At 39.5% G+C, this 72,089-nt stretch overlaps 5 long non-coding RNA genes across 6 annotated transcripts in view; 3 read left to right on the forward strand and 2 right to left on the reverse strand.

The window, feature by feature from the left end:
* Positions 1 to 262: 262 nt before the first annotated feature.
* LOC121068287 lies at positions 263 to 9,902 on the forward strand. Its single transcript, XR_005818779.1, has 4 exons — positions 263 to 388; positions 4,460 to 4,462; positions 6,099 to 6,306; positions 9,788 to 9,902. It is a non-coding gene; the product is annotated as an uncharacterized LOC121068287 (long non-coding RNA).
* On the reverse strand, positions 5,923 to 28,849 carry LOC121068289. The gene is made up of 3 exons (XR_005818780.1): positions 28,755 to 28,849; positions 7,596 to 7,633; positions 5,923 to 6,154 (listed from the first exon to the last, which is right to left on the reverse strand). It is a non-coding gene; the product is annotated as an uncharacterized LOC121068289 (long non-coding RNA).
* On the forward strand, positions 22,064 to 27,412 carry LOC121068286. Of its 2 annotated transcripts, none has more exons than XR_005818777.1 (3): positions 22,064 to 23,139; positions 23,402 to 23,544; positions 27,140 to 27,412. It is a non-coding gene; the product is annotated as an uncharacterized LOC121068286 (long non-coding RNA). The 2 variants fall into 2 exon arrangements; XR_005818778.1 differs by lacking the exon at positions 27,140 to 27,412 and adding an exon at positions 26,506 to 26,589.
* Positions 28,850 to 36,293: 7,444 nt separating the features above from the next.
* Positions 36,294 to 37,303, reverse strand: LOC121066989. The gene is made up of 2 exons (XR_005818056.1): positions 37,150 to 37,303; positions 36,294 to 36,681 (listed from the first exon to the last, which is right to left on the reverse strand). It is a non-coding gene; the product is annotated as an uncharacterized LOC121066989 (long non-coding RNA).
* Positions 37,304 to 66,412: 29,109 nt separating this feature from the next.
* The window catches only part of LOC121068580, a 6,444-nt gene continuing 767 nt past the window's right edge, over positions 66,413 to 72,089 (forward strand). Inside the window, exons 1-2 of the long non-coding RNA XR_005818968.1 lie at positions 66,413 to 66,565; positions 70,270 to 70,474. This is a non-coding gene — a long non-coding RNA (uncharacterized LOC121068580). The remainder of the gene's footprint in view (positions 66,566 to 70,269; positions 70,475 to 72,089) is intronic.

Below are 72,089 nucleotides of genomic sequence, written 5' to 3' on the forward strand. Positions count from 1 at the left end.
ACTCCCCTCCTGTTTTATTCTTGCATTTCTGACTGCAGGTTTTATTTTCTCTCCCTCACTAGCTCTGGTCTAGAAAGCATGAAGCTTGTAATCACATCTTTGTTAACCATTCAGTGAAAATAATCAAATTGTCAATATTATTCTGCATTTGCTTTCTCATGCTGGCATGTCCTAAATGAAGATGAAATGAATAAGACACTGGACGTTAAGTGCTGGACACTCATGACAACTTGTCAGATGTGGTCTCATTTGCCTACCTGATTTCCTACAGCAGTTACTCCCAGAAAGACAATAAGGCTGCTACCAGTGCAAGTGTGTTCATGGTCTGTAGGAATTTGGCTAGATGCACCAGTAATCTTGGAGAGCTCCATTCAGCTCATCACTGACCGTTGAGGAGTGGAGAAGAAGGTAGTTTTAGAAGTCAGTAATTGCTTTTCTCCTCTCTCTTCCCCTTCCCCTGGAGTTATTTATAATAACTAGCAAATAAAATTACTGTAAGCCAAAGGCTCTCTGTGCATTGTTTGATCTGCAGAAGGATATGCAGTCTGGCTGCTACAGAGAGAGAGAAACACTCATACATAGATTTTTGTTTGTGTTGACAGAGTTGATGTCGTTAGAGACACACTCAAATTATGAAAGGGGCTAAGGGGTACAACATTTGTAATGAGTTCTTCCAACAGAGAGGAGGCCAGAGTAGCCTCAATAAGGTTCTGAGTTACTCAGTGCTGATCGTGAGCTCAAGGAGCAAGCTTTTTCTTACCATCCCTTCTCTAAATTAGATATATTTACTGAAGCCAAATATATTGCCTCAAGTTCATATCAATGGAAATAAAATTTTAATATGGTTCATGGTACAGAGTCTTTCTCATCACATTATGTGTGTATGTAATAGAATAAATCAATCTGGGGGGAGTTGAATTATTTTACTGAGCCATGCATGTACATGGTCCAGCCAGGCTTGTTGTGGGGATGAATGCGCTGTCTTAAATGCAGCTACATCAGCCAGTGCAGAGGTGGCACCTCCTGCCTCTGAGTGAGGTGAGGTAGCAGCACCTATGAAATGTTACACTAGCTCAGGTGAGGAGCTTGCTCCTGTTAAGTTTCCAAAACTTGTCACTCAGTTTTGTTCCCTCACCAGGAAAAGAGTAATGAAGCAAGATTCAGGCATTTGGTCTTGGCTTTGTTAAGTGGAAATTCTTTGATAATAATCTGTTTCTTGAGAAACTTTCAGCAGAGAAACTACAGCAGACATGAGTGAAAGGCTACAAGTTGGGATATATATTTCTAATTGTTACAGATGAAGTTTAAAGTGTTGTCAGGGAGAATGAAACTTGCTTCCAACAGCAGGCTTACAGGTCATTTAAAATATTTCATAGTTATTTTAGGCCTCAACAACAAAGATATATATATATTTTTTTTAGAAGGTGAATTTAGTATATCATTTTTGCAGTAAAATTTGCTCTCTCAAGAATGTTAGGGAAATGCCTGCCATTAGTCATCAGATGAAAGGTGTGGAAGCTGCTTATCCAAGGAGATAAAACTCTCTCACACAGGACAGAGGGAGATCTGGAAAATCATAACAGAGTGACTGTGAAGGAGCTCAAATCTGTTTCCATCTAGCTAAAAAAGATTTCATCTCCTTATCCATTTATAGATTTGCCTGAGCTTTTCATAATGAATCTCCCAATGGATTCCTTGTTTATGTATCCTTAGTTTAAGAAGCCTGAATTCATGGAGAACCTGTTTCTTAAAAAACTATACTTTAACACTGTTTCCATCTTCTTGGAATGTGTCCAGATGTAGAATAAATACTTTGGAAAAGTTGTTAACTACAGCCATTAGAAAGGTCTTCCTGATCCAGGGACTGCTAATGTGCCTTACTGATGCTGCCAATCAGTATCAGGAGCTTTAGAGAGAGATGCAGAAAACACCATGTTTAGCAGGGTTAAGTAGTGAAGATAAGGTATTTTTTACAAGGAACAGTTTCTTAATCTAAAATAGGTGTAGATTAAACCCATACAGATAAAGTTATAGCATTTTAGAAGTGTGTTGTTTAACTTTAGAGGTTACAACTCTGTTTATTTTTGTTAACCTTCTAAGCAGCCAAACAATCTTTCCTGCCTGGTCCAGGCTTGCTACATCTTTCTTGTTTGTGATATTGGATGACATCAGTAAAATGTCTTGCAATATAACTCATTGCCTTCTTTTCAGTGTTGAGCTGGTCATTTTCCCCATTCTTCTTTTGCTGTGAGCACCAGGAAGCAAAAGCTTGCTCTTGTGGTTTGTCTACACTGTAGTGGAACTCTTCTCCTTTAATTCCTGGTAGGATAAAACTTTCTGTGTTGGGGCACTGTAGGTTTCCAACATATATTCTACCATCACTACTCAGATCAACAGACAGAGCTAGCCTGGAGCTCCATTCTGGAAAGAAGACTTTTCTTTCCTTTCATGAGGAACAAATTTCTGCTCTTCTGCCTGTTTTTCTTTAACACACTTATAGCTGTTAAATAATGATGTATTAATACAGTGCTTTGGATTTTACAAGCAAAATTAGCATTAGTCATATTTTCTTCCTCAAACAGTCAGGGGTACAAAGAAGAAATGTGTTTAGTTCCAGATCACTGCACAAGTCATTAGCAAAGCTAATGAAGATGGCAAGAAACCTGTACCAGTTTATACCAGATGGAGTGATTTAGTACATGCTTTTTATATTTATTATTATTATTATTATTATTATTATTATTATTATTGACTACTTGCTGGACCATAGTTCAATGAAAATGGAATGAAGTGGTGAATGCTTTACTAAAATAAGATATTCACTCTATTTTTAGGTAATAAAAAACATGTATTTTGAGCATTGATTTAATACGTTCTATCTCTCATCTTTCACATGCAGTAGGAGCATGATGTTTTTTTGATGGAAAGGCAATGTTGACCACAGTCTGTATTTGTATCATGTCACCTAGGAGGTGTAATTGTGGATTGGCAGCACAGTGTACTGGATGCAGTCGAAATATGGCAGTAGACGTGCTCCATGTCTCAAAGAGTTTACAGTCTAGGTGTTGCACAAGAGATGGTAAATGGCTATAAACAGAATGGTGTGAGTTTGTGGAAAGACAAGACAATATTGTGAAGCAAGATGGGCAGTTTGGCACTGTGCTGTCATCTACCAAGGTCAGTCAGGAACTTTGCTGGTGCTGTAGTAACTAATGGAAATGTGGGATTGGAAGGTTTTGTGAATAAGGAGTCTTGGAAACTGTTTCTGATGGGTACTTTAAAAAGCTCATACCCCCATAGTGTGTTATTTGAGCTTGCTGTAAGGACTGTAGGTTAACAAGGTCTATAGGTATGACATTATCATTTTCCAAGTTTTGCTCCTTTCTAAAACCTATGAAATTTGCAGAGGCTGTGCTGAGCCATGTCGGTCTCCAAGGAGCTGGAGTTCCTTCCAAGGAGGATACTTACTTTTGGTGTTCTCTCAAGATCCTTTACTATTGCTACTTTCACAGAAAATAAATCACTAAGAAGCTGCTACATTTTTCCTTTTGTTAAAGAATCTAACAAAACACATTAATCGTATCCCATCACACTATTTAATCTGTGATTTAAATGATATACTTTGTTTGCAGGTGATTCTGCATTAAAAGCTTAATCATTTTACACATTGTTGATCGAAACCATACTTTGTATGAGAAATGTATTTGTATTTTTAAACCCAATTTTGAATTCTGATACTTGCATACCAAAAGAACAGTGTTGAAACTAGAAATGAAACGAAATGTTTGACAGTCTTCACAAAAGCTTAGTTTATCCATTAAAATCTGAAACTGTAATAAAACTTAAATTAAAAAAAAAAATCACTATTTCTGTTTTTTTTTTTTTTTTTGTATTTTTATTTCTATTGTTCTGCTACTGAAAATTGGCAGTAGTACTTCACTTCTGTCATTTCTCAGTTTTTAACCTCTTGGGCCTTGTTAATGGATTTTGGTCTAAGCAAAAGAAATCAAAGCAGATGTACATGAAGTTACAACAGGCACTTCAGCTCAGTGATCATACGTCAGTTTTCTGTTGAAAGTGTAAATCATATTTGTTCTCGTTTCCTTTGCTCCTTCTTTTGGCCTGGGTTATTCACAATCTGAGTAACTTGCATTTGTTTTCAGTGCTACTGTTTTGTACAGGATTGCTGATTTTCACCTTGTATCCCCGAGTTAGACTGTTGCCCTGTCTGATAATATATAGGAAAAAAATACCACCAAAAGGCCAGTGAATAAAGTTTTCAAGGGCACAGCAGTGCTCCAAGACTGTAAGTCCCATTTTTGGAAGCATCTCTGGCTCTTTGGAGTTCATTTTGGAGTTGTGACTGCAGTGTAGGTAGTCATGCCTGCCCTCTCTACAGCTAAAGTCAGGCAGAGGCAGCGAGGGTACCAGCAGGGCACACAGAACAAAGCCCTGGCAGGCAGTAGGGGGTTTACACCCATGTGGAGGCTGGGATACCAGGGATCCTGGGCCACTGACATCCTCCTTCCTCACACGCAAACTGCTCCAGAGGTGTATGGTGGTCAGCAGTCACTGCTCTCCAAGTGCAAAACATTTGCACATTGGTGCCTGCATTGCTACTGAGAACATCCCTTGAAGAAATGTGCGAGCTGGTATTCTAGATTGCAGTAAAAAGTAAAATCAAACACACTCCTCAGTTTTAAACATATTCCACAAACTTGCTCCAACCCCTCCTGTTTGACCCTCTGTGCTCAATTTCCTTGAGTGGTACCACTCTTTTGGTCCTGTCATAATATCTGCATGGTGTTTTTCTTTCTCTCTTTTTTTTTTTTTTTTCTCTGTAGTTTCTGCTCACGGGACTCATTATTTCACTGACAAGCCATTTCCTCTTAAAAATGTAAGTGAAGCTTCTCCATTTCTTGTGAGCGGCATATGGATGCCAGGTCCTGGGGTCAGTGCTGCACAGGTATTGCCTGGCAGGATGGCCCCATGCTGGTCGCTGTGCAGTAGTTGTAGTTCCACCATAAAACCAACTTCAGGCTCAGAGGTGATTAAGAAACGAGAAGGCTTGTTTCTAGATCAGAGCGCCAAATGCTGCTAATGTAAAATGAAAGTAGAAGTGAAAAGAAACAAGCCATGTAAGTATGGGAATATAGTTAATTTATTATGGCAGGTCTATAGCTTGGCTCTAATCCCTCGTTTGGAAATCAAAACCAGACTGCTGGAACCCACCTGCCAGACTCAATCTGTTTCATAATTACCTGTGGGTTTCTATTTTTGTTTACCTTAATAGCACGGTAAATACTGCTTCTGCCTTTGTTTATGACCCATTTAAGTGATGCAAATGTCTTGAAGAAACTCTGTTTTTAATAGCGCTCTAGTGACTACCTTCTTTCACCTCCCAAAATAGAAGCCAATGGATCAGCCCTCCAGCATCAGCTATATTAGAAGGGGAAAGAGTTTTTAGTATGCTGCCAAGCCTGATGTTTATAATGATCTTCAAGTTTTAGTTGCTGCAAATGATTAGAAAACATGGGAGATTTTCTTTTATTTTCATTTCTCTTTTAAGTACAGAACCCATTTCTGTAGGGAAAGGTCCAACAGTCAGATGAGTTACTGGTAAAACTTGAAATCTAATTATCATTACCTGTTTCTTGATAAGGGTGTAAGAAGGGACAAAATGCTCTTTCTCATTCCTGGCAGTCCTACACACAGGAGGTGTGTGAGGTAGGATCAAACTCATATATAAAGGAGAAATGCCTTGGTTGGGCCCCCTGTATGTCTGTGCTCAAAAGTTGAAATTACCTCTGTCTCCTCCCATTATTTACTGTGAATTGCAGGCTGATTTTACCACATGTTGGAGAGAGAAATTCATTCCTCTCCTGGGCTCCATCGTGTCTCACTGAACTTAAATGTGGAAGTAGTAACACAGTGGAGATAAACAGAGTGCTTTGCTCAGCAAACATTTGCAGGTGATGCTCATGTCCTCCTGTTCTTTTTTTTAACTTAGGTATCTTTCAGAGTCAACGTGACTTTCAGCATTAGAGAGGATTCCTCTATTGAATCGTTAACTCAGCAGTGACCAAGGGGACTTACAGTGTCACACAATTGTCCAAAACAGATGCGTTGTGTCAAACTGGTGAAATGAACCCATCTGTAAGAGAGGAAAGGGGACTTCAGAGAAGTTTGGGCTACAGGTGACTTAAGAAAAATCCAGGTTGCAAGAGCTAAAAAAAGAAGCATTTTTGTGCAAGGAACATTGTGAAACTTCTCATCATAGCTGCTTTTGTATCTGTGCTGGATGAGGTAATTATGAGCCTAGCCCAAAACACTTTGCATGCTAAAATAGCTCTTTTCCCTTTGGAAAATCTTACTGAAATGCTACCATCTGTAAACAAAGTAAAATAACCCAAATTGCAGCTCTGAGAGACTATTATCTTGGGATTTGGTCACTTCAGGTCACACAAAGATCTGCATTACGTCTTGTTTAAGGTGATGTAACCATCACTATAGTATCCTAGTGCCTTCCAAGTAAAGTAATACTAATAAGCTAATAATAAGGTTTTATAGAGTCTCTACCACTTCTCTCTTCTGGGTGGTGGTGGCATCAAAACAGACATTTTCATGAGAGAATCAGAAACCTGGAATGATTTCTTTTGTCTTATTTAATGGTTATATTTTCTGAAGGTGGTCTTGTCATGAGTTTTACTCAGCAAAAAACTTAGCAGTTGCCGTTTATGAAACAAGAGGGAGCAGAAGAACTCTTCAAGTTTTATAACAGCTGGATGCTTTGCTGAGCGGCCAAATTAGGGCTGGGTTTCAGAGTTTGATTTGGAATACATTACCTTTACAATTTTATATACTTTTGAAGGAGAAACCTGAAAAGGAGTTTGATAATATTTGTACTTTGATAATATACAAAAAGCACTTTGATAATATACAAAAAACAAACAAACAAAAAAAAACAAAGCACAACCCCACTAGTTTCAGTTCAGTGCCTTACTGATGTATTTTTCTCACAAAGAATCAAAATCACTCTTGGAAACTACACTGTCTATCTCTACACAGAAAAAATAATGGGAATTTCCACCAGTTTTAACTGGAATAAAGGATACTTTAAAGTCAAAGGGAAATTTTTACAGCCTAATATTTTAATGGGTTGTACCAATTCACATTTTATAAAATCTGTTCACCTAGCTCTATGCTTTTAACTTTATAGCTACAGTTCTTTAATTTGAACTTAGAAATCAGAAAGGATATAATCAATTTTATTAGTCTTTCAATATTAAAAGGCTTGTAAAGATTATATTTGAAACTGCAATTGTAAATGATCATTGACTTTTTTCCTTCCATCTAAAACAAATTTTAAAATGCCATCACTAACATTTGAAATTTTACAGAGGAAGGATAGTTGAAAACATATGAAACGTAGCAGTTGTAGACAACTGGTATTCTTTCTTGAAGTCTTATCTGGCAAGCTATCAAAACTGAATGTTATAAAATCATATTGTATTTATGAATCAGTTATGAATTGTGACCTGTATAACTGGTCTAGTAAGAAAAAAGAACAATTAACATACAAGATTGTTACTTACTGCTGGTGGAAATATTGATGTCAATAAAACAGGAAGACCTACAGGGAAATAAACATATATATATATATACATAATCAAAATTCATAGAAAATGAAATCAAATTCCTTCAGTCCTAATTATCTTCACTATGTCTCTTACCTCTGGCAGATTTTGTTAGTGTTGGAAGCTGTAACGATAAAGATTTTCACTTCTTAAGAGGAGTGATAAATCTGAAATCAACAACTGTTAGCATGATTGGTAGGTTGCTGGAAGAAAATGCTTTTTGTGCAGCATTTTGTCCAAGATTCAATCAGGCTTCAAACCAAAGCATTCCAGTCAGACAGTTCTCATGGATTTTCAGTAATGAGCAAGATGGGGTGGGTGGGGAAATATTTACCAGTGTCTCTAAGGCTCTTGAACTTTATGTTCCTTTGTATAGTTGATTTACTAATCTTAATTATTACGGTTAGGATTTTTGTTATATGGCTTCTTTGTCCTTATATAGTCCATGCAATGTGTGGAAGGGCACAGCCTGTGCCAGCAAGCTCTGCTCTTCCTACATGTTTACATGTGTCAAGTTACAGATCGATGAAAGATGAACTAACTCACTCTGGGCCAGGCTCTGAAAAGGTTTAATCATTCTAACTCCAATGCCGTCAGGCCTTAGGAAGTACAGATGCATACAGATACACAAGCTAGAGAACCAAGATGCTTCAGCCTCCATGGTGTGAAAATTAACTTTGGGTGCGTTTCTGGAAGATACAGCTTGAGTTCACAACAACAAAGAAAGAGTAAAGAAAATCCATGAATCTTCCTATAAATAACTGTGAATTTATGGCCATTTTCCAGGACTTGATATTGAAATAAACATAATGAAAGAACATTTTAGTAGTTAGCCTTCATTTGAACATGCCCATTTTGACACTTGATTTTAGGCTGATATTCTATATGAGAAAACAACAACAACCAAGCAAGAAAACCAACTGAGATTAGACAGTGTGGTTAATTTCAAGATGTCTTTTTGTCAGTGTGGTACTGATTATTCAGTCTATCCTAGACCCTTCACTCATTTTCTGGCCAGGTAATGTATGATTACATACCCTAAAGTTGCATGGGTCATAGTTTTCTAAAGTGATGGTTGCATGTTTCTGTGATGAAACAGCATAATTTACACAGAAATGTGCAAAACAACTGCAGCTCCTACATTCCAGGAAGAAAAGGCAGCTTGCTAGAAAACAGCATGGAAAAGAACGAAACCTGTCAGCCTTTGCATTTATTATCCTTATTCACAGATCTGCAGCCACAAATTCTACCTCAGTTATTTTCTTGCCATCTAGTTCCTCTACTCACATGTTAGGAAATGTGTTGCTACTGAGAACTCTGCAAAAATCATTGCTATTAACCATTAGTTAAAAAAAAAAATCTGTTCAAAAATTTTCCCATAGACTGAAAATATATGTTGTACAGGTCTGTGGCAATAGAAAGTGTATATTAACTATTTTTTTCTTTTCTTTTCTTTGGCAAGTACTGGATGTTCTGTTTAAGTGCCTGAAGTGTCTACAGCTCAGCATTAGAAGAACAGCTGTTTTATAAAGAATTTAACTCATGTTCTTGCATCTTTGACAAGTATTACATTTAAATTATTTGTTTGTAAAAGCCTGTAACAATATGAATATGCAAATATATAACAGCTTACCTCCTAGGAGAAAGGTCAGCCCAACAGAAAAGGCTCCAGGGGAGAGCCACTGATGTATGGGAAACCGATTTACATCAACTAAGAGGTTGTTAACTTTGCATATTGATTGTATTAAAGTAATGAACCATGGTGTAAAATGAGAGTAATTCAGTTTAAGATGGGAAAGCTGTTTTAGATTTACACGAGGATTAAACTCCAGTATGCATCTAGCAATCTATGAACACACTGTCATTGCAACAGTCTCCTACTAATTCTCTGTTAAAAGTCTGTGTTTCATGTGCATGAATTTATATTTTAAAATATAAAATATGCAGTAAATTCATGCATTTTAACTCTGGCATGTGACTGAATGCCTTGGTGAATAAGAACTTAATTACTTTATCTTCTTTATATGTATTCTAGCTGATTATGCTTGGATCTTGGAGAAATGTTCAACTAACAGGATTTTAGGAAAAATGCATGGACATTTTTGTGAGGACAGCTGACGACGATGATGATTTTTATAATTATTTAACAGGAAAAAAAACACAACAACAACTGTATATTTTGAAGACTCGTGCCTTGAGATACAACTCAAAAGCTTATCTGAAAGACAAAGCACCCCTTATGCCTGGGAGAACGGAGAGGGAGGGAGAAGCCAGGACTCCCAAAATTCTGCAGCCTCCCACTGCTCCCATGAAGCAGAAGATGTGGTAGAACCTGCTGTAAAAACACATAAGGAGAGCTCCATCACCCTTCACCCAGGAAGCAAGATTAGCCCCACAGTGCCTTCCTCCATTGTGAGATAAGTTTTGCTGAGAAAAAGGGGAGCTAAAGGTCGTAGCATGCCTTGCCTCTAGTTTTACATCATATACAAACATTTCATTTAGCCTGCATTTTGGCTGTATAAAATAAACAAATGTGGACTGCAAAAATGTCAGTTAAATAACTTTTAGTGCTTTTAGTGGGCTTCATAGAGAGAAGGACTGGATTTGCATTGATTTACACCAGTTGATGAGCTGGCACAGTGTGTATTCTCTGCAGCTTTTATGAGATAATTAATGAATAATTCGAAATTGCATTGCTTTGTATGCCGGTTGTGTCTCGCAGAGGGAATGGCTGCCATCACTATGTTAAGAGAGATATTTCACAGTCTCTTTACTTTGATTGCAAAATTCTGAAATGCTTCTTGGAAGAAATCCAAACAAACCCGAAACACGGCAACTTCTGGTCAGATTCCCACCCAATTCCAGCATTTCAGATCTGAGCATTTTTATGTGTCAAAGCAATTAATCCTCCCTCACCAGCTCTTCAAGATGACATATGTAATGTCATCAACATCAGGCATCCTCCTCCTCCCAGTTACTGCTTTTCTCTTTAACTTTTCCAATGCAGGCAATAGTCCACTTGCTGAACTCTATTTGGGATAGTAAAAGCCTTACCTTGTTTAGATGGCTTGTTCCCCTCTTTTTCCTAGCAGGATGAATGGATAATTTTGGACAAAGCATATCCCTGGCCTTAGACTGACCCCACCAAGGGACCAGCTGTAAGACACTCCACTATTGCCGGGAGCAGATTTTGACACATTGCTGAGGATCCTCGGACTTCTGTCTTCACCCACAGAATTCACGCTCTGGCATAAATAATTTCTAATAGCAATTGTAAAGCAAGTGTAATGATGGCGAGATATGCCAGTCTGACAGATCTGGAAAGCTGCAGCCTGCAAGCTCTGTTCTTCTGTTTCATGAGGACACAAAGCAAGAATTTGATCCCAACCCTATCTGCAACATCTGCATGCACAGATTTCTCCCTGAGCTGGAGAGATCAGCTCTGGAGTTAGCCAGATAGTTTTCAAGCAGGGTAAATATAGCCTTTGGAGGAAGTTTTCCTGTGTAGGGAAGCCAAGGTTGCCTCTTTACAACTGGTTTCCACGGTTCAAACACCAGTTTTCTCTGTTACATAAATTATTTTACTAGAACACTTTATTATTCAGTAATATTTTATTAAACAAATCATGCAGCTGACAGAAGGTTTTGTGCTAAAGAGGTATACAGCTGTAAGGTTGAAGGGACTATCAACGGGTGGTGTTTTCTGAAACTCTCCCTTCTGGATTCTTTGCTCTCTCTGCAAAACTGGGCAGGGATTTAAGATGTGGCCTTGTCAGTTCTGAGAAGGGGGTGAATAAATACTCCCATTTCTTTTATGGAACAATCCTCTTAGTATAGCCTAGAGTAAGAATTGTTTCTTCTGCAAAACACCATGTTTGTCTCATCATGAATTTGTGATCCACAGTAATTCTGAGATCTTTCTTGCTGAACTGTTGCCCAGCCACAAATATTTTCCACTTCATATCTGTGCATTTCAATTCTTCTGAGCTGGAATTTATCTCACCTAACAAAAACCACTCAAAAGCTAATCATTTTTTCTATACAGTTCCCTGCGCTTCATCTATTTGCAATGCAGAGACACAGGCATCCCTAGAGAGCAATTCACCCTGGCTGTCCGAGCTGCCTGGATTCCACATGAACTATTGCAACTTGTCTTTGAAGAATTTTGTCTTGTTGATTTTGGAGTATTTCTTCACTCTCCCAAGATCACATTGAATTCTGAGCTTGTAGCCCAAGCACTTGTCAACCTTTTCACCTTGGTGTCATTCATGTATGATATAGTGTTTATAGTACCCGTCTTTAAGTAGTTCGCTACAAGTTATTGATAAGTTTGCTTAGTATAGGGTTTCCAAGTAGATGTATAAGACCTTATGGGTGTTTTACCTACACTCTACTTCCCTAGTTTGTTTATAAGAAGTAGTGTCTGTATCAGGTCATCTCGCAGGGACTATTTCTACAATCCCCTATATACAGGAGGTTGGCAATCATGTCAGAAGAGGAAATTTGGTGAGCTTATTATGATTTCTTTTTCAAACACCTACAGAATTATCTTTTTAATATCCCAATTGCTTTCTCTATGCATTATTTTTATTTTTTTTGGGGGGGGAGGGGTGGAATGAAAACTCTGCTCCCTGGTCCTGTAACTCTGACTTTTAAACTATGGAAGGACTGACTTTTCTGAGATTCATGCAGCCATCTATGAATCCTAAAACATAATCACCACTGTTTCTTAGGTTGCTTTATCTAAGTTCTTAGGAAAGAACTCGATAACTTGATAGTATGCAACTTACTTCTTTTTTTTAAAAAAAAAAAAACACACAATTTTTCCTTTCTAACCTCTCACTTTTTTCTGTGTTAGTTAAGATCTGATTAATTATGTGATTAATGTTGAAATAATTAAAAGTTCTTGCAAACAGTATAACAACTAACACTTAGACTTCCTCAGTGGGGTTTTCTTCCTGGTAAGGAGTGGATCTGTGGATCTCTGCCTTCTTCTGATTTCTAACATGTAGCTAGCTTTTGTTCATTTCCTGTATATTCATACCACAGCTTTCTGATTTTATCTGTGTGCTTTTTGTTCCCATCCTTACTTTCTTGCTCTGGATCTCAGCTTTAACATGATTTCTTTTTGACTTTTGGGTCTTTTAGGAGTTCCTGATGGAGCCATATCAACCTTTTAGTGTGCTTCTGAACTCTCCACCCTCATTCAAGAATACTCAATGTCTTTTCTTTGCTTTCCGGTTCCTTTTTCCCCAGAGATCTCCCAGTTCCTTGAGATTTGTATAACCCCACTGGGTTGTTTAAAGAAAACTTGATGATTCCTGATCTGATCTTTCTCAGTCATAACCTAAAATAACCTCTCATTATCTATCACATTTTGCTTTCTGAAGTAGTCAATTGTTCTCCAAATATGGTGCAAATCTATCAAATTATCCCCATCCCAGCTGATAGTTAGTCAGATTACTCATCTCCAGAAGATCCTGCTCTTTGGGTTCTTCAGATGTTTGCCATCAGAAATTATCATTTACTACTTCCTTCTTACTAGACATTTTATAGCATGTTGCAGTGTTGACAGTCCCCTTTTCTGTTCTTCATTTCACCAAACATAGGAGACATTCAGATCTGTTTCTTGCCTTCTTGTGATTTTCAGAGCAAATATATCTTTGTTCTTTGTGTACAAAGGATTTTCCTCCATCCTCCCCGTTCTCTTTTTTTCCCCAAAGTTTCTGCACCAGTATTCAAATCTTGCAGTTAGCATACTCTTTCTTGTGATGCAACTTTGCAATAACATTTTCCATCAGAAAGCCTCAAGGTGTCACTTTCAATTCTATTCTTCTCAAAGAACATCTTGCAAACACAAAACACTTCTAGGACCAACCTTTAATTTCTTTGGGAGCTACTCTGTTCACTCTATTTGAAACACGGAGATGCCATTTTACCCAGATGGAAAACAATGTATGACTCTCTTTTTATGAAGCATAATGTTTGTCACCTACATTTTGCTTTTTCTTCATTTTTTCCCTCCTCTGTCCCACTACATATAATGTGTACTCGCTGCTAGTAGGTTTTTTACATTACTTTAGAGCTGGCTGCTTGGTGCCTACAACACAAATTGGGATACTATACCAAGTTTAGAATTTAATGTAGAATTTTGTAAACAGTACAGAAACTCAAGGCTATTTCATTATCATAGAATCACAGAATCATAGAATGGCTCAGGTTGGAAGGGACCTTAAAGATCATCTAAATCCATCTCCTCCCCTCCCCCCCCCCCATCATAGACAGGGATGCCACCCACTAGATCAGGTTGGCCAAGGCCCCATCTAGCCTGGCCTGGAACACCTCCAGGGGTGGGGCATCCACAGCTTCTCTGGGCAACCTGTGCCAGTGCCTCACCATCCTTACAGTGAAGAATTTCCTCCTAACACCTAATCTCCCCTCTTTTAGTTTAAGGCAATTCCCCCTTGTCCTACCATTATCTACCTGAGTAAAGAGTCCTTCTCCATCTTTTTTTAGAAGACTCTATTAAGTATTGAAAGGTTGCAATGATGTCTATCCAGATCCTTCTCTTCTCCAGGCTGAACAGCCCCAGCTCTCTCAGCCTTTCTTTGCAGGAGAGGTGCTCCAGCCCTCTGATCATCTTCGTGGCCCTCCTCTGGACTCATTTTAACAGATTCACATTCTTCTTGTGCTGGGGGCCCCAGACCTGGACACAGTGCTCCAAGTGGGGACTCACAGGGGCAGAGCAGAGGGGGACAGTCACCTCCCTCCACCTGCTGGGCACTCCTCTTTTGATGCAGCCCAGGATGCAGTTGGCCTTCTGGGCTGCAAGCACGCACTGCTGGCTCCTGTTGAGACTTTTGTCCACCATTATAAAACTTGCTTTTCTGTTTTCATTTCAGTGACATTAGGGGATGTCCCACTGCTAATTTTTCTTCCATAATTTTTATTCTGGATTGTATCCTCATGTCCACTGAAGTATTATTACATAATATAAACTCTTCACATGATACACAATATATATATATATATGTATATTAAAACAAACAAAAAAATGAAACAAGCCTTACAATGGAATACTGTATCCTCTGTAAAGCCTTTTTCTCCTGTTGCTAGGGGTAGAGGATGCGCAATGCAGAACAGTTGTAAAATAAGTTAGTTTCACATACGCATTTCTGCAGAAATAAATCAGTCACTAGAGAATCATTCTCTTGGAAACCAAACAGTGCGGGTGAGTAAAGAGTTTTGGGAGTAGGGATAATCAGCCATGGCTACATCTGCACAGCAAGGACCAACAATAGACTATCCCAGAGCATTGCATAATACAACAAAAGCCTCCCCCTTAACCTTGAATCTGTCTTTGTTTGAGTGAAGTCCATATTTAGTTCATTGTTCCCAAACACACAAGTGTTAGTTTATGAAAAAAAAAGGTCAAACTGAGTCCAGCTGACCCTTTCTTGTTTTTCCTCGCACTCAACTCACTCAATTTTTATTTATTTTTTTAATTCAGCACTGTTACAAACAACTCATATGTGAGAGAGATCTGGACATAAGCAGATAAAGGATGCAGCATGATCTTTGCTGCCATTTAATCTTCCATTGTGCTTCCCAAGAGACCAGACTCCAGCTACAATGCCATAGTTAGATAAAAAATTATGAAATCCCCCCTGCCTCTGCTGGAATACTCCCTGTCTCCTCTAGGCTACTCCTGTGAATATTGGTCAGACAGCACTGAATATCCACAAGAAGGTTTCCCAGCATTTCTGACATTGGAACTGAGATTTTATTTTCTGCTGCGTTAAACACTTTGTTCACAGGTCATTTATGACTCTCTTGTCCTACTCTTTTCTCTGTCTTTGTGCCTTTTTCCAGAGATGCAAAGGGTATAGAGGGTGGGAGCTTCTTGAAGTAGTGCACCTCTCTGCCAGCTGTTGTGGTTGATGTTGCTCATTCCTGGCTCTCCTGTGTTGACAGAATGTTTCCACAGGGCTGAAGGAGGCCCATGTTGTCCTGTGCTCTGGTCATGTCAAGTTAGGTAGACCATTAAATAGTCCACTGTTCCTCCTGATGCAAAGCAGATGTTGGGGCTGCTTTATTTCTTGCCTGATTAGACTATTTTTTTGGAGGACCAGAGGTGTAGCCTTAAGTTATATCCTCGTCTCACATTTTGTGCTGGACCCAGAGATCTTGTCCTACCTCTCAAAAGGTATTTCTCTTTTTCTGCCATAAGGCAGCAACATTGTGGCATACTGAGCATCTTTGACCTCTGCTAAAACCAACTGAGGCCAGTCTGTTAGTGAGAAATATCATGGAAGAAAATGAAAGCTTGTTTTTTTCATGTAATAATTTATTATGGCTATGGACACCACGGTAAAAGAGAAGACAACATCCATTGGGATTTTCTTTGTAAATAAAGTGAATTAACAAGAAGCACATTTATGGACCAGTAGTGAATACAGTGATGAAATAGAAGGGAAAAGTATCAAGCTCTGGAGGTTCAGTTTGTATCAGTTCTTAGCACCAAGGATGGCTTTGAGCTCCAATGGATGCCATATCCCATATGTGCGTATCAAGCAGTATATATGGATGCAGGGTATTTGTTCATATATAGGATATGGCATCCATTGGATGGATCACACATTTGTGCCTTCATATTTAAATACTCTTTCCTGATTTAAGAAGAATGCTTTGTCTGTGGTACCACAATGGAGCACTCTGGGGCATTAAAACACAAAGAACAAAGAAGATCTCTGAAAACCATGATTCCTTGGATGTTTTTGCCATGCCTTGTAAAGAAAGTAACACTTGCTTAATTTTCCTTCTAGAAAAAAATATAAATCTTCTTTCAAATAATTCAAAGAGCCACAAAAGTGTTGAAATTGAGGCTGCTTCATTCGGTACTCTTTTTATTTTAACTAGAAACTTTGCTTTTCTAAAAATAAATAAGGGGACCTAGAAGTTTTTTTTCTTTTTTTTTTTCTTTTCTTTTTCTTTTTTTTTTTTTTTGAACGTACTCTCTCCTTTCTTTGCCAGATCACATAGAGCAGCTGCAGAGTTTATAACATTACATAAATGTTCAGACCGGCTATAAAAGATTAAATATATAATTCCAGTGTGTAGAACAACTGGTAAAGAACAGCAAAATTGAACTGAATGAAGGTCATTCATTTAATCTACCTTTGTTAATTGGAAACTTTATCAGGGAACAGAAAGAATCTGTTTTCCATGCAAGGTGCTGTGGTGGTGGTAGTAGTTCTGGAGAAAAAGTACAATGCGAGCAGAATTCCCTTTGGAGATATCTGGCTTGAGAAGAAGACAAAACTATAATTTTACTTTAGCTCATGGCTCCCCCTTAAGTAGGTTGGGAGTTGGGGAATTCTGTAAGAAAAGAAAACCTGGAGAACATTCACTGTTCTGTTCCAGCTCTGCTGTCCCACCGGACTCAGCTCTGTGCCAACATCATAACAGATAAGACAGTGGAAAGAGAGAGCCAAGAGTGAATAAGCTGATAGCTTGGGGATACTGCACTAAAGAAGATATGTCTTGCAACACACACTGTTCTGTCCTTTTTGCACCTATGCTATGTTTAACAGCACATGATCTGTTTTCAAGATAGTTTCCTTCTGGAAGTTTTTCTTGTGGCTAGGTCCTGGAAGGTGTTAAGTACCTTGAACTTCCACTGACGGCACGAGCTGGGCATGTGGCACTGGGTATGGGGCCTGCTGCCCTCTCCAGTCCCTGTCCCAGCAGCTCCAATGACAACTAGAAGGTTGCAGGAGCCAGCCTGTACCTTACACCCAGTGTACCTGCCGCTCCTCTAAAGGCTGGTGCTCTCTGCTTACGGTTGCAAACCATTCTGTGTCACAACTGCTGAGTCCCGAGTCCAGTTATTTATCTGTGGCTCCCATTAAAATCCAGACAGTCTGCTACCCACAGCCTTTAAATGCAGTCCCTGGGCTTACTGGAGTCTCCCATGGGCAAACCATTGCATGTGCATCTGGTAGAGCAGGGGAATGACAAGGGCTTTTCATGCTGCCTGCACCAGTTGCTGAAGTAACTGAAGGACGACACTCATTTCAGATGCTTCCTTCATGCATCCCTGAATGCCCTCCCTTCACCACCGCAATTATCCTTGTCTGTCTTCCATTCCTAAGCCCTGCTTGAAAACATGAAGGGGCTGGCACTGTTACCACCTGTTGGGAAGGTAAAAAGCAGTTCCTCCGTGAGTAGGTCCAAAGAAGAACAGATGCCCCAAAGGAGAGGAACAGATTGCCAGCATCTTCTGGAAAAGTGAGAAGGTGGCTGGATAGCCAAAGGCCTTATTCACATTTCTTTTACATTACTCTGGAACTTTTTTTCTGTTCCAGTGTGATTTTATTGTTAGAGCACCTGAATGTGTTTCAAAATGCCTGGGCAAGAGACTGCAGCAGGGTGAGAGGCTCTGAGAAAGACCACAGAGCAGAAGGAGGAGGTGTGGGAATAAGGCTCTTAGAGGCTCTGTGCTCCATTTGGCGAAGAGCAGCGAGTGTGTCACTGTCCCACAGCTTCCACAGCATTGCCCAAGTGCTGCTGAAGCATCAGAGAGAAATCGTGACATGAGGCTGAGCCCAGAGGAGTCCTGTTCAGGAGCTGAAGCACAACCCTCTCCATACAATCTGTACAGGGAGACTTTTACCTCCTGGAGAAACTATTGCCATCTGTTCTTATTTCCGACTAGTTGCGCTGAGCTGCACCCCTGTCTGAAAAGCTGTTAAACCCTCAGCAGCCCTCTGATGGCAGGAAATGGAGCTGTTCTGTTTTCTTGGTCCTTGCTTGTGTCTCCTGGCTGGTGATTTCATCTAAGCTCAGTAGTAAAGTCATGGAAATTGCATGTATGCCTCCAAGCTTGGTCACAGGGCTGGAAGTGGTATAACAAGGAAGGTATGATCACAACTTCCTCAGTAGCCAGTCTTCGCTTTAGGAGAAAGAAAGGCTCCGTGCCATTACTGGAGCATCTTGAAAGACAAGATTTTTTTTCAGCTGTTAATTATTCAGCTTTTCCTATCTAGTGTTATGCTTCTCTTCTGTGGCCTGTTTTTCCCCTCCCTCCCCCCCTCCCCAAAGTTCTGTTTGTCTAAAATTATTGCTTATGAGTGGAGAAGCATTGCTCTTTCTCATGTATCCAGATGGTGCAATTTAGGTCATGTTGACCAGATGCAGAGATTCCAGGACTAGCAAAGACCTGAGCAGTGAATCCACATGTTCCAGCCCATCAGCTGAATAAAAAGTTTGAGTCTGGAAGTAGTTTAATCGTGTTCACTTGGGGCTGCATTTGAGCTATTTAATCTGTCTGCTAGACTTGCATTGCTTGGGCACAATACTGCACAAGTGGGAGCACACTGCACCTGGAGCAAAAATAATTTATGTCCGGTCAGGTTGCATCTCTCTTCACCACCCACCTGCCCACTCATGATTCTGGCATTAACAGAACAAGCTGGGTCTACCTACTTGTGCTACTGCTCTTCATTTCCTGTTTTCTGGGGGAGACAGCTGGATCTGTAGATATTAAAGACTTCATTAGCAGAGACCCTGTGACGTTATTTTTGTCTGGCAGCAGTCTTACAGAAGTCCTAAAAACTTTTCTGCATCCTGCTTCTCACCTTTCTTTTCTACTCAATGTTCAGCACCTTCCTTCATCTCATGTTCTGCTCTTTCCACCTTTCCCTCCAAATACTCTTTTTTTCTTTCTTTCTTCCTAAATGTATAAGTTTAGATACTGACAATGTGAGTGCTTACATATGGACTTCTTTTATAGTTAATGAAAGGAAACTAGCACTTTCAATGTGCAATTCATCATACGTACCTTTAACTGTTTGCATTACGGATGAGATTAGTGCCCTAGAGGTATGTACGTTTGCTCTGATGAATCCTATCCCTATTGCCTAATTCTTTTGCCTTCAAATGGGACTTTGCATTTCTGGGTACTCATTTCTCCTCTCGTGTTTATACTGAATGAGTCACTGAAAAAGTTCTGGAATTTCAAATAGAGTTTGGAAGTTCGTTGTTCTTCAAGAATTTGTCACATAAACTTGCTGACAACTTCACGTTATTCTTCTTCAGCATCCCTCAGTAAAACCCAAATGGAATTTCCTGGGGTGATAAGCATCACCCTCCTCTTCAGTGCAATACACTCACCTCTGCTTAAAGTTAAAGTTTGTGGTAGGCAATACAGATGTCAGTTTCTGAAACTAAAGGCAAAAGAATCCGTATACAATTCACAGTCTGAAGCTGAGAAGCATATAGGTTTAAACCAGTGGTTTTTTTTTTTTTTTTTTTTTTTTTTTTGGAAGAAGCAACACAGTTTATGTTGCTAAATTGCTCCAATCCTGGACAAAAGAAAATGTTTCTTTTCCAGTCATCTCACCTGTCCCTTTATTTATTTATTTTCCTTCCTGTGTCACTGCCTCTCTCCAGAACTAAGCTGAACTTTTCTTTTCATTTTAAGAAAGCAAACAACCTCTTTTGCTGGCTTGCGATGACCAAGTGGGCAGATTTCACAAGAACTCAGGTCTCAGTTCAGTTTTGAATGTAACACATTCGGATTATTATTAACAGCACCATCAGGTTCTCCAACATGTGAGAGGGAGAAGGAAAAGGGTCTCATGACCTTCTAATACATCCCAGCATATCCATACTCCAACACTCTCTGTGGCCCCAATTGCACAATAACATGCCCTGCAGCAGCATCAGGTGGAAAATTAAATTTCCAAACTTCTCAGAACATCAAAGAAATTTATGTTCACATTCCCGATCTGAACAAAGATTCAAGGAACTCTTATTTTATCTGAACTTTTTTCACCTGGCCTTGAAATAACACTGTTGTTTTTATTTTTTTGCTTGAGAAGGAAAAAATTCTTAGCATGCATGTGACTCAGAAGAAAACTTGTTTGTTTTCTGCAATAAGTAAATGATGAATCATTGGTGGCTTACCACATTTATTTCACTGCACCTGAGATGTGTTGTGCAGTTAAATTTGGTAACTCTTACTTACTACCTCAAGGCCTGATTCTGCAGCCCTGGCTTGTACTGGCGCCTGCAGAGTAGCCATCTGTAGAGAAGCCTGTCTGAGGTGCTAAGGAGCCAAAGCCAGTGTGTTCATTCCTATGCCATAGGGCAGGGTTGCTGAATTTGTCCCTCCAGGAAGAACAACTTGCAATTAACAACACAACCTGACAGCTTCAAGAAAGGCCTGACTGGAAATAAGAGTATATTTCAGAAACTGGAATAAGCTAACATCCCGGTGCTCCTCCCAAAGGGAGAGGAGATTGAGAATGAATAGACTGAGAAAGCCTATACATTTCAGGACGCAGAAACCCAGCTGTAATTAGCTGGTCTCAGCAAGGCTCTCTGGCCATTCTTCAGGAGGGCTGCTGCACAGGACTACCCTGGATCACCATAAGCCACCTATTCCTCCTGCTGGGGTCACACCTGTGCTGTTAACTTTAGATGCTTTCTCTTCATTTTAGGAAAGATTGTTTAAAGTGCTCGTACTTTGATATACTGTGGGGAACAGGACTATATTGGCAAAAGATGGACTGGATGACTTCATAGTCTCTATCACGCATTTTTGCAATTTCTTCTCTGTATTTTCCTGTTAACCCTCCCAGTACGCAATTGCATGCTGCAAGTAGCAGCTCAAAAAGCAGTGACTAATACAGGGTTAACAGCTGTATGGCATATATCAGAAAAAACATGGAACATTTTCATTCCTAACTAATGAAAAATAAAATAAAAGAGTAATCTACTTGGGAAAAAATCATTTGTTTTTTGATAAAGTGGCAGATATTAAAACCTTCCAGTAGGCAGGAATCCTGGCATGCAAATTTGGTGAATGATTCATATTATACTCAGGAAATGGTCAAATGAATTTGGATGAGCAAATAATTAAACTATTCTTTGATACAACCCTTCAACTGAAACTTAGAAGATTCAGGAAAATGCAATCTAGAGAAAAGCCTTAACAATTTTCTTACACTTTGTAATTTTTTGGTGACTAATAAGGCCTGAAACATCAAAAGAACATCTTTGGTAATTCTGATTCTCTATTTACATTGTAAGTTCTTACAGACAAGCCAGGGTCAGAATCCATGTTGCATGCTTTTTAATCTAACAAAATTAATGACTTTTGAATTCAGCGATTACTTCAGTAATGAGAATGATGAAGCTTGACGAAGGGATGAAGGATAAACTCAATAAAGCTTTTTTTTTTTTTTTTTTTTTTAAGCAAGCTGATAAATGGAAAAGATATTTTATACTGTAAATAATAATAATAAAGAGGATGAAAATCGTTGGTATCTGTTTGCTTAATCATTATGCCATATGCTAGCAAACCTTCAGAGTTTATATATTTGCTTCAAAATGTTTTACCTGGATAAATGTATTTAAAGGTTTAATGTATAAGATTTAGTGCCCTACAAATCTTCACAGCAGCTGACAGCTTCCTTGCTGTTCGAAGAGATGAGCGTGGAAGATGGAAAATAAAGGTCTCCCTAGGGAGAGCAGATGGGGTGAGAATGATGAGGGAAAGGGATTTATCATGAGATGATTTGAGCTGAGATTTAGAGTGAAAATTACCAAACAAGATAGGGACTTACAGATGTCACTTCTACAAACCAAGACAATCAATAAGGACTTAAACACCAGATTCCAGCAAAGAAGGAAAACTGATTTCTTGGCTATAGAAAACTACTCTGGAGTTTAACTTGCTTTACCATACACACAAATGTAGTTTGGGAAGTGTGAGGGACTGGATGGGAGGAGGTAAAAGGAACTGCAATGCTCTGAGAAACCTGAAAAAGTACAAGCGCAAACTCTGTGTCTTTCAGAAAAAAAAGTCATCCAAAGAGGAGCTGAAACACAAAACACTCCTCAGACTACTTTCTGATCTTTCCTTACTTTCTGATCTTTCCTTAGGTTCAGAGAATATCTTCATATATGCTAGCAATCAGTTAGTCACAGCCACAGTGCTGGTTTCTCTCATGGTTAATCTCTGCCTTACCTCCAGCTCTAGCCTTACAGTGAAGTCATGTTAAATCTCTGACATCGCAATAACTTCCATAGCAACAGAGCACAGTGTCCTAAACACAGGATTAGGTGCTCAGGCAGAGCTGCATAAAGGAGGAAATCAAGTTGTGAGGGCAAGGGCTGTCAGCTGGATGCACACAAGACACCTGCCTGTCCTGCTTGACTGAAGGAAGAGCAAAGCAGTGGTGGTAAAAGCTGGAGAACTGAGAGCCAAGTTGGTGATTCACTTTGTGGCACTCCAGGGAGGGGTTGCTGGAGTCCTGCTATCCTTCACCACTAAAGGCAATTTTGGTCTGGCTTCCTTCTGCCGAAGTGCTACATACTTGAGCTGTCTGTGCTATCCCCCGGTAGGCTAGGCTTGAGCACTGACAGAAACAGCACCATAGCTAAGCAAGGCTATAACGCTTCCTGTACTCGATGCACTTCAGCCAAATTCAGGGTTAGTTGTAATTTAAGATGGTCATACAGTAATTTAGACCCCCTTGAACTCACATTCCCTTATACAGTTAGATTTCCTGAAGATAAAGCCCTGTTGACACGGGAAAGTTCTGCTGGTTAAATAGACAAAGTTAAGCTGATGTAACTACACCCCAAATATCTTTGAGTGTGTGGAGACTTCTCCAGGTGCAGAAGTAACTTTTTCAGCTTAGCCTATGTCGTTTGTATTAAACCAGAATATTCACACTGATACTGCATTAAAGGGAGATTCATGGTACCTGGACACAGTCACCTTAACTGAGCTGATAAAATTAGGAGCCCAGATGCCCTGGAGAGTCTCTAGGGAGAGGTGGGTGCATCCAGAAGATGACTGAGACTTTCATGAACCTGTGCTATTGCCAAAATGGTATGCTCTGAATAGTTTACCTACTGATTGTCTTTTTCCACCAACCATGTAACTAGTTACTATAAGCTAACTTGAACTGAAAATAGGTGGCGGATCAAATAGTACAACTTGTCTGACCCGAACTAGCTAAACATTGATATCAACATAGTCTAAGCTGGCTGAGGACACTTTTTGTAGTCACTAAGGGAGACCACCATCCCCAGAGGACAGTCAGAGCTGTTGGGAGGAGGCATTTTCTTAGGGGGAGCTGAAAGTGTATTTGTGATACAAACAGTATCTGTCCTTTGTCCTTGTGTCTTTTCACAAGGAGGAAGGTGAGAGTTCAGCTACTGAAAGAAGAAAATCAGCCTTTTTTTTTCTTAATGTGGACAAAAATATCTATTTTATTTTGGCTGAACTCTTGGAAATCCTTGATGTCTTTTGGCTAAGAAGTTTCCAGTGGTTTTCCAGTGGCTAAAGTTTAGTAATGTTCTGGGCCACTGAAAACACTTTTATGATGGGGAAACGTTGGACAAACTTAATTACAGTTGATACTATGGATGGTTTATAAAGTGAGTTCTCATAGTTGCGTAGAGGTTATTTTCTTGGTTTGTAGATGTAGATATTCTTATTATGCAGTTACAGCTCTGATCCTCCTGGAATCTCTGAGTTTCTGGCATCTCTCATACCTTGTGATAGTCTTGGTAAATAGACCTCTGATTAGTGGTATTTTTGTTGGACCTTGATGTCATGTATTATTTTCTTTTTCATGTACTAAGCAGGCAGCTCAGTGGGAGTCTGTAGCTAAATTAGTTTCCTTATCTTGATCAGAAATCCATGTTATACCCAGTTAGCCTTAGACATCTAACTTGTATTTATATTTTACGAACCCAATGAAGAAGCCCTCCAAAAGTAACTGTGCCACTGGCTGTTGTATTCAACAGAAGAGGACAGGTGACTTTGAAGGTTTCCAGAGTAGAGTCTGTCTAAATGAACAGACCCCTTCCCTCTGCAGCCCTTCAAAGACACCTGCGTTTCTCCTTCTGACTGTAAAGGGAATTTAAGCACTTAATTCAGTGACGCTAGCTACCTAAAATTTAGGTGCCAAATGAATGTTTGAACTAAGCTGCTACAATTCTCTTTGAGATTTATGGAGTCTAACACTGTATGAATGTACACATGTGTATATATATGTGTATATGCCTTTATCCAATAGGCATGCTTCTATTAAGATTTTTTTTTTATATAAATTTCAAAAGTTAATTGGTTTTATATTTCCGATTTCCATTTTGACACAGTTCACAGATTCCATGTCTCCCAGAAGCACTAGCCCTCTTACCTCTCATTAAGTTCACAGATCTGGCCTTGCTGTGTCTGGTTTACATTCTTTTTTAGTCATCAGAAATTCACTGCCAAAAAGCAGCACATTTCAAACTACACAAGTTACAGAAGCAACAGTAGATGATTCACTGGTTGAGCTTTAACTTGAGAACTCAACAGGAAAATACCATGCATGGATCTTTGTGGTGAAAGGGCTACAGATGCAATGTTTTCCTTTTGTGCATAACTACTATTGTAAATTGTAAATTGGAGCTTTCAAGTCTTGATTGAGCTGTAAAGAGGTGTATCTCCACCATTGTCCATGTAGAGTAAAGATGTATGGTAAAATCCAAGCTTTATATTTAAACCACCTCTTCTGCTTGCCAGTGAACAGAAGCCAAGTAAAATAGTTGTTCATATTTCATAAGGACAAACGTTTTGTGTGCAACTTTTTCTGAAATTAAACTGCTACCTAAACTGGGTAGCAAATATTAGTTCTAGCCAACTATGGAAGAAAAACTAACTTGATTTCATCTTTTAAGCCCACCACAACACTTTAAATGGTTCCTTCTGTCATTTGGAATCAAAAATAATGTTTTAAGCTAGAGTATATTTATTCCGAATGACTAAAAAAATCAAAAGTTACGAAAAAATAAAGAGAAGCTGTTCACAAAATGTAAACATGCAGTATATATTTCACATGTTTTTCTGTCGAGACCCAAAACCTGAATCCCTCTAGCTAATTTTGGTAATTAAATATCCCATGACATTCTTCATCTGATAGTGTCAGACTTGTGTATTCTGGCAGAAACCTAAATGGTGAACTCTTCCTAGTGTAAGAAGACACATCTAAAACTTCATTTTGGTTCCCAGTTTATCCAAGCACTAGTTATGTGTTTGGATTTAAAGCATATAAATGGACCATTGAAACTGATGTGCCGTGAGAGCTACGTACTAGTGAAATGACCAGATCTGACTTTGATTGTGGCTGTGCAATTTGACAGCAGTTAATGGTACTGCCGAAATATAACTGAGGGCAGAATTTGGCCCTGGTCCCGTGCTTGTCATAACTTACCGTAGTAAGCTGAATGTTAAAGGTTTTGTACAAGGAACTCCATGCAGAGCTCCAATGATTAATGGGATCTGGATGCAGAAAATCCTGTGGGCTACAACTCAAAATTCATGCCTCTATTTTGATGGCTGTTCATTTTAATAAAGGACTTTGATACCACATTGTGCCGACAACTGTGGAATAGTCTGGCTACTTATATTTATCACTTTGAACTTCTGGAGGCTTGTGAAACCATTATGGAGCTATGGAGGCATTGTGTGCTGTGCACACTTCCAAAGTACCCAGAAGCTTAAAGATGTTGTTTACCCCTTCCACTTTGAATTTTGACAAGTCCTGAGAGACATTGTTTAAGCTTCTGTATAGAGCATTAGTAAATTTGAAAGGAAGGTAACAAATGATAATTCTGTTCATGTGTGTACCTGCACACCAGTGGCAGACAATTAATATTCTTTTTGGTAGCTTACACAAAACCAGAACTGTGAGCCGTGATATTGGTAAAGGTAAAACCCAGATAGTTCTGTTTCTCGTCTGGGACATTTAGCTAAAAAAAGCGTGGCACTATCCCAATGGGACATTTGAATCCATTCCAGACATTATGAGCTGCTAATTTGCTGTAAGAACAACCCCAACATCTTTTCTTCAGAGTAGGCTGGCAACAAGAGTGCGAGCTGAAAATCTTGATGAGTTGAGAGCCATTTTTAATTATTTTTTTTTCCATTTGTTACCTGAGAATCTTTTATTTTAAAATTTTGAGGTGAACTACCCTGAATTTGTCCCTGTCCACATGCTACTGGCCTGTATATTTCTCCAATGCAGAACACTTGCTTGGTGTAAAGACCTGAGTATTGCTTAGCCTCTCTGCAGAGTGGGACACCTAGAGCTGTCTGAGTGATGATATGAAGGAATTGTCATAGACTCTCAGAATCATTTAGGTTGGAAAAAACCCTTCAGATCATTAAGTCCAATTGTCAACCTGACTTACCATGTCCTGTCACTAAACCAAGTCCTTTAGTGCCATAAGGGTCCTTGACCCACGAAACCTGTGGTTACACTTATACTCCCCACAGTGACCCAGCCATGCATGGACCACTACATGAGTGAGGGGAAGGGAAGGACAGCAACAACTGCTTGCATCTATTTATATCCATGGAGCAGCAACAAAGTGCTGCAGAGTGCTTTTTTCTTGTGACCTCCACTTTTATTTTTTTTTTCAACTAGAGATAGGATGGAAGAAGAAGACACTTTCAGATACAAGTCTCATCTAGATGCCTGGTGCAATGTCCAGGAGTGGACACATTGAACAAAAGCAAACCCTAATGTACTGATGCAGGCAATAAAGCCATGTACAGATGCAGCTTAGCAGCAGGAAGCTGCTCAGGTGCATTTTTCAAGTTACTGAACTTTTTTGTCTATCTGCACTGAGTCTTCACCAACACAGATACTGAGCACTGAACTCTCAGGTATGGACCTTTCGAATCTTCTGTGCAGAGGCACTTCTTGAATGCAGGGGTAAGTGGAAGTGAATGTGGGTGCAATGACAAAGCCCTCCTCTTCCCATAAATTTTAGAGCTTGTCAATACCAGAAAAGAAGCAAAGTTGCAAAACATGTTGGCAGGAGTGCAACCCAAGTGAAAAAGCGGGACAGGACTGCCAACAGAATTGCACTCTTTAGCTTTATGAGCCAGTTTCTGTTCTCATAGGGTGCAAATCTGGACCAGCTCTCCTGACTCCAGTGAAGTATTTAAGGATTTATATCTTTTGAGTGGAGCTGAATTTGGCCCTCTTTTGTGCAAACTGGAGCTATACTGTCACTCCATGAACTCCAGTATTTTTAGCAACAGTTGTCACATCTAATCAAACACAAAATTTAGCAGGATGAAGTGAGAAAAGTGCATGGTTCAGGAGATTTAAAAGCCAAAATTCCAAACATTTTATCCAATCTCCATACTGACAGCTAAGTAAGGAAATTTGTATATATGTATATACATTTAAGAGTTATTTACTGGTACTTTTATGCTGTTACCAGCATTCCATTTCTGAAGTCTCTAGCAGACACCTATTATATTGAGACTAGTTTTTAAACACACACACACAAAACCCCTCAACATTATATCTTATCTTTAAAGTGAAACATTTACAATGTTAATTCAAAGACTAACCACATTCATTTAGCACGAGAGCAAAGACAATATTATGTAATCCATTTTCCAGTGCAAATTCCAAGTCATGAATGCTTACAATGGTTTAAAAGGAATCTATGGCCCAAGAGCTGAGCATATACATTAAGAGATAAGAGTTAGAAAAAGAGATAACAATAGTAATTCATAAGCAGAACCATGTGTATGCATAAGGAAACAAATTTGATTCAGTAGGCTATTCCATATTGTTTATTCATTACTGATTATTCACTCATCTTTATCTCTTAATTCCCTATATCAAATTGTTTCAATTCATCATCTACTATGGAGATTGGCTGACATATGTTTGCCTAGTCCAATCTGGCATGAGACACTATCTTAGCTGGAGATATTTCATGGAAAGAATGACCTATCCGGAGTGCATTGTCAGTTATTCAAATTATATAAAGTCAGTAATCTTGAAGAGCTGTTTTTGAGGTGTTGGTGTGTTCTTTTTCCATGTTTTTGAGGAAAAGACTTGGAATAAAGCAGGAGGTATCAAAGAGGTGAATTAGCTGAGAAGCCTGAATTCTCAGTGAGCATCTTGAAAACAGCAATAAGCACAGCCTACTGTACTCACTGATTTACTGCAAGACTATTTGGAAATTTATGTTTAGAATCTGCTTACAGTTGTGAGACTGATTTGTCAAGTGAAATTTTACCTCTGTGTTGCAAGGAGCAGTGCGAGAATGCCAAGTGAGCCTGTAATCTCGTCATCCTGGTGTTCTTTGAGAAAAATCTCCCATTTTGCAGGTCCTAAAGAAAAGAGGCAAATATATGTGAGAAGAAGCTGATACTGGCATGAGGCTTCAAATGAATAATTAATTAAGAACAAGCTATAGCTGGAGACACGCAAGAAGGCAAACTTCGGAGCTGTGGACATTTTTTTCCTGTGGTATTTCAAAAGTCTCAGTGTTTCCAGATACTTCATATGTATCTGTTCAAAATGGCCGTGTATGTGCAGTTACAGCTTTTCTGTGCATACCACCCCCACCCTTGCATAGTCCCGCTGGTATTTCTAACTGAGGTTGTGCAGACTGACTCACTCCACACATGTTAAAAGGAGTCATGCAGCTGATTTCAATGGCTTTTCAAGTAGCCTTGAAGAACCAAACACATCCTGTCTTTTCTCCATTTAATTTCGTACTGGTGCTTGAATGGCAGAAATGTAGAACAAGATAGTCCATTTGGCTGTGCATTTGCTGAGTTTAAATGAGGTGCCTGAACATGCTTTAGCATGTCTTTGGATAACAACAACTTGTGAACAGCCAATCTCTGTAGGAAAAAACTCATAGCAAAAGGAAAAGCATTTGCTGTAAAATTTTACCTGATAGTTTTTTGTTTGTTTGTTTTTGTTTTTGTCCTTTAAATGTCATGTAAAGAACAGAAATTTGCTGGTAGGGTTGGGGTGAGAGATTTTCACAACAGTACTTTGTTCCCACTGTAAATCTAATAAGACAGAAAAAAGTGTGGAGGAGAGTGGGTGAAACATGGCAGCCATATTATTAGGGAAATGTGGGACCTGAGAAAAATAACGTCCAAGAGGATTTATTTGTCTGTGTGTCAGGCTGGTGAGTATTTGTTCGCTTGAAGCAAGCCAGATCGCTGTGGGAAGAGAGGGGCTGATGGTCCCCGTGACGAATTGCTTGGTGATGGCAGAAAGAGCTTTTCAGTCCCTTTTTCATACCAAGCAACAAGCCACCAGCCTCCAGGGGAGCCTTGGGCCCTCTCAGGCTGAATTAATTGATTCAGAAATCCCCCTCTACTCTGCTCTTGTGAGACTCCACATGGAGTACAGTGTTCAGCTCTGGGGCCCCCAACATAAGAAGGATAAGGACCTGTTGGAGAGAATCCACAGGAAGGTCATGAGGTTGATCAAAGGGCTGGAGCATCTCTCGTACGAAGGCAGGCTGAGAGAGTGAGGGTTGTTCAGCCTGGAGAAGAGAAGGCTTTGGGAAGACCTTACAGCAGCCTTCCAGTACTTAAAGGTGGACTACAGGAAAGCTGGGGTGGGACTCTTTGTCAAGGGATGTAGTGATAGGTCAATGGCTAGTGGCTTTAAACTAAAAGAGGGTATGTTTAGATTAGATAAAACGATGACGTTATTTACTATAAGAGTGGTGAGGCACTGGAACAGGCTGCCCAGAGAAGCTGTGAATGCCCCATCCCTGGAGGTGTTCAAAGCCAGGTTGGATGGGGCTTTGAGCAACCTGGTCTAATGGGAGGTGTCCCTGCTCATGACAGGGGACTTCGAATTAGGTAGTCTGATTCTATGATTCAGATCATTCAGAAAATTTAGGCTGTGCTTTCCCCTTCCTGCCCTCTGTAACAGTCTGTGTTTCTGCTATAAAAGTAGGCAGATGTATATATGAAGCCATTCTGTGTGTACAGCCTTCCCCTGTATCTCACACCTCCTTTCCCCCGGCACATGTTCTGTCTTCCACCTGAAAAATAGCCCAAGTCCTCTTATAGAGTCATAGGATCATGAAGGTTGGAAAAGACCTCCAAGATCATCCGGTCCAACCATCCCCTTACCACCAATATCACCCGCTAAACCATGTCCTGAAGTACCACGTCCAACCTTTCCTTGAACACCCCCAGGGACAGTGACTCCACCACCTCCCTGGGCAACCCATTCCAATGCCTGACTACTCTTTCTGAGAAGAAATTTCTCTTAACATAAACCTCCCCTGGTGCAACGTGAGGCCATTCCCTCTAGTCCTATCACTAGTTACCTGTGAAAAGAGGCTGACCCCTAGCTCCCCACACCTTCCTTTCAGGTAGCTGTAGAGAGCAATAAGGTCGCCCCTGAGCCTTCTCTTCTCCAGACTAAACAGCCCCAGTTCCCTCAGCCTCTCCTCACAGGACTTGTGCTCCAGGCCCTTCACCAGCTTCATAGACCTTCTCCGGACATATTCCAGGGCCTCAATGTCCTTCTTGTACTGAGGGTCCCAAAACCAAACACAGCACTGGAGGAGCGGCCTCACCAGAGCTGAGAACAGGGTTTCTTATCACCTCCCTGGCCCTGCTGGCTACACTATCACTGGTACAAGCCAGGATGCGGTTGGCCTTCTTGTCCACCTGGGCACAGTGCCAGCTCCTGTTCAGGCGAGCATCAACCAACACCCCCAGATCTTTTTCCTCTCTCACCTGAAGCTCCTGTTTCCCATCACAGCACTGGTGCATGGTTCCTGGCCTGCCTGTTTCTCTACTCTGACACACAGAAGTACCAGTTTTGGCCTACTCCAGGTACCAGTTTCCTGGGGGTGGCTTCTCCCTCTGCCCTCTCGCTTATTTCTGCTGCTTTCCCAGAACACACTCCGGTGGTTGCTCTGGCTGTCACATATTGTCCTAGAGCTGCTGGCAACAGTGAATGGCCCAGGCGCCATTTTTCTAAGAAACTTACATAGCTGTAAGGATACCTCTGTGCACATATATCTATCCTGCTTGGTACTCCTGGAGCAGTAGCACCTCTAGCCCCTGCTTTCCAGGAGTTGCCTTTCGAGTCCCACCTCACTGGGACCTCCTGGAGAACCTGCTCTTTTTCTGGCCCATCTTCTTCCAGCATTTCCAACAAGATCATTGCTAATATATTGGGTAATTTATTTTCCTTCTGTATTTCAAGTTGTCTTCCCCCCATATATCATTCATAGACAAGTCTGTCAGATCTTTTTGGATGTCCTGTTATCTGAGATCAGTGTTGTGCAGTGTGGCCTGTAATGCATGAAATTGGAGCAAGCTGTACGCTTGTGCCGTGCAGCATGGCTAATCATTCTCAAATGCTATCATCAGTTATCTTGGAGGAGTTAAAAAAGAAAAAAAAAGAAAGACCCAAGCAGCCTGTGGCTGATTTAATCTTTAAAATCAGGAGAGACTTTGCAGTGATTAAAGAGCCATTTCCTGACTACATATTGATATGAGTTGCCTCCAAGTCAAATATGAGAGAGACTCACAGGCATTTGGTCTTGCGCTGATTGGCAGGTCCCAGCCCCATGAACAGTAATCTCTTTCCTGCTCTTGTGTAAAGGCATTCTGGGGTGGTCTGCATTTAACACATAGCCAACTCAAGTAAAGGCCCTGGTGTTTTCTATTGTAATTGACAAAATTGCATACTTTATTTTTCAGCATCCATAAGGACAGGTGGAAAGTTTTATTCAGAAACTAAAGCCTTCGTGTTGTTTTCCAATAGCTTCCAGAAGCCAGTTACTTTGGGAGCAATTCTGTGTTCTGAGAAATGCCAGAAAAAAATGTGTGCTGAAGAATTTCTCCAGTATTACCACAGAGCGTTGAGTCCTTTTCAACATAAATCAGTAAGGCAAAACATTGCAAACATGAACAATAGTGTTGTGGGACACTGATCTTTGAAATCTGGAAAGCACCTTTAGAAACCCCTGATCATCCCAGGGGCTAAAGCATGGGTGGATGCTTGGGAAAAGCAGGCTTGATCCAAACGTTTCTACTGTGCTATCGGATGGCCATGGCTTCATCATTTCACCCCTCTAAGTATCAGGTTTCTCCATCTGTGAAATGGAGACTGTGACAGTAACCTCCTTCATAAAGGATTTTGGGATCTTCTTCAAGTTTATGAAAGATATCTTGCAATATGGTGCCCAAAGTAACAGGAAGCAAGACAGTGATTCAGAGCTCTCTTCCAGCTCTACATTCCTGAGGATGTAGAAAGGTCTGCGTGAACTCAATGTTTTTATTAAGGATGGCCTGGATTATGAGTTTACAATAGATAATCATGTACAAATGGTCTTCCATTTTTAGATTCCCCTCCCTTCAGAGGCTGCCTCACTGCAGTAACATATTTTTCCTCATAGCTGTAGGCAGACAGAATACTTGCAGCTCTGGGAGACTTAGTGCTGAAACCTGTTTGGTTGTAATTGTTCATGTAGTCCTGTGCTTTTCTGAGCAAACAAGTCACTCCTACTCCTGTTCTGTAACCCATATCTTTTCCCTTCAGAGATCCCAAGTCTATCCTAACAAATCACTAAATTTACAAATATATCCTGCATACTCCGGCAAAGCTGCTTTAGAGATTTAGTCTTTATTTTTATTTTTATTTTTATTTTTATTTTTATTTTTATTTTTATTTTTATTTTTATTTATTTTTATTTTTATTTTTATCTTTATCTTTATCTTTATTTTTATTTTATTTTTATTTTTATTTTTATTTTTATTTTTATTTTTATTTTTATTTTTATTTTTTTATTTTTATTTTTATTTTTATCTTTATCTTTATTTTTATTTTATTTTTATTTTTATTTTTATTTTTATTTTTATTTTTATTTTTATTTTTATTTTTATTTTTATTTTTATTTTTATTTTTATTTTTATTTTTTTCTCTCTCCTGCTTCATCCAGATCTGATACCAGGGGCAAATAGGAATGTTGCTGTCCAGATCATCTTCTTTCAGTTATTTAGATTTAGTTTTATTGCAAACAGCTAATCAAGTCAAATAAAAACAAATACTTCTCCAACCTCAAATGCAAATGGTTTTTGTGTGTTTTTTTTCTTTTTCATCTGAAAGATAACTGGTAATTAGTTATAATCCCAGACAAACAAAACTCTGTTGCAAAAAACTAAAAATGTACAAAGACACGAAAGAGAAAAAAGATGATGCATTTACAAAAAAAAATGGCTTCAGGGAGTCATTTTACTATTTGCAAAGCAAAATTGCCGTTTCTGTAAACGATTATTTAATTGTTGATATGAATTTAGCTTGGTGATAAAATTTTTTCCTGGCTCTGACAGACATTCTCTAGTGGAAAGAAATAAATCTGGTGAGTTTGAATTATGCGCAATTGGATCACTGATGTACTCCAACATCAGTTGGATGTCATTGTATTTTCATATATACGTCTATATATGAAAAAGCAGCTTGAAAAGGATTAAAACTGATTAAATGTGACATCCTTCAACATAACGCTAACATAAAAGGCAATTCCAAATTGTGGGACACGCCTCTTGAGTGCCCTGCTATTCTCACAGATGCTGGAAAAGGTACTTATGTCTCAGAAATGGTCTTTGGCCTCCTACAAGTAATGAAAGTGTGTCACAAACTGCAATTTGTTTGAGTGTAGCATAGTCTGGTCAGCAGATGAATGTAATAGTTATCATCCAGGAAGAAGTTAGTAATGAGCCCTTTTACATGTTTGTGGAAATATTGAATTCTAAAATTATTAACAGGCCAACTGCAGAAGTCCAACCTTTGGTTGAGGACTATGGGTGTGTGAACCACCACATCTGTATATTTAGGAAGCACCAGAGAGGTGTTGAGTGCCTCTGAACTGCAGTATGCCAGCTGGAATCAAAGTGGCTAAATCTTTTATTAGAAGATTAAAGTATTTAAATAGGAAGTATTGTTCACATTCGGCTGGAAGAAATGGAACCACAGAGGTGTTAGTCTGCCCAGCTCAGAGCTGTGCCGAACATGAGCACAGAGGTAGAGTGTGCATTACCAGCTTGCCTGGAGATCAAGGCAGAAATCCCTGTGGTGTCAGTGGGATCAAGGTGAAGGCCCTGACCTTCCTTTATTTTCCTCTTTTCCATCCTAAACATCAAGATTTTCTTCCTCGTTTGGTTCAGCAGATGTTGCCTGCCTTATGCAAGAAGATGTCTTAAAAAATTTCAGAGGAAAGTTCAGCCTGTGGCTTGTTACTGCCATTATTTATTTTGAACAAGATCCAAGATTATAAGGCACATGGACAATCAGGCTATGGATAAAATGATTAGGGTAGGGCTGACTCAGACCTGTTAGTCTGGCAAGGACTCAGCAGTGTATATTCCAGAAAGTGAACTCCCTAGGATTAATTTGCCTTATCAGAAGCTTTTATAATTCTGTATGAGACGATAGTGGATGGAAATAATGCTGCTTGAAACTAGGGTGTAATTATTATTATTATTATTATTATTATCATTTACATTTTTATATCTCCAGAGGTGAGAACTGTAGTCACATCTACCATAATGCTTTTATTTCTATCTTATCTTATATTTACTCCTTCTATTACTTAAGCTGAAACAACTATTCACATTTCTCTCTGTGAGCCTAGGAAAAAATCTGTCACTGCTGTTCTGAGATCCTCCACATGACAATGTGTGAAAACATGTAACATTCTGACTCTCTCAGCTAGTTGCTTTTAAATTCTTTTTAGTCCTTGTCCCTATGACTTTCAGTTCAGGACAGGAGGTGATATGAAGCAAAGTTTTGTTAGAGCAAACTGAATTCACCTGCATGACCTAAGCACATAATATATGCAAAAGTATTAGCCTGATAAAGAACAGCTCCTTTTTTTTTTTTAGGATTCATTTCAACATGTTAATGGAAGTTGGAGACAGAGTGTAAAACAAAACAAAACAAAGCAAAACAGAACCCAATGTGTACTAAAACAATTTACTTAATTTGTGTTTATGCTGTTAAGTATTTTCTTTCAGTGTTGAAAAGGAATTTCGAAGTTATGAAAAACAGAAAAGGAAACAAACAAAAAATTAAGGCTGAATAGGGCTGCTTTATTATCTACATCCACCTTCTCTGGGCTGCATCAAGGAATTCAAATTTTTTTTTTTTTTTTAAAGGCATTTCCCCACCATGCTATATCACAGTAAAAGAAAAACTGTCATGCTTTGTCTCCAGAAGGATTTAGCACTGAGATAACTATCATGAAAGGAAAACAATAATAAAGCATTATGCTTATTTAATTAACTGGTACATTCAGTTTTGCCTTGAGTTACTCATAAAAAATGTGTGCATGAGTGTTTTGCCTAAAAAACAACTTTTAAAGAGAAAAGTTAAAAAAATCAGTGTGATGAAAATAATATGTGTGTTAGTACAGTGATGAGGACATTTTACCACATTTTTAACAGGCATTTTTTCTGAAGCTGTTCTGAAACAATTATCTAGTTTTTTATTCTGAGAATAAAAATCTCTTCAAACCTACAAAGTCATTTTAAAGATTGCAGAATATTAAACAGTCTCTCTATTAAATGTCAGGTAGTTTTATTAGGTAAATTAAAAATGTTCAATATTTAGAAAAAGAATTTAGAAAAACATTCCTAAATCTGCATGGAAAAATAAGCTTATACTTAACTTCCGAAATAACACAGACATAAAGTGTAAGTTTTTAATGAAATCACTGTCTTATTTACAAGTATCTGTAATATTATTTGTTTAAAGAAGAAAATTAACTTCAACAGTAGAAAAAAAATCTTTATTGATTATTTAATGTACACTGAATGGATAAAGCAGAAAGAAGTATGTGGCTCCTATGTTAACGGGAAATTCATATATCCTTATCAGAATACTGTGGTTAAATAAGTAGAGCCATAGTCTCTCTTTCTTTGCCCCGAGGACTCTTCTAGTCAAAACCAGATGGACATTAGAACAAAGCACTTGCGCAAAAAGGATATATGAGTTTCAAGGAGTGCTCTGCAAGAGGAAAGGTCTGATCACAGGGGGAAACAATCTGCCTCTGTGTCCAGAGCAGAAAAGCTGCTGGATGGTGGGTTCTACGTCTGTGGGCATCCCTCGGCATGTCCATCTGAGCACCATTCTCTGAGCCAGCAGCTTGGCACCCACTGCACTATCTGCAATTTCACAGAAAAGCAAAGCAACAAATTTTCTGTTATGACAGAACTCTAGCATGAAAAAAAGAGAACAGTTTCAGCAAGTACGAAGTTGAAGGCAGAGGAGTTGAAAGCATTTTGGGGCTCTTTCCAGTTTTATTGTTTGAAATAATATGGAAATTTTAATGTACTCAAGAATTCATATTGCTGCACAAAGGGCTCAAGTCTTACAGTAAACAGCTCAATTCTGAACATGTGCTTAAACATGAAATAAATACAATTAACAGGGAGAGGCTAAGAGAGCTGGGACTGTTCAGTCTGGAGAAAAGAAGGCTCTGGGGGATCTTATCAATCTGTATAAATGCCTGACTAGGGTGGGAAATAAAGATAAGGAAGCACTTCTCAGAGATGCCCAGTGAGAGGATGAGAGCCAATGAGCACAAAATAAAATACATGAACCTGCCTTAACAGAAGAAAACACTTTCTCACCCTGAGGATGGTCAAATTCTGGGACAGGTTGCCCAGCAAGGCTTAGAGATACTCAAAAGCCATCTAGACATGGTCCTGGGCAGCTGGCTCTAGTGACCCTGCTTCGTGCAGTGGGGTTGAACCAGAAGATCTCCACAGAGTCCCTTCAAACCTCGACCATTCTATGAGTCTGTGAAACAATGGAGGTCTGTGTTTCAGTGGAAATTTTTCCGCAGCTTCCAGTCAGAAAAAAAACACACGCAGAGGTACCCTGAGAAGTAAACTTCCTCACCTTCGCAATTGTTCCTCAGACCACCCATCTAGGTGAGCCTATGCTCATGCCCAGTTCCGTAAGTCAGTCATTACCAACTTTTGCTTTTCCAAGAATCAGTCTGTGAGTAAGTTTTGCCACGATCACTTTTCTTGCTCTTTTTGCCCCTTCACAGTCTGATTGTCAATGCTTTACTTGGCAGCCAACAGTCTTTGGCAAACACTGTCATATCTGCCCACAGACTATTAGTTTTGCACAGATGTGAAATACATCTTTAAATCAGCCAGGGTAACCAAATGAACCAGGGACCTGCAGTGAGCATTTCACTAGGGGTCTTCACACCTGTTTATCCCCTTACTAAACTTAAGCCCTTCTATTTGCCTGCAGGGTTGAAAGCCCCAGTGCAGCTCCTGCTCCTTCCCTCCTTTCCAATTCTTAACTCACCGAAAACTGCTTATAAGGTCAGAATAAAAGCAGAAGTTCAGAGGCTTTTCACGTTGTTGAAGGGAGCTACCACTTAGCTCAAGTGATCTGCAATTTTTCTTCCAGTGTGACAGTGACAAATAGCATTTAAAATATTAAAAGTGCTGTGTAGTAGGTTATTCAGAATGCAAGTTCAGTGCTGATTGACTTGATTTTCCTTGGGTCACATTGTACTTACAGTAAGAGCACTTCAGGAACACATTTCTCACTTTACTGCCACGTAGGAGCAGTCAATTTAAATAAGCCTGTGAACACAGATTGATCCTGAGAATCAGGATCTTTTGCAATGTCAGTTTATCTGTGAGAATACCAAGAAGACTCTCAATAAAAATGAAAGAGAAAATTACCTTTGCTCAGTTTCTTAACAAATATTTAATATACTATTACTTGCATTCTTTAGGTTTTCCTTTTCTTGTGCTAGTCAGGTTTCTCTCAGGTAGGTACCTCAACTCTTCCTCTTCTTTTCTCCACTGCCTCCACACAGGAAGCTTGAAGGGAAAAGATTGTTTTTACCTAGTTTCACTGCTCTGTTAGCAATCTGCAAGAAGTATGCAATCATATGTAGTGCTGCTAAAAAATACTCAGAGCTCTTCAAGGTGAAGTCATCTAATTACCCATGTACCTACTGCAGGACTCTGCCCCATTCTGATTTATCCATGGGTCTCAAATCTGTGCTGGAAAGACCACCTCTGAGGGGGGAAATAGAGGTTCAGCCTTTCTGACTGTTCCTACTTAGCCCCACAGCCAGGACAGCTAATGAATGCCAAATGTGGTGTTGTGGAATTAGTCCACCAGGATCTAGCTGAAGACTGCCAATTTGTCTCACATAGGCCAGCAAGTAGCCAGATAACAATCTTAGGTAGTAACTTTGGGGTAAAATACTGGATACTTCAAAGGCGGTAAGATTTGTGGCCATTGACACTGAGACTGTGATTTCTCCCCTGGTTGCAGATGACTAGTTCAGATCTTAGCCTCCTGTTGATAGATTTAAACTATCTCCTGAGTCACCTAGACTTTGCCTCTCCTTGAATTCACTCCCCTCATCTCACTCCTGTAGTTTGTCTTCAGCTTTGGTCACCAACCACAAGGTTTATATGTTAAAAAAAAAAAAAAACTAATCTCTTTCCTATCTCTCCTGTTCTCAGTGAAAGCTGTTTTTACTCAAGCTGTTGTTGGTGCTTTGGATGACATTGTGCAGCACACAGGGAGAGCTGGTGGGGGGAGTGCAGCAGGGAGGCCAGGCTGTTGCAGAGGTTAAGAAAACAGCTTCCACACAGCACCCAGCCTCCACCTTTCCTTCATCTTCTGTGTCATTCTGTGTGCATGTATGGGTGGAATCATGCGTGCATTTGTAGAACAGCATTTTTTCCCTGACTTTCCTAGTAAGTCTTTTACATATGCCCTCAGGTAGATGTGTTACAGCACTGTGAAGTTTTTTTTTCTTTCTTTCTTTTTTTTTTCTTTAATGTAAATTCCACGTTTGCAGGTTCCTTCAGACATAAATTAACACTATCTGAATTAGGAGGCTCTATGAAGTTTAAATTATTCTATCACTCATGAGCAATTGTGCCGTTAGTGTTACTGTTCTCCATTTCATTTAAAAAGTGAGGAAAACACAATTCAAATGTCTGCAGACTCAGCCTAATAAAAATGATAGATTGGATGTCAAACTGCTCCGCTCCCACCCAGCCCCTCCTTTCTCTGATCTCTCCTGTTGCTCAGAAAGAAGTCATGCAATTGCTTCCTTGCTGCTGTTGGCTTTTGGAAATAGCCAGCTGATTCTGGTAGCTGAGGGATTAGTCTAGTTTGCTTGCACACAGTGGGTGATGCTGTGTAAAAACCTTCCCTGCCTTAATAATTTAGCTCTTTATGCTTCACTGGAGTTTACCACCTTGGCTGTGGATCAGATTTGATTTTAACCTCTGTGTCCTACGAACCATCCAAAGAGCAGAAGAGTTTGCAAACTGAGCACTCGCAGGATGATTCTGCAGTTGCATGAAGATGGTTTTGCAGAACGAGCTGATAAAAGGAATCCAAGATGGAGACATAGCAGCCTGGGGTTTTGCAGTAAATATCAGATTAAACCCAAGTTGAAAACTGCCGGTATTTTACAGAGACACTCAGAATATAGAAATAATTGAAAATGTTATAAAAGGAAATGATCTGAACACTTGAAAGAAATATCAGTGGAGTTAATGATTCTAATTGCACTGCATATTAAAATTAATAGGTCAAGTGCCTACCTTGAGAATTTCTCAGAACTAGTAGATAGTGCTGAGGAACTTTTCCATCCACTGGGACCGGATTTTCTGTTTGTTCCAAGTGTCAGAAAGGACCCTGGCATGGCTTGGGCTTGGGTGAGACAGCAGCCAGCACCCAGCTCACAGTTCCTGGGAGCAGTTTGGGAGCTCACACGAGCCCTTCCCTACAAACACGTTGAATATGACCACCCTATTTAAGAGAGTGAAGGAATATTATAGATGCAGACTGTTCCCTGCCAGCTGGCTATGGGACCAGAGGAGGGTACTGGGCACATTTAATTTATTAGTATTGACACAGCCAAAGAGGCCCAGAGGAATTTTGCCATGAGCTTGAAAGGAACTAGCATTTGGCTGGTGTTCTGCAAGCATCACTTCCAATCTGTAGCTCTCAAAGCACTTTACTAAAGGGACTGAGAGCTAGTCTCAGTTTACACAGGGGGAGAGTTAGATTTGGAGAGGTCGACTGGCTTGGATAGATCACAGATTTCATCTGTGGCAAAGAAAGGAAGAGATTTCTGTATCAACTTAACTGCGGGTCTTATTATCAGACTCACTCCAAGCTTTCACCTTGATGTGAAACCTTCAGTTTTGTGGCTGAGCTTCAGTACGTCCACATCAATCGGTCTGTTCTTCCTCATTTCTGTGCCTATGACTCTGCCTGTTTACTGTCTCATCTTTTTAAGCTTATTTTTTTTCTGAATTTAAATGTGGGAGAACCACATTTATTCATAACCATGTTATACCATCTGTTTGTATTTTCTTTATGTGTGAACCTGCTGTAAAAATTATCTTAGTGAAATTTTGAAGAACCTACTACACTTGTTATTTCATAAGCCAAAGAAATAAGAGAGACGTATCATTACAATTGAAGTTGTCACCCCTGTAGTTTATCAGACTGCAAGCCTTTTTTCTTTTTTCTTTTTTCTTTTTTCATCTTTTCTTTCCTCTCCTTTCCTTTCCTCTCCTTTCCTTTCCTTTCTGCTCCTTTCCTTTCCTTTCCTTTCCTTTCCTTTCCTTTCCTTTCCTTTCCTCCTTTCTTTTCCTTTCCTTTCCTTTCCTTTCCTTTCCTTTCCTTTCCTTTCCTTTCCTTTCCTTCCTTTCCTTTCCTTTCCTTTCCTTTCCTTCCTTTCCTTCTGTCCTTTCCTTTCCATTACCTTCCTTTCCTTTCTTCCCTTTCCTTCCTTTCCTTTTCCTTTCCTTCCTTTTTCCTCTCCTTTTCCTCTCCTTTCCTCTCCTTTCCTTCCTTTCCTCTCCTTCCTTTCCTTTCCTTCTTTCTTTCTTTCCTTCCTTTCCTTTCCTTCCTTTTCCTTTCCTTTCCTTTCCTTTCCTTTCCTTTCCTTCCCTTTCCTTTCCATTCCTTTCTTTTCCGCTCCTTTCCGCTCCTTTCCTTTCCTTTCCTTTCCTTTCCTTTCCTTTTCCTTCCTTTTCTTTTTCTTTCCTTTTCTTTTTTCTTTCCTTTTCTTTTCTTTTCTTTTCTTTTCTTTTCTTTTCTTTTCTTTTCTTTTCTTTTCTTTTCTTTCTTTGCTTTGCTTTGCTTTGCTTTTCCTTTCTTCTCTTCTCTTCTCTTCTCTTCTCTTCTCTTCTCTTCTCTTCTCTTCTCTTCTCTTCTCTTCTCTTCTCTTCTCTCTCTTCCCTTCCCTTCCCTTCCCTTCCCTTCCCCTTCCCTTCCCTTCCCTTCCCTTCCCTTCCCTTCCCTTCCCTTCCCTTCCCTTCCCTTCCCTTCCCTTCCCTTCCCTTCCCTTCCCTTCCCTTCCCTTCCCTTCCCTTCCCTTCCCTTCCCTTCCCTTCCCTTCATTTTCTCTATTCTATTCTATTCTATTCTATTCTATTCTATTCTATTCTATTCTATTCTATTCTATTCTATTCTATTCTATTCATGATGCATTTTTTACTTTATTTTAGATGCTAATTACACATCAGTAGTCCCACTTTCCTGAACTATATCTGCTTCTTTAGCCAAATGGCGTAAGTATATAACTTTCCTCCTGGTCCCAGCTACCATGATGGTTTGGAAATGATGAGTCCATGTCCTTTTCATTTTTAATTGCTACTGTCTTTATTGGATTCTCATTTTAGGGTTGGGTGGAATTCATCTCTGGAAAAATCTTCTAGCTCCCTGAGAAAAAAGGAGAGGTCTACAAGGAAAGCAAAACACATAGAAGCCATGATATCACAGATGGCCATGAATTATATAAAGGGAAGAGGTATAAGGAATTTTCCAAAATAAAACGCCTATCAAGAATGGCAGTGCATGCTGCTCCCTGAGAGTGTGCTGGAAGCTCATGGGCACTGCTGATGCTCTGCTTAGAGGAGGGATGATACAGGGCAGCTGGTGTCCATGGCTGCCAGCACCTCTGCCTTCTGTGTATGTTTAAACAGGAGTGCATGTGGTTATTCTACCCTTTCCTCAAAATCAAACAAACAACAAAAATAAACAAACAAAAAAACACAACAGAAACCCCATAAAACAAACAAAAAAACAAGGAGAAAAAAAAAACTACACACCACAACCACCACGAAAAACAAACAAACAAACAAGACAGAAAAAAATGGGAAAATTTAAAAAGAAGGAGAAGATGAAGGCAGAGAATGAAACAGAATGAACAGAAACAAAGGGAAGTGAAGGAAAGGGGAGGGGAGGTATGATTATGATGTAGAAGCTCTGAAAATGGTACACTTTGCAAGCCTGAATCATCACATTTCAACTTCTTTTTGTAGTTTATGTGAGGTAAAAATGTTGTCAGTGGGATTTCAGAAATTTTGCTGGCAGCAATGATGGAGACTGTATTTTATAACCTACCCTAGATGGTGAATTTAGCAGTGAACACAGGAGATGTAGTCATGCTTTTTTTGAAACATGAAGTGATGCACTGTGCCTGAGTGCTTTCAGTCAGAGCAGAAGTCAGAGAAATATTGGCTCTGACTGAGGCTACATTTACCTAAACTGAGGACCAAACTGTCTCTCAGATGGTTTGCAAATATGGGAAATGTTTCCCAGAAACAGGAGAACTGATACCTTTTGCACTTACAGTCAAAGAGCTTAAGATATAAAATTTGTAATACATGGTGAGCATTGCATTTAAACTTGGGTTGTGGCATTTGATTTTTAAAATAAGTTTTATATACTTCAAACTGACCAGCAGTGGCATGCTATCTTAAGGAAACAACAACAAGAACAACCAACCAACCAACCAAACAAACAAAAAGAAGTAAATATCAAGCATAGGGAAAAAAGAATGTGAACAGATGATATATGAAGATTTTTTTTTCCCTTCCTCTCAGCATCTGTAAAGTCTCCTCTGAATCACTGTGGCCAGTTTTGCCCACAGTTAGGAATAATAATGGTCTGTTAGAGAAAGTCCTGGGAGTAACAATAGGGTAAGTAGAGATTTGGAAGCTCGTATGACTGAATAACTGTTTGGCTTAACACAGTGAAGAGATGACTACCATGTTATTGGGGATAGTACAAGAAACAATGTGTTTAAACTGAATCAAACAAGTTTTAATTTAAATGTGTTACCTACACAGAGATGAAACCATGGAGTGGTTGAAGAGTTGTTCTTTGAAAACAATTGAAAAAACATTTTTTCTGTTTCCACTGACAAAGGTAAAGCTGTGTCTGTGTGGAGGAGGACTAGAGCTTATCGAAAGATTTATTCTAGACTGATATTCTGTGTTACATATACACATATAAATATACATACATGATTCCTATTCATACACTTTTTATTCAGCTCAGAAGGAGGACTCTCTCTGCTATAGCTGAACATCTTTGCTTTAATACCAACACTATCCAGTGAGTCTTGAATTATTATTATTTTTTATTATTATTATTATTATTATTATATTATTTTGTAATTTTAACCACTCTTCCTAAAGATCCTAGCTTTACTTCCTATTTGATCACTGCTGCACACATATTGCTTGTTCATGTGATATTGCCACTCACTGGCTCCGTTTTTCTCCCTTCCCCTCCTGTGCCCAGCAGTCTGAGTTTCCCCTCTCCCCACTCAGGGCTATTACTCAGCCCTCAGTTTTGAGCAGCTCCTCTCACAGTGCAGGTGTAAGATACTTTCCATGTCCATTGGCTTGTTGACCTTGGAACCTCTAAACTGTAGAAACTGAGTTTGCCACACAGATCTGGATTTAAACCACCTGACAAATCAAGTGTATAGCTACTGAAGGAAGAGACCTCTTCTTCCCCTGCAATTTACCAAAGTCACTGCTGTCAAAAATGAAGAAGATGGATTCTGCTTTCCAGCCAAATGTTCTGCTCAATAGCTTAGCCTGTTGCGAAGCCAAGATCCACAACCTTTCCTGGCTTCCAGATTACTGATCAAGGTGGCCCCTAGTAAGTGTTCAGTGCTAAACAAACTAAATGATGACTTCCTTTACCAATAAAGGGCCTCTCCTCTGTAGAACTTGCAAATCTGCCATAATGTAAACATCTTTCCATCATAACAGAAACAGATGTCTTTCTATTAGTTACGTTGCTCTGTCTGCAGGTGCCAAAAGCATCACACATACTATTTGCTCTCTGCTTGAAATAGCATCGGGCAAACCTTAGGTATTTTGGTGAAAATTCTCTTATGGCTGGATGGGACCTGAACTTTTGTGACTTAAGGAAATCAAGAGAAAGGAGCTGTAGAAATATATAGTTTTTTATTTGGAATTGTCAAAATCTGCAGGAGTCAAGCGCAGACTTATTTGTCCACTTTCAGCTACTCAGCCTCTGTAGGCTGTTGGAAGCCAGCCCAATGGAAAAAAAAAATTTGGACTCTAAATTGCCCATGTACCATATATAAAAGAGTAACCTGATGGATCCCGATCCAATTTTTCTATCATTATTCATTTCAAGAAATCAGGAATAAAGTTTTATTTAAGAAAACAGATATCTTGCACAGACTGTTTTCTACTTAGGGAGAAGAGAATATAGCATGTAGGGAAATAAGGATCCATATTTCTGAGCATTTCTAAGAAATACAACAAGCAGATTTAAAGGTAATTTTTATCACCTTATAAGCCATTGATGTCTTATTCTGGATAGATAAGAAGTGATCAGAGCTTACTAAGCATAGAAACCATATAAATCTCTTGCTATCCATCCTATAGATTCATCATTCTTTTAGAATTTGGGAGGAAATGTAACAAAAACTTATCCTATGAATGGGTCATAGAATATTTAAGTCTTCCACAGCTAATGACTCCTGTCTCTGAAGTGGAATGACATCCCAGAAATTCTCTAAATATTGCCAAGGTGTTTTCTGTGTCTTTGATGGAGTATCTTCTATATGTCACCACATTTACTGTCCAATATCATGGTTCTGCCTCACATCACTAGGTGAAGAGGTAAATGAAATAGAGGACATACAAATACATTCCCTTCAAAAAACGGTGTTAAGCTTCCTGACAATGTGTGAGGTTTTACCCAACAGTTGCCAAAAGTAGTGATGGACCTGAGTGACAAACTTTAATCTCCTGAATATATCTGCAACGGATTTATTCAGTTCTGAATCATAAAGCTAGTCCTACATCAAAGCTGGCTTTTGCCTAGATTCTCATTAGCTCTAGGTGCAAAAGCCCACATTTCAGTTTACACTCATTTGAAAACATCCCACTTTTATTGGAAAAAAAAAAAAAAAAACACAAAAAACTTACAACAACAACAAAAAAACACAAAACCCAATCATTTATGTGCTGTGTTGTGTTTTCTAATAATGTATTTCTTAATTATTAGATATTGTAGTTAGAATGTTAGAAATGTAGTTGGAATGTTAGAAATGCTGCTATATGCACCTCTAAGGCTTCTAGCTATTGTTTGTCTCCTGCTATCACTGGTACTGCTATTCTGAGCTGATGGCCACATTAGAAAAATCTAAAATCAATGTGTACCTGAAATCATTATGCTGTGACTCCTAACAGCTCACCAGAAGTGATTTAAGAAAGAATTCCTTTCATAATTGTTTTTTTTCTGATATTATTTGTGTGACATTCCCTCATGTTGTGAGATGGTATCTAATGAGCTAGGGATTCTTCTGAGACAAAGCCAAATGTTATGAGTTAATTAGTAATAAAATGTGAATGAAAGACAGTCCACTCAGCCACCTTAGGCTTGGTGAATGAAGGAAAGAGATTTATCATTATGAAAGTTGCTAATTGTGCCTGTTTCTCTGTTTGGAGAAGGGAGTCTGTAGGTCTGGGCCAGTTGCCCTTGGGGACCTATCTGTTAACTCACTGTCACCTTCTCTTGAGATACCATCATCTTGTAATGCTGAGCAATAAAATTTGTAATTGTAGGTCTTTTGAAGCCCATAGCTGAAGGACACTAACACAGTTTGTTTACACCCAAGAAGTTCAGAAGAAAAACTTAAGTAATTAGATGAGTATAATGGGTAGGTACTAAGAATAAACTGTATCAAATATAAACTGGCATTTCAACCAGTGTTCTCTTTAGTGTTGCTTTGTAGTAGAAATAATGTAGTATTAATATATATACATAATATTATTTATTTATTTATTTATTTATTCAGAATTAAGGAACTGTATTCCCACAAAACATCAGCTCATCGTGGAATTAATTATCATTGTAATTGCAATTACACCAATTTATATGAGTTTAATTTCATTTCTGTGAGATATTTACTTTTTGCACAGCTAGCAATAGGAAATGTACAGAGATGATCATTTATGGCATCGATGGCTTGCTGGAAAAAAAAGAAGTCTTTGTTTTAGGGATTTTTCTGTTTTTCTCATAGTTTGTTTCCAAAATACACATACGGGCTCTATTTCAAGGCATCTACTTTACTCCAAGTCTAAATTTGCATGTGTATTTCAATAGATCAGGTCACATGCATGATACTTGGGGTGCACTTCATTAGTTCTCTGAACTGATGTCATGACAGACTTAGCTGCATCAGTTAATATGTGAACAAGAGTCCTTGCATGACGAAAATATTTTTCCTTCATCGATGTTTGATTTATAGGCACAAATACCTCTCAGCTTCCTCAGCCTGCTTTGGATCTGGCTAGGTCAAATCTCTGTACTGCAATGCTTTGTATTTCTGGTTCCAGATTTAGCCAGGTCAGGGTAATCATCAGTCACTTTAGCTTATTTGTAACGTATATTCCTAAAGCAAGTTGGTGCAACACCATCTTATGTGTTTCTTTGGTGTAAAGAAAATGATTAATGACTTGCCAGAATAGTGATGTTTGTTGGCATTGGGACAGTTCCTCACCACACGTGAACTAGTCCAAGTAATCCAGATTCATACGAGGCATGCTCTATTGCTCACATCTGCATCAGAAAGCAGTACTAGGGCCTCTTATATGGCTGGGAGGTTAGGTGACCCAGTTTGGCCATGTTCATACAGTTAAATTCTCTTCTTACAAAGCAGGGGTGTTGTATCCAAATTATCCATTGGGAATATTATCCCTGGATGTGGTGAAAGCAGACTTCAGGCTGCTCAGGGAATTAGTCAGCAAGGTCCCCTGGGAAACTGCTTTTGAAGGCATTGGTGTCCATCAGTGCTGGTCCATCTTTAAGCACTGCCTCCTAAAAGCTCAAGATCAGGCGATTCCAAAATATCGGAAGGCAGGCAAGCGGGGCAGAAGGCCGGCCTGGCTGACCAGGGATCTTCTACTGGAGCTAAGGCGAAAAAAGAAAGTGTACGGCTGCTGGAAGGAGGGTCAGGCGACAATGAAGGAATATAGGGATGCTGTTCGTGTTTGTAGGGAGAAAATTCGTGTGGCCGAAGCCCAACTAGAGTTGAAGCTGGCCATGTCTGTGGGAGACAATAAAAAAGGTTTTTTTAGATATGTGAACAGAAAAAGGAGAACCAAAGAAAACATAGGTCCGCTACTAGATGGGGAGGGTCTCCTCACAGACAATGACATAGGCAAAGCAGAGACGTTTAATGCCTTCTTCGCCTCTGTCTTCAACGCTGATGATGGGCTTCGGGACCCAGGGTGCCCTGAGCTGGAGGACCATGACGGTGGGAATGACAAACTCCCAACCGACCCTGAACGTGTGCAGGATTTGCTGCTCCACCTGGATCCATACAAGTCCATGGGTCTGTATGGGATTCATCCCATGGTGCTTAAAGAGCTGGCAGACGTCATCGCGGGACCTCTCTCAATTATTTTTAAATGATCTTGGGAATCTGGTGAGGTCCCATTGGACTGGAAGCTGGCAAATGTGCCAATTTTCAAGAAGGGTAAGAAAGCAGACCCTAGCAATTACAGGCCTGTCAGTCTCATGTCAGTGCCTGGTCAAATTATGGAGAGGATGATCCTTGAAGTTATTGAAGCGCACCTGGGGGACGATGCAGTCATTGGTCCCAGCCAACATGGGTTCATGAGGGGTAGGTCCTGCCTAACAAATTTGATTTCCTTTTATGATAAGATCACCCATCTAGTCGATCAAGGGAAACCAGCGGATGTAATCTTTTTGGACTTCAGCAAAGCTTTTGACATGGTTTCCCATAGGATCCTACTGGATGAAATGTCCAGCATACAGCTAAACAAAAACATCATACGATGGGTGAGCAATTGGCTGACGGGCAGGGCTCAAAGGGTTGTGGTAAATGGGGCCACATCTGGCTGGCGGATGGTCACTGGTGGGGTCCCTCAAGGCTCCATTTTAGCGCCAGTCCTCTTCAACGTTTTTATAAATGATTTGGATGTAGGACTAGAAGGTGTTCTGAGCAAATTTGCCGACGACACTAAACTTGGAGGAGTTGTGGACTCGGATGAGGGTAGAAAGGCCTTGCAGAGAGATCTGGACAGATTGGAGAGCTGGGAGATCACCAACCACATGAAGTTTAAGAAAAGCAAGTGCCGGGTCCTGCACCTGGGACGGGGCAACCCTGGCTATACATACAGACTGGGCGATGAGACGCTGGAGAGCAGCCCCGCAGAGAGGGATCTGGGGGTTGTGGTTGACAGCAAGTTGAATATGAGCCAGCAGTGTGCCCTGGCAGCCAGGAGGGCCAACCGTATCCTGGGGTGCATCAAGCACGGCATTGCTAGTCAGTCAAGGGAAGTGATTGTCCCGCTCTACTCTGCGCTGGTGCAGCCTCACCTCGAGTACTGTGCGCAGTTCTGGGCACCACAGTACAAAAAGGACATTAAACTGTTGGAGAGTGTCCAGAGGAGGGCGACAAAGATGGTGAAGGGCCTAGAGGGTAAGACGTATGAGGAGCGGCTGAGGTCACTGGGCCTGTTCAGCCTGGAGAAGAGGAGGCTGAGGGGGGACCTCATCGCAGTCTACAACTTCCTCGCTAGAGGGAGTGGAGAGGCAGATGACCTATTCTCTGTTATCACCAGTGACAGGACCCGTGGGAACGGTGTGAAGCTGAGGCAGGGGAAGTTTAGGCTAGACATCAGGAAGAGGTTCTTCACCAAGAGGGTGGTCACACACTGGAACAGGCTCCCCAGTGAAGTAGTCACTGCACCAAGCCTGTCTGAATTTAAGAAGAGATTGGACTGTGCACTTAGTCACATGGTCTAAACTTTTGGGCAGACCTGTGCGGTGCCAGGAGTTGGACTTGATGATCCTTATGGGTCCCTTCCAACTCGGGATATTCTATGATTCTATGATTCTATGAATTGTCCCTGTACTGTGCCAGCTATTCAGTGATGCCTGGGAATTTTTTAAGGGAATGCTGATTGGCATGGGCCAAAAAATATAAATCTTTTAAGCAAAATTTTTATAAAATCAAGCTCCAGTGCTTCGGACCATGTGCCAGTATAGATGTAATCATTACTTCTATATCATATACGAACTCCAGAGGAAGCACAGCACCAAGTGCTGAGGAGCTGCAAAGTCTGGTGCTGCACACAGAAGCACTGTCAAGCTATTGACGGTGCTTTTAGACAATGGTGATGGTAGTGCCTAATAGAGGTGGCAGTGGTTATGCCTCCAGCCTCACTCCTTTGTACTTTTCTTCAGCTCTGAGAGCTAAAATGTGGATGTTCAAAGTGTGAAAGCTCAAAGAGGTGGATAGAAATGGAGTGTCTCCCAAACAGGTTCTGAGCCAGGCTTGTGGAAGTACCCTGGAGAGTTTTGTAGTACTGAGACCAATAAAGTCCATGTTGTCAACTAATTTGCTTGAGAAGGATGAGAATTTGATAGTGAGCATGATGGTTTCTAGAATAAAATAAATAAATAAATAAATAAATAAATAAATAAGTGCCATTCACCAGCAGGACCAGAGACAATTTGAGAAGAAATTCATCCTGTACTTCTTTTAGCCTATAAGACAATTCCATAACATCATAAATAAATATATATAATTTAACCTTCTTACATTAACTTGGGTATTGTTAATGAAACTGGGCTAATGTGTCACTCACCATTTATATTTTCTTTATATTACTCTTTTAACATTTGAGTCCAATATACTTCCTTCAAGAATTTGCCCTTGCCCTATCAAGATGCTTCTTGTTTCCAAGCAGTGCTGTTGATGAAATATTTTCTAACATCTAATGTCTTTTCTGGTACAGAAAAAACTCCTTTGAAATACTGAGTTTAATGGCAGGTGAATTGATGGAGCCACCACTTGGTTTTGGTGTGACAGCAGTATTTATGGGCAGTATTAGATGAAAGTTAAACTGGCATTTTTATGCCCATGCCCTTCGCCAGATGCTTGGGAGGACCAGATGTTGGTCTTGCTTTCTTCCAGCATCACCTACAAGAGAATGTAATATAAAACATGCCCACTGAAGCTGCTGGAAATTGCTAACTTTGTCTCCTGAAGGTCTGGGGGATGTTCACAATTACTAATCCACTGAGTCCCGCTCTGCTGATTTTTACTGTGATATTGCTTGTCTTCCAGAACCTGTGGGAATACCACCTGACTATGGGCCATCCACAACCACCACAGAGCTTATCCCCTCTAAGCTGACAGCTGATGTAGACACATGGGATATGCAGATGAACAAAATTCATTTTTCAGAATCATTTGAAACTGCTTGTTTGTGCTGGATACAAGCCTTTGTTTTCTCCCTCCACGAGTATGTGTGAGAATCTTGGAAAAAAAAGTTCTTAAAAAAAAGTGGAAAACAATTTCATCGTTCATGTTTCTGCTTTAGTTTAACATATTTGATGTTCCTATTAGTTCCACTTGGAGAGAGAAAAGGGCTTTCATTCTGCATTAGTTGATTGTTTCCATCAGTCTCCCTTCCCCCTTTCCCCCCATTTTTCACACCTCCTACTGTGTATGAACGCCTGCTGCACCATTTATTTTTGCAATGTGTAAACTGTTACTTCCTCCAACAAATCAGATCTGCTTAGGGTGAAATTAAAGATCTGAAGAGGTGGCCGTCCTGCTGGTTTTGACATTTTAAGATTTTAGTGCTGTGCAAGAAGCAGCTGCCCTTTTCTGACTATAGGTATTTATTAAATCTCCAAAGGAATTATGGAATCAGAAATGAATTATTTTGGCATAAAAAGAAAAAGAGAGGAGTCTATTCCAGGAAATATATTCTGCACTGTGAGATGAGATCTGGCAAGTAACAGGGTGAGAAATAATTAGCTGCTCTTTGGTGCCTCCAAGCAGTAGGCAAGAGTGCCTGGAACTTAGATTTTAGTGCCCAGGTTAAAAGTCACAGCACAGACTGATTTAAAACTGACAGATCCGTGTGCCTAAGGCAGAAGTTGGAGTGTGGCCTCTTTACACTGATCTGGGGCCCCATTCTGCAAATCAATGTCCTTGTAAGTTATCCATATACTTCAAATTAGCTCCTCTAGCCACAACGGGAAGATTTTGCTTCTGCATGAGGGTTTGTAGGACCAAACCTATATATTATGGGCCAGGAAAAAAAAAAAAAAAAAGAAAAAAAAAAGGAAAAAAAAAAAAGGATGTTGCTATACTGTAGTCTGGCATCTGCAATGGACAGGTTCCAGGGCAGGACCTGACATATATATCTAGAAGATGGTATGATTTGTCTGACATGTCCTAGGATGGGAGAGGCTGTAAAGGGAACAGAGTCTGCCAGATGGGAGGACAGACCTATGTTTTAGGTGGGTGAGATGAATCCTGCCCCCAGGAAAGGCTGGCATGGGAACAGAAGAAGACAGGACATCTGTACAGGAATAACATAACTCTATATCAAAGCAGGCTTGTGGCTTTGCATCAGAACTGCTTTTTTTGTAACTATTTCCAGAACAGTGGACATTAAAAAGAAAGCAATCAACTCCCTGGCAGACGGACCTTGGGCCAAATATGCAGCATAATCATTGAAAGACTGTCCTCTTCCTCCCTACCATACCATGGACTGTTCCACTGTTCCAGCTTTTTTTTTTTTTCTTTTTTCTTTCTTCTTCTGAGCTTGCTCACTGTCTCTGAAGAGGGACTAAATCTAGGAAAGCAAACTGATCTGCTTGCAAGGGAAATGAAAACCATGAGAATAACTGGAGAACACTCCCAGTTAGAGGTCAGAGTCCCACCCACTCACTTTTTAGCATGTCACAGTAATTCTCTAGTTGCAGTAATGCCATTCCTATCTTTTATTCAAGTTTATTTGCTCTTATTTCACTGCAATATATATATCTCCCAAGAGCAATGACTACTGCTTAACCTCACTGGCTGAGGTAAACATCATAAAACAACTGGAGTCACTTGTAGAGGCCAGTTCAAAGCTCTATTGAATCTTTAAAAAATTGTTACATCAGTGCTTCTTATTACTATGACAACTGCACATCTTCTAGTCACGTGTTCAGTGATGTGACTAACATCTGTTGCATGCAGTTTGTCCTGTTTTGCATTTTTTTCCAAAATCACAGAATTAAATCTATTGAGTTGAGTGTTTTGTTTTTGGCCTTTTCCTCTTAAATGTACATGAAATGTAAGAGAGGACAAAATGAAGAACTACAGTGCACAGGGGAGGGGAGGTGACAGCAGTGATGGCCTTAAAACCCTGTGGAAGTTTGCTTTACCCTAAGAAAGCTCATAGACATGCTTTATTTTTTTGCTATAAAGCAGTCACACCAGGGAAGAGCGCACACACACATACACATACACACACACACACAAAAAGAAAAAAATCCATCCTTCAATGCTCATGACCACCTGGGTGAATATTCGGGCACCAATCCTAAATCAGTTGTGGGCTGCTGAAGCAGTGGTGGTACTGCTCAGGAAAGCAATTTATGCTATTTGGGTGGCTTTACATGAGCCACCTTTGGACTGCAAGATTCCTTGAACTGTGTACAAGCCATGTAGCTGCACCTCTTGGATGCAAAGAGCAGGAGAGTAAGGCTGCATGCATACTTCTGAAGCAGTGACCTAAGTTGTGCTGTGGTCACCCCTGAGACCGCCTGATATGATCTGCACATCTTGACACTAGTAAATGTCCTCTTTCTTCAGAACAGGGTGGCTGCATGCAAACTGCCTGCTGGGAATGGTCCCTGGCCTGACATTACGCATGACAAATATTGTGGAATGGGTTTGCTTAAATTACTAACATGGACATGTCCTACAGAAAAACAGTGTAGCAAAGGGAAACCTCTCTTAACTTGCTTTTTCTCCTCATTCCACAGTGGCATTTCTGCAACTTTATACACTTTATGCTCTTGCTGACCTCAGGGGCAGCTCTTTCATAAATGAGGTTACTCAGCTTGTTTTAGTATTGCCAGGATTAGGGCCTTAAATAACTACAGATTTTCTTAAACTGTTTAAGGATTATCAGGAAAATAGCAAAGGTGAGACAAAGCACTATGCTAATGTCTGTGCTAAAGTAAGGAGATGAGGCTTCTTGTTCAGCTCTGTGCTGAATTTGCCTTTTTTCATCCACGATGCTCTAAATCCAGCATGCTGTGCTTACAAGCAGCTCCTGCTTTGCAAGCTGGCTTGTTCAGTTTAGGATGTAGGTAAAAGGCTTTTCCTGCAAAAAGAACAATTATATGCTCTCAAACACACAGAAGCATCAGAATTCACAACATGCTTTTTACAAGGGCAATAAAGTTTTATATGCATACGCAGAAGAAACAGTTTGCCGCAAAATACTTAATGCACCCAATTATCTACTGAAATAAATGGATGGGAAAAAAAATGGCAAGATTTGGCTCACTCTTAATTACTTTAAATTTGAAACTTTCTGTTTTTAGCAATGAACTCCTATTCTGCCACCCATTCCTTGGTACTTTGCTTGGTCTGGATTCTTGTGTCTCCACTCTTAGCAAGAAGGAGGCTGCCCAATGTCAGTGTGAAGAATATGGGAAAGGCTTGACATCAATTACAACATTACACACAACATAAAATTTAATGGCTTGAATCAGCCTTTCATTGCTATTTAAAGCAACTCCGTTTTTTTTTTTTTTTTTTTTTTTTTTTTTAAAGATCCTAAAAATTAACCATTTTCTAAAAGGTCTAAATTTTTCAACAGCACAGGATCTTACCCTGAGGTTTTTAAAATGTTATTTCAGTTCTGTGGTATAATTGTGGGGAAAGTTTGACAGGTAAATGGATTTTTTAAAGTCCAAAAGAAATTGATCTCTTGGGCAAATAAGAACTCTTTGGGGCAAATTAAAAGACATAAAATAGATCACTCTCTACTGGCTCACACTCTTTGCAACCCCTTGGAGAGGATGCAAGCCGAGGCTGGTGGGCTGAGACCTCAGGAAGAATTTCATCCACACGTTTTTATGTTTGTTCTTAAATAGCTGGGAATTGCACCAAGGACTTGGGTGGCTGGGTGATAAATTGCTGGTTTTCCACCTTTGTGGCTAGAGTCAGAATATTATGTGGTGGCCTCAGCTTTGTCTCTCACCAACACGCGATCGTCTTGTAAAACACCAGTTTCTGCCCCGGGGGGAGCAGGAGTGGGGCTGGCTCCCCCTCGCCCCCGTAAGGGTGGTCCCCCCAGGTCAGCCCTGGGGTCACCCCCAGGGCAGCGTAAGGAAGCTGGCTTCTTCTGCAGCTGCAAACACTGCACCGTGGGTAAATAGAAGGCTCGGTTTCTAATTTTTTAACTAAATAATCAGATAAAACTTGAAAAAATAAAAATAAAAATAAAAGACCCTAGAACTGTTCCTTAAAATAAAAGACCTTAGGAGATCTGCAGACATATTTTTCTCAGTGCACTGGAGTATAATTAAAATGCCACTTTGATGCGGTGTGTTTTGCACACAGACCTTGACCATCTCACCTTTAATAAGGACTTAGTAGGAAGAAATATATAACCTTTACATTAGGAATGTTTTACTGATTTTATTTACAGTCCATAAAATTTTACCTCTCAGAGCTGCTGCTGTCTGCCAGGAGTAGCTTTAGGTTGGGTGGGATGGGCAAGGATGTTTAGTGAGTTTCATTTCACAGTGTATGAACACTGGTGTTGTTTTTTTCGGAACTATTTTTTTCCATCTGAAGTATAGCTGTAACCATGATCTAGGTCATAAGCCTTTCCTGGAGGGGTTGTGAAATTTTCCACAGACTCTGATATTTACACTGTTGTTTTCCCCCATTTAAAATATATTTGATTTTAAATACAGCATTTTGACTGGAAATCATAGTCAATATTTATTGACTATATGGAAAGAAATACCCATGGACCTTAACTTAAAAGCCTGCAAATATTTCAGAAAATCTTGTAAAGATCATGGGAGGGCTAGTCATAACTGCATGTACTCAACAAGCAGCTTTTCACCCTGTAAATCTGAGCATCTTCTGTCAACCCACCCCAGTCCTGGGGGAGCAGCCAGAAAGTAGAAGGCTTTGGGATGGGACCACGTCCTACCTCTTTTCCCAAGGGGTGATGTAGAGGAAACCAGGAAGACCAAGATTCCCCAAAGTAATTGGCACTGTCTCGTGCCCAAGATCAGTGAGTGATAGTTTGATTTCTATTAGATCTCAAGCTAAGATATATTTATATATGTGTATGTGTATGTATATATATACAGACACATGCATATACATTTTCTGAAAAGCTTTTGAAACAGTGTAATTCCTCATCAAAACACCACACTTGCTGAAAGAGAAGACAGGATTCAACTCTAAAGTATACCTTGTGATCAAATAGCCAGTATGAATGAAATTCTCCTACAAAACATAAACGTCAGAAAAGAGAAATTCATCCTGAACCTTGAGGAGGAAAACATCCCAGATTAAAAAACAAGCATTGGCCATAATGTGGTTTAGAAACTACACTAGCTGGTCTTTTACCTGGTACATGTTTGGAATGTAATAAAAATGAATGAGCAACCAACCATTTTTATAATGTAATTTTTCTAAGAATTTATTCTTAGAAAACAAAACCTATTTCATTACCTCAGAGGTTTAAAGGCCCCCATATCTCTGTTTATTTTAATGGACAAAAAATATTTAAATAAAACATTATCTACTGTTGGACAGCAAGGCTTTCAAACCACAATTTATACTGTGGTTTTCTGGGGGATTTTAACAGTCCCCAACAATTCAGCCACGCAAGGCATAAAAAACCCTAATCAATGCCATTTTTACATAAAAAGCAAAAGACTATGCTTCCCATCATAAAATGTTATGGCGTTTACACAAAAGCTGCAGCTAGCCTCATAAAACTCTATTGATTTCCCAGTGGGGTCCTCAGAGGACACTTGGCTGTGTTAGAGGACACACTGATTTCTATCACCAGAATAACCCTGGTTTCCTTTTGGAGACTAGATTCATAATACTGGTCTTATCAAGGGAGCCTTTTGATGAGCTCATACTGGGTTGTGCAGAGAAAGAGCTGCCTCTCAAGAACTTCACCTCCAGTGGTCTTTATGAGGACAGACAAAAACTCTGCAAATACATCTCAGAATTGGAAATTTCTGTTATTTTGCTGCGGGTTTTCTTTGGTGATAGGTGAGTTTTTGTCCTTTTAAACGAGTGCCTCTTCTAGAGTATTATTCAATAGCTACATTAAATAGTCCAATTCTTAGAACAGCTAAAGAAGATCAGGAAAAAAAAAAAAAGTAAAAAAATAGAAAGCAATCAGAAAACAAAAGAAAGAAGAAAAAAAAATAAGATTAACAGAAAATCTCCTGCTGACTTAACTTAATTTTAAATGAGTCATATACTGAGAATTTCTATTTATAAAAAGTTTTTACATCAGACAGTTAAGCACTTTTCTCCAAAGACAACAGACTTACCAGAGACTGCTTTCAGAGACATGTCAAAGGATTTTTATACAATAGTCAACATCAAATGTTTGATTTTTCCATAGGGTGAGTAAAACAGAATGATGTGAAAAAAAAAAAATTAAAATATGACCAAATTCTCTGTTGTGGCTTAAAATGTTATATAAGATTTAAAGTCTTATAAAACCTGAAGTCTTCGGGTAAAAATTCATTGTTATAAAAGAATAAGAATGAAAAAAAAAAAAAGAAAATTGTTTTCTTTCTGTTCTTGAATGTTATACTCCCAGAAGTTAAATGAACTGAAAAAATTAAATCCTTTCTAAACAGACTCTCACACCAACTCCGACTATATTCTGTTGCAGAAGAGCTTACTCCCCTCCTATTATTTACTTAAAAGCATTTAATAATAGTGTCAATATTATAAGAGTAAAAGTCATACACTTCTCAGCTAACGGGAGCTGGAAAATGCTTCCTAGGGAATAGGGTCTAATCCTGCAAGATTAGAGATTGCAACATCAACTGAATTGAGAATAAAGATGAACTGTGTCACATCACAGATCTTAATTTTAAGATGACTCACTGCAAAGAGACTAGAGCAGCTAGTTTTGAAATACAGAGAAAACTTGGAACGAAAAATGGAGAGATAAACCATGTTTGTTGGGAAATCCTCATCTTTAACTAATAAAGGCTTTTAATGCGTACTTTTCTTCCCCCTCTTGCTCAATTAAAAATATGTTAATACAATGTTAAGTTTGGGATTTAAACCCACAAGAGTCAGGAAATTCAGAATTAAGACTCCCTTGGTAACCTTAATTCTGTTCCCATTGTGCATATTATATTTTATGATAGGGTCTTTCATTACGTGATCACATAACACTGGGGCAGTGTGACATGCAAAGAGTGGTGTTGAATAAGTGTGTGGTTTGTTATGGAGGTTAAAGAAATGTCAATGTCACTAAGTAGTCTTGCAAAAATGTAGCAACTTTTATATTGTTTTAAAATTATAAAATTAGTTTCATTATTGAAACAATCACTTTGGCCATACTGTTGTATACAAGCACTATTTTCTTCTTCAAAATGGTATGTGTAGCCAGATAAGAAAAAAGGTTTTTCTCCACAGACTGCTGTCAAACACTTGTGAAGGGGATCTTCAAAACCCATGTAGTTTTATGTTAGGAACTGCTGCTTTCGCTTTTTGTCTTCGGAAATTGTATGGGTGGTACCACGCCCTGGGAAGATGTTGGACTACTGTTCTGGAATATGAACTATTTTGTTAACCACTAAAAAAGTGTCTGGGAACTTTTTACTATAAAAATAAAAATGCTTAAAAATATTGCCCAAAACTATTTAATATTCTGTAAGTAAGGTGTGAGTCTTGCCAGCTTTTGAGTTCAGAGGATATCTTCAGTAGTGGTCTCCTAATTTCTGGGAACAATTTTTGATTTGGAGATATAAAGCTATATTGGAGGCAAAGATCTGAGTCATTCCACCTTCAGACCTCCTAACTACATGGACACTAAGATTTCATCTTCTGTTAGGGCATTATTTCATAGAATCATAGAATAATGAAGGTTGGAAAAGACCTTCAAGATCATCTTGTCTAATCATCCCCTTACCACCAATATCACCCACTAAACCGTGTCCTGAACCACCATCCAACCTTTCCTTAAACACCCCCAGGGACAGTGACTCCACCACCTCCCTGGGCAACCTGTTCCAATGCCTGACTACTCTTTCTGAGAAGAAATGTCTCCTAATTTCCAACCTAAACCTCCCCTGGCGCAACTTGAGGCCATTCCCCCTAGTCCTATCACTAGTTACCTGTGAGAAGAGGCCAACCCCCAGCTCCCAACACCTTCCTTTTAGGTAGCTGTAGAGAGCAATAAGGTCTGCCCTGAGCCTCTTCTTCTCCAGACTGAACAACCCCAGTTCCCTCAACTACTCCTCATAAGACTTGTGTTCCAGATCCTTCACCAGCTTTTTAGCCCTTCACTGGACACATTCCAGGGCCTTGATGTCCTACTTGTACTGAGGGGACCAAAGCTGAACATAGTACTTGAGGTGCAGCCTCAGCAGAGCAGAGTACAGGGGGACAATCACCTCCGTGGCCCTGCTGGCTACACTATTCCTGATACAAGCCAGGGTGGCGTTGACCTTCTTGTCCACCTGGGCACAGTGCCAGCTCCTGTTCAGGCGAGCATTGACAAACACCTCTAGATCCTTTTCCTCTGCACAGCTTTCCAGCCACTCTGCCTCAAGCCTGTAGAGCTGCATGGGGCTGTTGTGACCAAAGTGCAGGAACTGGCACTTAGCCATGTTGAACCTCATCTCATTGGCCTCAGCCCATTGACCCTTCCTGTCCAGGTCCCTCTGCAGAGCCTTCCTACCCTCCAGCAGATTGACATTTTCCCCCAACTTGGTGTTTGCAAATTTATTGAGTGTACACTCAATTCCCTCATCCAAATCATCAATAAAGATATTAAAGAGGATGGGTTCCAACACTGACCTCTGGGGAACAGTGACCGGAAGTGGTCTGAGTTTAGTCAGCCACATAAATAGTACAAAGATACTTCCATGGGCTAAGACTCTCCCCCCAGTCATAGGAAATCTGTCATATTTATGTTTTATTTAATGGCAACCAATGTGTGTCAAGGGCATGCCAATATACTGCCTTTTTTTTTTTTTTTTTTTTTTTGAGTGGGACAACTCCATGGGTGGAAGAACTTTTAAAGAAGGACTAGTAGTTTCCAGGTGGGTGAAAGGAGAATAGTTCTCTGGCTATGCATATGTCCTGGCAAACTCTCTTTGAAATGCTGCATATGTCAGGATCAAAAGCACCCGAGTATATTCAGAAGGATGATTTGAGAGCATGTAGACATCCCAGATGTCTTGTCCAGCTAGGGTATGTACTACAGCCCATCACAGAAATGTTTGAAATGTTTCAAAATAGAGTTCACATTTTTGAACATAGGGACTACTTTTTGGACAGGAAGTTGGTCAGCTCTATCCTTTGGCATGATTGCTTGCAGTTTTTCTTTATATTTTGACTTCAGTTATTATTTTTTAGCCTCTTTTTAAGCTTGTTTAATTTATTGCACAGAGGTAAAATGGTGGAATTTAATGATCTGTGACAAACATAAAGTTAGTTTAGATGATATATAGGTCTCATCTGGCCCTAAACTTCATGAATTGATCAACTTTTGAGCAGCCTGGTTTCCTACCTTAAACATCTAACTTGCAATGAAATTTTTAGTGTTTAGTGAATAAGCCTCAATGTGTTAAAGTTCCCTCTATAGGCAATGAAAAGATTCAGGTGTCTCTGGAATGTAACCACATAATTTGGAGAGAATCTTTTCTGCAGGATTCAAGGATGCAGGATCCTGTTGCCAACACCTTTCTGTCCTAGACCATATAGAAATCAGGGGGCACTAAACACATAACTTTGACTGAAACTTCTGTACAATTAAAGTCTTATAAGAAATATTCTAAAAAGCAATATCACTTCTGATGAACATCAAGCTGACATGGCAGTAGAAATGCAGTGCTTCCTAAAACCAGTCATATTGTATTGGGGAAATTAAATTAAACATAAGCAACCAAAAATCTGGCTTTTCATTTCTGATCTTCAAAGCTAATTCATTACCTTAAGTAAACTATTCAGGAGTTATGAAACTCAATAAAATATGACCCTGATCTAGGCACACAGGCCTGAGTTTTCTTATTTTGTAATGTGGCAATGACAGAAATACTGAATTATTTTGCATGAGGGAGGGCATGAGAATGAAAGAGCCTTACTGACACCGCTTTGGAAAGAGGACCTGGGATTCTTCCCAGCTAACCTAAAACATGTTTAAAGTTTTATTTGCTAAAGTTAGGAGCTGAGCTAAGTTATGAATTTAGAGGCCTATAAAGGTGGTGCCCTTCCTTTGGGTAGTGTGCATGTTAGAAGCTGAAATCAGTTGAAAGAATTTTTGCATATAAATGTGACAAATTGTAGGAATTATTGCAGTATGTTCTCTTATTGTAGTGTTGTAATGGGCAATGGGTACATGTTGTCTCCTTCCTAAGAGCATCGTCTTAACCAGAAAGTTGCAGGAATAGCTGGTATGTGGCAGGATGGCAAAGAGAGGTGTTGCTCTGCACGCCATCACTGCAGCTGAGGTTCAGTGCCCCAGCCCTGGGCCACTGGATGGGATGTTTTCCCCTGCAGCTTCAGGTAAGCTAGTTAATCTCTGGATGCTCCTAAAAATTGAGGTATTATAATATTATACCCCTCCTTTTATTTTTCCCCTTTATCTTTTACCCCACTGAGTTCTTTGTGGCACACCCTATCCCTTGCTATGCTTAACATTCATACCTGTAAATAATTATTAATGATGACTTCAAGGCATAAAACTAAAAGCTGCGAACTCTGAGGGCAGACGCATGCTATACAATACCAAGGAGGACTTTAAAGGCTTCTCCTTCCTCTCCTCTTCTTTCAGATGCTAAAGACATAATTAGTACCGTGTTTCCTGCCTTTGACATTAAGTACCACCTCAGACAAGAAACATAATGATATTTTGTCAGCCCAGACATAAAAAGGTTAGATTCAAAATGGTGGCATTCCTGTACTTAACTAGATAGTTTCAAAGAGATTTATAACCAGCTATAACCAGCTGTAGAGTTTTCCTCACATGGCTGCCCTTTCAGTTCCAACCTGTTAGTCTCTGATGATCCTAAGGCCTTTTACAGTTTGACATTTGAAGTGTATCATTGTTTCCTTAAAGCAACAAGATCTTTCTTCCCCCTGGGATTTAAAAATAAATAAATAAATAAATAAATAAATAAATAAAAATAAAAACAAAAGGAGAAGAAGAAGAAGAAGAAAAAGAAGGTCCTAAGGCAGAATAGTGACTAGCAGCAATGGGAAGGTTTAGGAAGCCAGAACAAGGGTTGTGGGTGGTGTGGGTGGTGAAGCAATCTGCTGCTCAGTCCTGCAGCAGGAGGGATATGAGAGGAAGAACCTGCTGTTTGCTGATGGGTGAGCTGAACAGGCCTCTTGGTGGTTGGGTAAGGAGCTGGGTTAATGGTGTGGGCTAGACAACAGAGGTGGGAAGGGGAAAAAATGTTCTTTTTCAGAAGCAACAAACTGCAGAACTGGTAAAAGTTATCTTTAGGCACAAAAAATCTTAAATGCAACAGTTGATGGGTGAACCAGCTCCAGAAATTAAATGGAATTGATAATATTTTTTTTTTTACTGGTATCCATTCTCTGATCTGATTCACCGGGTGACTGCACAAACCTGAATTTCACTTACTGGCATAAGTATGAACGTTGTCTAAATTAAGCAACACAGTGCAGATACATAAACTGAGATGAGTGTCATGATGATCTATACTTGTTATTTTGGCTCTTGACATAAATATAAAGTAAGGGGGAAAATAAAATGCTGGAAATTCCAAGTACCACTATTATTGATTTTTAAACAAAAAGAGTATGTCCACAAGAATTACAACTGTCTAACAGACCTAGATTTGAAATCAAGTAACTTAATTTGAAATATCTACTTTTTACAGATTTTGAAAAGTGACAATAACAGTGTTATTTTAAATATTACTCCTAAAGCTCCTTCACTTCACAGTTTCCAATTAATGTGTGTTAAATCTCAGGAAAAATGAGAAAAGAGCATGAGCACCCTTTTTGTAACTAGCAGGAATTTATCTTGTCCTTCACAAACTTCTTGCATAGTTTTCTGACAAACTCTGTCCTTTGGGTTGTTATTTGAAGGTAGAGGGTCATCCTTTAGCCCACAAAAAAAAAAAAAAAAAAGTTAGCTCAGGGCAATATTTACAATGACAGAACCCCTCACTTATTCCGGTCTGTTGGTATGCTATTAATACTGAAATTAGTATTAATATTATGGAATAATATTAATTTTAATTCTATTATTAACAATAAACACAATATTTCTAGATACTAAGCTTATTGTGACAAATGGAAAATCTGTTTTCTGTTCCAGCTCTGTAACAGATATTACGAGAGACTCTCAGCAAGCATGTTTTGCTGTTTCCCATGTTGTCTGTAAAATGGACATAAGGATAATTTGCAATTTACCTTATACATTTTGAGAGACGTACTGAATTAAGTACTATGTTTCTGAACAGACTGCTATGCCATTGTGGAAAAGAGGATCACTCAAGGTCACGCCAGTGTGCTGACTGGATTTCATTTTTTTTTGCTGCTGTGTTCATATTTACTTATTAAATATGCAACCTGTAGGTGGTAGGAATTGTTTATTTTTTACAGATGTGCTACTATTGGATGTTATGTAGAGGTCAAGTTAATTTCCTCAAATATCTTAGTCTGTCAGACATCTTTTGAATGTTTTCTTTTTCTTTATGTATGGGGCCCTTTATGCTGAGTCGGTAGCTCATACCCTTGCAGCTTCATATGAACGGGTACTGTGGCTTTAGTGACTCACAGACTTACCCTTCTGCTCTCTGAGAAGTCATGCAAAGGGGAGATGGAGGTCACTCTTGCTACAGGAGCTGGGTCAGCTTCAAGTGTTTTTATGAAGGGTGGTAAATGTCAGTTGTGATTTCAGATAAAATATATATAGTGAGATTTCTTTGCCATTCACACAAGGGCGGTTTTAACATGAGGACATGACAGCTTTATGTCTTTTTCTCTATGGCTTGATCTCATTCTGTCTGTTTAATTCTTTTAACCTAAAGATACAAGGAGGAATTATTTACATTTGCGTATGGATCCTGGTTTTGATTTTATTACGTGTGCTAGTGTTTAAACAACGTGTATCAAGCAGTGCTTTGCTCCTGCCTCTGCTGCCTGGGTGAGGCCACGAGAAACACAAACAGCTCCTAAAGCTGTACCATCACACATCTTATTTGCAGTTTGATGGCTAATATGGCCTCTGCAGGTCCCTGGGTGGCCCTGAAACAGCAATGGAGTGAGAGTCATTTTTCCTTCCTCTTCTACTTTTATCATATATTTTACAATTTATATAATTTACTTCGTGTCCCCAGGATTCAGACTCACAGCATAATCATCAGACCTTTCTAAAGCTGTAATTTCTTCTTTTGGTTCTAGTAATGGTTTGTCAGACTAGACCCTCAGAGCTCTTTCATGTATATAGAGAAGTAGTGAATCTCCCTTCTACTGATACAGAAGCTGAAGCAGGTTCTGAGCTAGCATGAAGGCAGAACTGAGGAACTTGCTGTCTTGGGCAGCACTGCCCTGACCACATGCCCTGACCATGCACTGATGGATGCATCTGAGAGGTAGGGGTCTAACTCTAAAGTAGTCACTGTTCTCTCTCAGCATAGAGGGACACAGGCACTTCCCAAGTATGTGCGAGCTCATCCCAGGGAAGATATCCTATACAAACAATGAAATGTCTACAGATGTGAGCGATCCTCTCAAGTCATGAAAAGGGTACTTAGAGGTACTGGCTGGTTTAGTTTTGGACAGCAAACTATAACAAGCCCCCAGTTAAAAGAGGAAAGTGCACCATTCTGGATGGCAAACAGCCTGAAAATCCTCTCCTGGAAGGTAAGACAGTGCTTGGGCTCTGAGGCCGTTCTTCCCTCTCCTCCTCCAGAGCAGTAATGAAAAGCTTGAGGTAATGTCATCTAAAAGGAAATGTCCTGTAAGGTTAAAAATAAAACATAAAATATAAATAAATAATAGTAATAAAAAAAAAGGTTTTGTCTCTCATCTCCATCCTGCCTGGCAACCCCATCAATGGTCCTGCCAGTCAGGAAGCAAAAGTTAAAGATCTGTCAATCACAGATAGTAAATAAACTCTATCCCATTCCCATCCCATGAGCCTTTTCTTCTACAATGCAGCTACCTAGCTATCAAAGTAATTTCCTTTTTTTTTTTTTTTTTTTTTTTTTTTTGTCTTTTTTTAGGTGCTGAATGCATCTGATGATTATTGGAGAGGTGATTCAGGCCATTGCTGGTAAGGTGAGAGGCTGCTGGTAAAAGGGCAATGTTAGGGGCTGCTGCTGGCGAGGACAAGAAAAATGAATGACAGGATTACATACGGTTATCCTGTTTGTTAGCACTTGCTTGGGTCCCATCATGTATCCTGGCCCTAACCCCTCTGGGAGGGTCACCAGGAGGACTGCAGTCTCTGCTCTTGCTTTGAAGTCCCTCCTGGGAGAAAGTAGGTAGGCTGAGATTCGTTCACTACCTGAGACTGAAAGACGCTGAACTCTTGTCTTCCTGGACAGTGGTGACATGATATCGCCTGTGGGGAGCTGATGGGGCTAATAGGAGGAGATGGCAGTACTTCGGACTGAAATCCAGATGAAAAGGAGGCATCCTTCCTGCAGGGAAACAAAAGCACCTTATGGTCCTGTGTATTTCCAAGGCTGATTCTCCTGACATTTTGGGGGAATTTCCTTACATTTAGCTACAACAAGGGAGTGCAGTTCAGTAAAGAACATTTCACCTTAATTTTGCCACAGTCTAGTAGTCTAAGACTAGTCTACTAGATCCTGCCCTCCCTCACCTTTGATGTTCATTGTGGCTTGTCCCTGAAGTTTTCATTTCTTATGTTTGGTTGGTTGGTTGGTTGGTTTGGTTTGTTTTTGAAAGGAAAAAAAAAAGTTTCTTATTGAAGGGAATAAATTGTAGTTCTTCAGGGAAAGGAGATCAGAGTATGTTCCTCACTATGTTGCTGAATATACGTTTTGAATGTACATTTGGCTTTCCCTCTAAGACCCATGACACAGGTAAAAGAGTTGGTGGAGAAGATACTGCTGATGCTTTCTGTCTTTGTGAAGCTGCAATCAATTCCTATTAACAAAAGGCCCAAATCTTCTTTCAGTGGTGTTGGCTAAGACTACAGGAGGATCAGGATTGCTTCAGCATTTTTAACTTTCAGAATGTCTTTGATGTGAAAGCATTGTGAAGAAAACAGGATTTTATGTAAGATGACCACAATCCCCTTCTCTCAAGGAAATAATTTCAGATTTTCCTACAATCTTCAGTCTATATCTCAAAGCCATGTGATTGCCTTTGAGATGATTAGGACTTACAGCCTAAGTACTGAAAGCATTAAGTCCACCTCTTCTCTCCCTTTTCTCCAAAAGGCTATTTCAGTGCTTACTCCTGTCCATCATACAGGTGATGGTAAAAGACAGAAGCACGTGAAAATGGCTATGCTGGATCAGACTAAAGGTCTCTTTGGCCTGGCAGCCTGGCTCTGAAAAACACCAAGGGAGGCATCCAAAGCCAGTGAAGGTCACGCAGAGATATTTCTGTCTTCTCTCTCCTCCCACCCAACCTCCAGTGATATGGGATTTCCTGAGCATGAGGTAACATCTTGTTGGACCCTAAATTTAATCTGAGTACAATGCTTTTCTAAAATTACTATATTTGTTTGTATTGGTGCAGACCGTGTCAGCATAGCCTAGCACAGAAGATGTGCTAGGTGTTATGCAATCATGGGACAGAATGGCTCTTTCTGCCACACCAGAACCATGATGACAATGAACTTGCAATGCTGGTATGTAAAACGTATTAAACAATTTAAAGTAAAGAAGGGTGAGGCAGCTGTGAGACATTATTAGTCTGCAAGCATATCAGAAAATCAAGCATCTACATATTTTCCATTTTACTGGAGGTATCATGACAGAGCAAAGTTCAACAGGAGGGCCTGAGGCATTTTTCTTGCTAAGGAAGGACAATGAACAAGCTAACCATACTCTCATCTTCCTGTTTTTATGTTCAAACCTGTTTAATCATCTCCTTGTTTTTGATGCTTACAAAAAATGCTTGAGCATGAAGGGAAACTAGGAGCAAAAGTGTAAGGTACTTCTATAACAACTGACAATGTGGATTCTGAGGCTTAATACCTAGGAGAAACTACCAGAAGATTGCTCTTTTGTCATTCTTAATAAATGAGAGGAGTGAGGTGGGCAAGATATAGAGAAGGTCTTGAAGACACACAAAAAAAGAGATGAATTAAAGGAGGGAAGCAAAGATAAAAGAGAGAAATTGATGTGGTTAAAGTGACATACTAGGAAAATTATGTTCCAAGGATCATTCTGAGCTGATATGAATGGAAATGATGCTGTTTCCCAAGGCCAGGAAAGAAATCACTGCAGTCTTCATTCTGAAAAACTGCTCCAGCTCAAGTTTTCTGTGTTCGGTTTCTTGTGAGAAAGGGTGGTAAGAGTTACCAGTCACTAAACACCAGTGACCTATTGTAAATCCCTGGGATCAGCAAACAGCTATGATGAGTGTCAGGCAGTAATTCCGGAGCTGCAGAGCTGCAATTCCTCAAGTGCTGAGTGTGGAAGAACTTTGGGAAAATTAAGTTCCTACCCACAGGTTTCTGATATTTTTTTGCTCGTCCTGTCCAATAAAAGCTATATAGGGCATAGGTACAGTACTTATCATTTTCTGATCTGCTAACCTCATGTGCTGTTTTTTAATATAAAACTGCCATATTTTTGTTTGCATGGCCATAAATCTTTAAGCAAGATCCCAGGTTGTTGGAGTGGAAGAAAAAAAAAAGCATTGTAAAAGATAACAGTATATTTTCTATCACCCTAGAGTTCTTGTTTTCTTTCTTTTAATGTCAGCCCCAACACTAAATAATTATTCTTTTTTACTTTTCAGTTATTCCAGTGAACATGGTGCAACTGAAAAATAAGCATTAATGTACAGAACCTGCCAATTTCCTTCCATTCCCATCCTTCTCATAATATATTCCTTTACACTGGTTCCAATAGCCACTCTCCCTGGTAGCAGAAATACTGTAACACTGGTGTCTGTCAGCTTCTCTTTCTTTCTCTTCTGCCCTTCAAGTATATAGCTTACTGCTCTTCTCAAAATGGCAAAAACTCTCAGGAACAGCCCCTTGCTTAACATGTCAAAATGTGAGTTCTGGCTGGCAATTGCTTTGGTTTCATTCCCTTGAGATCTGTCGATGCCAGAAATCAAAGCATAATTTTGCAGATGTTGAGATCCTTTAAGCCCCCTAGGTTGCAAAGCTAAGCCTTAAGGCCAGCTGGCACTGTGTACGTGTGCTAAGAATGTAAAAGTATACATTTTTAGTTTTCAACCAACAATGACCGACCGCTGGTAACTTCAACAAAGTGAAGCATTACTTGCTTTATTTTTGGAGAGTAAGTGGCTCTGTGCATTCCCCTGAGCTCTTCTTCTGTTCTGTAGTGCTGCTGTTTTAAAGATGCCGTTCAGAATTATCAAAGTTTCTTTGGTGCCTTTCCAGCATATTTGCTGTTTTTAAAGGGATACCATACTCTGACAGCATGTTCAGTTCATGGCAGAAAATTTAGGAGTTACTTCAGCAAACTTTAACTGTTTATTTCAAACCATTTTACCTTTCTTTTAAAGGAAACATATTCAAGGGGCGGGAAAAATAGTACGTCTGAATTAAAAGAAGAAGAAGATGAGACAGCTACCAGGCTCTTTGCTATATGTTCTTATATGCAAAGACGCACAATATAGTCAGTGTATGGGAGCTTAGATATGGCACAATTCTGTGCTATGCACTACTGGCAAAATTAAAAAACACATCTTTACATTTCTGAAGGACTTGGACAATGAACAGTGCAGTCACATTTTTTTCATCTTGAATTTTCCTTTCATGTATCTGTTTGAGTCCTTTCATTCAGTGCAACATGTTTTTCCTGAATCTCGAGAGTAACTGGTAAAAGCAATGTTGCTGGTGAGGTGATTTCTGAGATGATATGCAGATAACTCTGCACAGAGCTATCAGGGCGTGAAAAAGTTTCCCATTTACTCCTTTTTTTTTTTTTTTTTTTTTTTTTTTTTTTTTTTTTTAGGATTTGTTAATGCTTTTTATTTCCTATTAGGACAAAGAAAAGGCTTTTTGACTTTTATGCATGGAACCCATCCAGTGGAGAGACTGCCCAGAGAGATATTATGGTCTTGTTGTCACTCAGGATTTGATAGAGTCAACTTCAAACCGATGGGATTCACCCCTAGATAAGCAACAGACTGAGTCAGGATCTCATTGATGGCATGTGAACAACATGGCAGACACTCATGTGTGGTTCTTCAATGTCCATCTGTTTACTCTGACTGCAATCTTACTCTAAACTTTTTTTCCCTGCAGTTCTGATCAGAAATTCCAGGACCTGAGGAACCTTTCCTACAGCAAATTACACCCAAACTGCTAGGTTCTCATGCACAGTTTAAATTTCAATGAAGTGGTATTTTCCAATGAAAAAAAAAAAAAGGTTTAATTGAAAAATTCCTGACAAGCTCTAATCCTATTAACTTCACTGTGGTTACACATATGCTAATGAGTGCCGTGTGTGTGAGACTGTTGCTAAATTTGCAAAACACAATACCCAGGACATGCATATTATATGTAGTTTGACACAGGCACATATGGTTTATATTCTGTATTCTAAAACAATATTATGAACATTTTATAAGGTTGCAAAAGTAAGTATTGTAAATTCAAGAAATGCAAAAGTTATTGAGGCATGCACTTTGGACTCTCCCTCTCTCCAATGTAATTGGCCATGTTCACCTTCCACTTCCTCTTCTTTCCCTTCTTGTCCCTCTCATATTCCTCATTCCTCTCCTCAGTGCCTTTCTTCTATGGCTAACCTTCCTTAGCAAATAGCACATGACACACATGGCTCCAATGCACCACTAGCTGTCAACACGAGCTGATGTTGTCGTAGTGCTTTCTCTTATCTTCCTTCTGCCCTGTCTAGCCAGACTAAGCTCTGCAGGGTAAAGGGTATCCACTCCACGGAGTGTGGACAATTTACTGCATTGCACTTGACTGATCTGTGGACACTTCTGTAGCAAGTACAGTTCAGCAATACTTATTTCTCTAAATATATGCATTATGATGTATTATTATCTTTAGCTAAGCAATTGCTAACTTCCAATCACTTTTTTCTTTTTTTTTCTTGACCAGAGGTTCTAATTCTCCTTGTGCACCAAAATTATTTCAATTTCCCTATACCTGTGTGTCTGTAGAGATAAGTAGTTGTCTTTCTTTTGCTAGGATAACTACTTCACTTTGATGCTCACTGTCCCAAGCCTAGGCAGAAGTCTGAAGTTGTTGATATGAAACTTCAGTGAAGTCTTCTGGCACTGTTCATGCACAAGGATTTGCTTCTACATTTTAACTTTGAGATGAAACGCAGACAGACATTTTCCTCAAGAGACAGAACAAACAGAGCTGACTGGGAGAGATGTCAACCCAACGGGTAGGTGTGTCAAACTGCCTTCAGCCAAGTGAGAGTCTAGACTAAGATAGACATCTACACTCCATAATTAGTCCACAGAAAAAGATGGCTGAGATGAATTCCCCTGCAGTGATACCTAATTTAATCATCTGTATTTAGGGAGGATAAGTTGTCTTCTGTAAGGATATGCTCTTCTCTATTCAACAGATTTAACCATCCTGCTTAGACACCATGGCTAATTATTAGGTGGCTAATGTAGGATGAAATAAATCTCATGTTTTAGTGCAGTTTCAGATGACTTGAGCTGCTGTACTGAATCCTGTTGCTTTCAGGGTCTTGTGTTTCAGGGTCTTGTGTTGCCACTCGCAGAATGGTGGGGAAGTCAACAAGAGGGCGACTGCGCTGTATGTTTCTTGCCACACGGGAGCTGGTCTAAGCTACATAGTGTCACATTGACCTGAAACAAAGTGTTTTTATTCACCTTAACAAGATGAAATATTTAGAATCCAGTTGACTTGACCCAAAAGAATGTATTTTGCTTACATTTTCCTTATGGAAAATTGAAACATTTCTGGAAAAAAGTAATGTTTTCCCACAGAAAACTCTTTTTCACTGAAAAAAAGTTTTGATGGAACATTTCCAACCAGCTGTAATTATAGTGCATACATAAAAAGGACCAAACTGGTGCTGTAAGGGCATTCCTAGCTGTAATCTATCCATAATCTCTGAGTGTTAGTCTCTGTAACATCATAACTTTTGAAAGTTATTAAACTTTTTTAACATTCATAACTTCTTAAAAACTCACATAAATGGACTGTGTTGTATTCAACGTACACTGACCTGTACTAAATTAAAGGGCAAACCCATGACAGAGACAGTCACCTATTAGACATTGGGCAAGGACCACCAAATTCATGTTCATGTCTGAAGCTGTTGATGCATCTGATTCCAAGTCCCGGAAGGTTTCAGTTTTATATCACTAACAAGTCAAGAGGAGATGCAAATGATAATTCCTGAAGTGTGAAAAAGAATTTGGCTGTTTTTAGATAAACTGCAATCCAGTTTTCTTGGACATAGATGCATTTTGAGGAGAATGGAGGGTTTTTGCACTCCTCCCCCAACCCCTGCTGGAAGTAACAAGCTTATTGCATTTTACACCCAGGTGTTTGCCATAGAATCTGACACATAACTGTGCCCTGGAAAACTATAAAACAATATAATTTATAGAAATAAACTGAGTGAGAATCATTATTTTTTATTGGTACCACTTAATGTGCAGAAAAAGCATACTTTCCAAAAATATGGAATAAACGTTCTGTTAGCCTTATTGGGTCCAAATGTTAGGGTTTAAATTATTTTACTATGCAAACTTTCTTTCATATCTTGGCAGTAGTGATTTCCATTTTTATTCCTCTGGTATCCATAATCTTATTAAAATCAAAAACATATGCTTTGAGATCATTGGACAGATTCCTTCTCCCACCCTACCCCCTTCCCTCCATGTTAAAAAATTCACAGAAAGACCAAAAATCAAGTATTGAGAATAACAGGAATAGCATAGGAGAAAATGATGCAGGCTATCAGGCCTGAATGAGAAAACAGTTTGAGAAATGCAGTTGGGTTTTCATGCTTTTGA

This window comes from Cygnus olor, chromosome 3, assembly GCF_009769625.2.
Source record: "Cygnus olor isolate bCygOlo1 chromosome 3, bCygOlo1.pri.v2, whole genome shotgun sequence".
NCBI lineage: Eukaryota > Metazoa > Chordata > Aves > Anseriformes > Anatidae > Cygnus > Cygnus olor.